We start from the raw sequence: 72,089 nt of genomic DNA on the forward strand, positions 1-72,089 counted from the left end.
TCTCTGCAAAACTTATTTTCTCCTACATAGATACATACGTTCCTTTCTCTTCCACACCTAGCTTCCTATTCTTCCTTTAAGGGAGAGAACACAACTTTTGGGATCTTGGTAAATAAAAGTGAAACATTTCATTTTCTTTTGATTGCAAACTATTTTCACTTTTACATCATGCCATTAAACTTATGTCATGTATAAAGATGTTTTTGCTAACCCTATTCAAATGTTTTGTCTTACTGAACTTTTGTTTTTGCAAAGATCCTCGAGGATTGTCTTAAGAATTGGGCTTGCGTTTTTGGTAATGCCCTTTTTTTTACAAACAAAATCCAAATAATAATATTGTATTCAAATCTTCCCTAAATAAATAAAATTTGAAATGTTCCTTATGTGAGAGTTGCTAAAAGATTGACTGAGGGCTGTTAAAATGCGCCATTTGTGTTATCTTCTATTGTTTATTATATAGATATAAATATAAATATTGATATTAATATAGATATTTAATCCAATATAATAAGATTTATGCAAACTTTTTCTTGAAGTAATAAAACACACCATATGGTCACACTTCACAGTTTTAGAGGATTAAATATCATGGAACAACTACTAGCTTTATTTATTATTTTTTTAATTCACATGATCGAATCCGGTATTAATAAATGTACAATAATTTACATATTATATTGGACCAACAGTTAGGCCCCATTGATGACAATAACTATGAATCGGGAAAGAACACAGTTTTCGGAGAAATAAAGTATAACACTAAATAAATTAGTTTTTTAACTTCAAGCGTGTGGTTTAGTGATAGGGGTTGATTCACACTTAAACAATGTCAGAAGTTCGAATTTTGGGGCCAGCTATCCCACCTTTGAAGTGTCTCTAACGCAACGAGGAGATTAGTCACTACTATCAGCGATGGATACTCCAAAAACAAACAAAAAAAAATTAATTTTTTTTATCCCTTAATTAGTAAATTGTTTAATTTAGTTTTTCTATTATTAAGAAATTTAATTCAACCATTTTCGTCTCATTGAAACTAACGCTCTCAATTTATATGTAGTACGATAAGAAAATGATATATATTGTTAAATTCAAAAAAAAAAAATCGTTAATCTCAATTAGATAAAAAAAATATATCGTATTATATTATTTATGCGATTAAAGCATTAAATTAAACTTTTTAATACTAGAAGAATTAAATTCAATATATTGAAAGATAATTGAGTAATTTAAGCCAATAAATTAAGATCTGACTTATTCCCTTTTCATTTTTCCAAAAGAATACATGTTGATATTAAATTATGCAAGACCTCCTACTTTACCATTAAAACTTCATAACTCTTGTTGAAATCGATCATTAAACAGCAGTATAATACATTCTTATTCAGAACACATGATTGAAGAAAGGAAAGTGGGTGCATTAATATTTCTCGATCTTCCATTCCTTACCATAGATGGTAATGAATGATGGAATATTGGAAATTTTGAATGATAATTAATTAATAAATAATTGGGATCAGATGTCATTCAGAACAAGGATTTTAAACTAAAGCTGAGATCGTCTTCCATGATACAACTAATTTTGACTTTTTAATCTTGGGTCTCTTAATGTTATGTTAGATTTTTTTTATAAAAAAAATCTATTTTTTATTCTAATAAAAAAAACCTTATTTGAAATCTTAATTATTTTATATTGAAATTTATAATAGACAGAACCTAATTGAGATCTTAACTTATTTTATATATGGATTTTATAATATATTCCATATTGTTTGAGTTTTCTTCTTTTTCACTCCAATACCCTAGTTCTAGCTTGTGAGTTTTTAGAAGAATCACTTTTATACATGAAAATCGTATGACTACAATCTAATAATTATATATATATATATATATATATATATATATATATATATATATATATATATATAAGTTGGTTCTTATTAAAAAAAAACTCATAAAGCTTAATAAGAACCCTTAAAAAATATTTTATTAGAGATGGAATAAGGGAGTACTCCCACCAATTTAAATTGTCAAATTATTAATTATTATTTGAAGGTTTAAATATATTTTATTTTCAAAAAATGAGTAAATTTTTTTTTTCAGTTTTTCATCTTTCTAAAATTTGTAGATATTGTTTTTGTAATTGAAAATGAAAAAAAAAAAAAAAAACTATAATCCTAAATCCAACAAACACCTCCACAGCTCCACTTGCTAGGAGAGAAATAAAAAACAGAAAGTTGCCTACTATTTAAGGTTCTTTCTTTGCCGACATGTTTAGACTTTCTTCGTCATTTGCTTATAATGGAATATTAAAAAAGACGAACACTTTTAACTTTTTATTATTGATTGAATTTTATGAATATTTCACTAAATAATTTTAGTTCACTCTATTTAGTGAGATTTGTTTATGAAATTCACCCACGAATAAAGACCGTGGAAAAGTTTGTGAGTTTAACATTTTAAATATGATTAATAATATTCTGATTCGTATTTAAAAAAAAAAAATACTAAAGCTCTGACTATTAGTGCCACTACTGTTCACATTTTAAGTAATTATTTAGCAATTTAGGGAAAAGAGTTAATCCTATTATTACTGTCCTTTGTCAATACTATCATCAATAATGAATTGGTTATTTCTATTTAAACTGGAAATTAAATATTTATTACTGAGAAAAAAAACTATAATCATGTAGCTAGGACACTAATTATGAGTTACAACTTTTTTCAGGAAAAAAAAATATAGGATCAATATATATTAGGAGAATCTCATATAATCATGTAATTATATATTGGAAGATATTTAAGAGATTAATATACACGTCTAGAAAATCATGATCAAGCCATATTAAGAGAGTCTTATATAATTATATATTTAAGAATATTTAGAAAATCATGATCAAGTCATGTTCTAAGATTTGTTGACCGTATGATTTGTATATATTATATACAATTCTGTTACTGAAATATAAAGAAAAAAAATTGGAAAAATCATGATTGTTTTTGTATGGAAGCCGTGGGGACAATATGATGGTTGCATGATTATGGTAAGAGCGTGGTATCTTAAAAAGAATAAGATATACTTCTCCTTTTAAACACGTCCTAATAAATTGCATAACTTCAAGGATTTACAAGGCATCTTAATAATCTTTTAAATGGGTCAAGATTATCTTAATTATGGTTGCTTCTCTATGTCATTCATTGTTGTTTCTTTGAATTTGCTTCATTAATAGGATTACGATTTAACTTTGATTGTTGCAAATTAGTAACACAATCGAATCTTAAGCAAATAGATCAAATTTTGATCATCGGCAACTTAACTATGAGAATGACCTCTTCTTTAGTTTTAATTAATGCTTGAACCAAAATATGTTATTATTATTTGAACATGTGTAATTATGAGAGATGTTTAGTATCAATTCATATAGCATCAATTCTTGTGTGACTTACCCATGACTTATTGATAAAGTTCTTCCTAGTGTTAACCTCTTTGTGTTTCCAACAGTTTAAATATCCTAAAAAATACCATCATCGGATTTAGACTTAAACTTTCTAAAGTTATTGTTATCATTGTTCAAGATAAAGCATTTGCAACCAAATAGGGGGAACAAGCAAATGGGTAGTGATGATAAAGGTTGGGCCCAAGCGGCCCAGCTCACTAAAATAGGTGGGCTAATGATATATATACCCTTTTTTTTTTTATAAGTACATCTTCTTTAATTTTTTTTAAAAAAATCTTAAAATATTTATAACTTTTTTTATTCTTAAAATTTTTAATTTTACATTTCTAACTTTCAATTTACTATTTTTTCTTTTCACACACTTCGTTCCTTCTCTTTTCCAGTTTTCACATGTATTATTTTATCTTCCTCTAATTTCTCACCTACTTTAGTAGGTAGTTTTAGTTCTCTCAATTCTTATATCATTCTCTTATTTTCTCACCTCTTTCACTTTTTTACATGCACCCAAATCATAGAACTTGTAAGCGACAACATTGTAGGTACGTGTAATTTTCTCGACAATTTCTATCAAATTAGACACACATTTTTTCTTCCAACACTTCTTTTTCTTTCACCCCTCCAAAAACCTTAACATTAAATTTAGTGTTATGAAAAGACATTTTCACTATTCTATAATACTATACAAATAGTGAAATCAATGAGAAAATTGAAAGAGGAAGGGTAAAAGAATAATGTAAGACTAAAAGAATTAAAATTACTTACCAAAATAGGTGGAGGTGAAGAAAAATTAAGGAAGTACATGTGAAAAATAAGAGAAAAATGTATATAAAAAAAAGTGTTAAATTAAATGTTAGGGGTGTAAAAATAAAAAATCAAAAAATTTAAAAATTAAAGACATTTTAAGAATTTAATTATTTTTCTAAAAAAAAAAGGTGTACTTATAAAAATAAAAAAAAAGGAGGTGTATATATCATCATCCAAATAGGTGGGGTTAGGTAAGAGATTAAACCCACTAACTTCACAACTTATTTTGTCCCTTCCTACTACCCTAATGGGCTCGGTTGAGCAAGGCAAGTTGGCCCGTTGGACTCTTTTTTTTTTTTTTTTATCTATAAAGTGTTTAAGACTTGAGTGATATATACTATTGTAGATTATTTTAAATTACAATTGGGGTTGTGACCATTAGGGTCGCAAGTATTGGCGTATTGCAGTTGTTGTGATGCACATTTTAGTTGGTACGACATGAAATTATTGTACATTTACATTTATCATAAAATATAATTCTATAATAAGAAAAATCAATTGAAGCTTTCTATTACAATTTTTCACAATGCACTTTCTTTCCCCCTTGCCTATAACACATCACACATCCATCCAACACTTGAACCAACAATCATTAATTGATTCCATTGATTCCCTAACATCCCACGTGACCAGACATATTAAAATAGAAGATTGGAGTTTTTATCTGTCTTTTTGATAATTAAAAAGGGGAGTACAAGAGTGTTGCGGTTTTGTTGCAACTCTGTTGGGTTGCGTTGCGGTTTTTTTTTTTTTTTTTTTTTTACCTGAAGTATCTACCGCCGATAATAATAACTAATCTCCTCGCTACATTAGAGACACCTCAAAAAAAAGGTAGAATAGCTAATCCCAAGATTTAACGTGACTGCATACATAAGACACACACATAAGACAGGATTTTAACCCTGATCTAGCTTAAACGTAAATCAATCTCTATCGCTGAACCACACACTTAAGATTTTACGTTGCAGTTCTTCTTGTGACTTGGCTTCACACCGTAATTGCATGTTGTCACGGTTGCGGATACTTCCATATCAATAATATTGTGATTGCAATAGGGGTTGTGATTCACGATTTAAAACCTCGCTACTGCATAGCAAATTAGCAAATTATTATCAAGAAAATGTTTGTTACATACCTAAAAATTTTATTTAATTATTACCCTGGTTTAATCATAATTAAACCAATAAATTGTAATATACTACTTTTTATCTTAATTATAATTATAAGTAATATATGACAAATGAAGATTAATAAAAATAATTAATACAGTCACTTTTAATTAATTATACTATAAATTCAAGTTTTATTTTAAATATATCTTTTATTTAAAAATAACTAATATAGTACTTTTAACTAATTTTACCGTAAATTCAAGTTTTATTTTAAATATATCCTTTATTTTAGGTGGTTATTATATTTAATGCCAGTTATTAATAAATGCATATAAAATAGAGTTAATAAATAAAGAGTATAACTTTGAATAACTTTAAAAATTAATAATTGTTACTTATAATTAAGATAAATTTTTTATTATTATTTATAATTAGATAAGAAATAGTAGAATTTTTACGTATTGGATTTTTAAAACTCATTTTTAACCTTTATATTAAAAAAAATATAAAAAGAAAAGGTGAAGATGAAAAATAAAGTAACTTTATATATAGGGAGGCTAAATAATCATTTTAATCCTGAAAATGTTGGGTAGAGTCAAATTAGTCTCGAAACTAAAATAATCATCAAATAAAATCGTAGAATGTAAAACTAAGTCCCTAAACTCAACACCGAATAAGATTGTATCATCCTTTGTACTACACAAAAATACTTGATCATTACTCTTTCTTTTTAACAGTTTTCAGCCCTTATTTATACTCTTCAGTTTACAGAAGATTTTAGTTATGATGAGATATCGAGTGCCTTTACTAGGCTATATAACACTTGTTCTATAGAGGGCCTTTGTCGCTTGAGCCCTATGCAAGACAAAGCCAGCTTTAGTACGATGTCAAACGCTTCAACAGAGTACTCCCCTTTGAGTTTAGGATCAGCAAATTCTGAAATATCACCTCTTCTCTCAACATCTCTGGCCTAAATTACAAAGACATGGGAGGAACAGTGCAAGTGTTAGCTGGTGGTGCTCATGGACCAAGTTTGTGACATATCAAGACTTATTAATTAGACATGTATCCAAATTAATCTCAATCATAGATTTGTCTAATTATGTTAATAGTTTAAAATTGATTTTCTGATGTAAAATCTATAACTGAGATTAATTTGAGTACATATCCAATTGGTTTAATGATTTATAATTACTTTTTTTTTTCCAATTTTAAAACAAGTGTATGTTTGGATTTTCATGAAGTTCACAAATTCTCACCATTTTACCCAGGGACATTGGTCTCTGGAGATCAATGTTAAGGACCCGTTGTCCTGAGAGAAGTTGCAGTAACACTATTCCAAAGCTGTAGACATCTCCTGAGGCTTTTACATGGTGATTTGTCCTATATTCAGGATCAATATAACCAAATGTTCCTCTTACTTCAGAGCTGACATAGGATTGACCAAGGTCCATAACCCTGGACAACCCAAAATCTGAAAGCTTTGCTTGGAAGTTGGCATCAATAAGAATGTTTGATGGCTGACAATACAACATGTATAAATAACGAGATAAGAGAACGAAACTGAATGAGTAAACACCATTTTGATCCTTGAAAGTCCAAAATTCAAAAATAATGTGTAACTTAAATGACAATATTGATGTAAAATCAAGGACTAAAGTGACAATACATAGTTAAATTTAAGAACTTATTTGATATTTTAAAGACTTATTTGAGAATTTCTTGGTTTCAAGGATCAATATGAGATCGCTCTTCCAAATTCAAGGACCAAAAGTAAGTATTTACTCAAAACTGAATAGTAGAAAGATAAAGATTGTACCTTTATGTCACGGTGAACTATGCAGCCAACTGGGTAGGTGTGTAGAAACTCAAGACCTCTTGCACTATCAATGGCAATCTCTAGTCTTTGAATCCATGAGAGAACTTTACCAGTGCCTGTTGAATTAATTTTGTGTTCAAGAACTTTTACTAAAAGATGCTTAGGAAATATTGAATGGACAAAAGATGGGGGTAAAATATACCAAATAGCCACTCTGAGAGGTTTCCTTTGTGGCATAGCTCATACACTAGGAAGCATTCAGCTTCACTTTCACAGTATCCCAACAAAGCTACTAGATTTTGATGTCTTACATGGGAAAGGCTTCTCACTTCTCTTACAAATGTCTCCATGTAACCTTCATTGGTGATATGCTTCACTGCAACAGCTTGATTGTTGGAGAGTACACCTTTGTACACTTTTCCTGCAGTAACCCCAATAGAAAATGAAAAAGATCATTTCAGTTGATAGGACTCGCTTTTTATTACTTTTTGTAAATCAAGGTATTCCCTAACAGAAATCTAAGAACTAATCTTTCAATGTATTGAAATACAGTTAAGGAGTTGTTATCTTTCAATAAATGTTTTCTCATACAGGAACCAAGTTTGATGTTTTTCCATGCTCAAGAAACTAAGTTATCTATCAATCATGTCACATCTTGTTGATATAGGACTTCCTTTTTGAGTGTATTTCATGTAATCTGTGTTTAAATATTTTCATTTTGCAGCTTCACTTAGCCTAGGTTACATGGTTATATCATTTTCCGTATTATTTGTTTGTGTTGTCAAATATAGATGTGGTTTTTTGTATAACTTCTATAAAGTCTTCCTTGATTTAGTTTGGCATTGGTTGGACACATTACACATTAGAGGTCTTTCAATTGTAATTGTTGTGATGAATAGAAAATACAATTCTAAAAGTTGAGGCATGTTCTTACCGGCTATGCCTTGGCCTATGAAATTTGAAGCGCTGAGATTGTTTGTTGCTACATAAACTTCCCTCAAAGTTATCTTCAGTGACGTTGGATCAGACTCTGGATAATTCGATGGTGTCATATAAGATAAAGAAATAGATGGTTAAGAACCATAAAAGTTCACAAAGGCTTTGTCTTGAGTACCATCTTGTAAGATTGGAGCTCTTTTTCTTGTGACAGATGATGTAAGTGCCGCAAGAAGCACCACAACTATAACTCCTGTTATGCCAAAGGCAATCCAGAGGCCTGTTTCCCTCATGTTTTTCAACAAAATTGTCATGACTAAGTTTGTAATTTTGTAAAATTGTTGTGACATTTTAACAAAATCATCATAAATCATATCAGGTAGGAACCGGAACATAAGTACCTACCTGTTTTGATATTAGCATTGCCCCTAGCCTTAACTTCTTGGTTAACTGTGGTATCAGGAAAAAAAAAAAAGATTAGCTGAAGTTCAAAATTCATTGAGGATACCAAAAATTGTCGGTATAAATGGTTAGTCTCTCATGTTCCTTAACTAAGGATCGAAGTTCAATCTCTATCTTGATACAAAGTCAAAGTCGCAATTGAAAATACCACTTTATTCCTAAAAGGAGCCAACCCAGTAGGAAAGAGTTAAACCAAAAGAAACTATCATTGAGGATGCAAAATCACTCCTTTTTTTCAGAAGTGATTTTTCATGAATAAAAGTTGAAACTAGCAAGCTCTAAGTAAAATAGGTGAATTGAAAAGTGAAAGGACTCTTTCAACATTAGTTGCTAATCAAAGTAAAAAATTAAATTAGCTCTAGTTTTAGATCTCACCTGTAGAAAGGGTATATTTCCCAAGGCATTTATACACTTCCTGAATTGATTCCCTATCATAAATTCTTGTGCTTGTTACTGAGACAAGTTCAGCAAACCTACAAAGATAAGCACTATTATTTGCTGATTCCAATCCCCTTGTAGTTTCTGATTCACTGATATCTTCCCATGCTTTCAAACATTTAGTGCAAGTTTCATTTGGCCTGCTATTTATGTTCAAAGAAATGCAATCTTCATCCAATCTCCTAAAGTTGTCTCCAAGCTGATTAATAACGTCTGTGACAGTGAAATCAGAGCAACCACCACCGCCACTTGTTAGCTTCTCTATCCCATAACAAGTGAAATTTTTCTCAAAAGCTTCTATTGATGCTAAACAATTTTTCTGTTCTGAGGAATTCAAGAATATTTTTCCAGTTTGGTTTGCCCTCAGCCCCAAAGCATATAGGTAATCACCAAAATATTGTCCACAACAGCCATTGATAAACCCTCCCCAATTGTACAAATCACAATTTGGACTAGTCAATGCAGAAGAAAATTGAATATCAAGGACACAATTATAAACAGAAGTTTGAGAACACCCAAGATGAAGGGTGATGAACAGCAGAAGAAGCAATAGCAATGAACTTTTCCCTTGAAATTTCATTACATTAGAACAAGAAAAATGTAACATGCTATTAGATATATTGCTCATAATGGCTGTAGGTGGTTTTGACATAAATGGTTAATATAAACTTCTCATTGTATTAGCATAGTGTACCACTTTTAGATTTCGTTCACACCAAGAAGAACATTCATAAAAAATAAATAAATGAATAAAAGTACAAGGATGGAGATTGGAGAATAATATGACAAAGATGCAGGTCCATATTTGAAGATTCTGTGCAATTTTAACACAAAAAGACACCCACTAGAGTAGGTAGAAATGTGTCTCTTTTGGAGTTATTTAAACGTAAGGGGCACAAGCTTTAAGCAAATGGCTAAAGAGTGATTGTTCCACAATTTCTCTAAATTGTCTTTTCCTCTTTTAGAAAAAAATATTGCTTTCAACCTTGCCGCTTCAAATTAACATACATTTGGATTATATGCATGTAACTTTTAACCTGTGCCGGTTGATTCATGCGTCTGCATCGAAATAAAATAATAGTTATGAATATCCCGAGCCTAAACTTACGAAGAATGAGTCCTTATGCCCAAATAAATTGATGAAATGTTTTAAATTTTGTTTGATTAGAAAATATGCTGGAAAAAAAATCATTCATAACTGTGTAAGACGGTGATAATTTATTGCAAAAAAATTTCCCATAGTATTGAAACAATATTCTTTTAAAGGACTAATTTTAAAATTTGATAGGACCGATTAAAACATCGTTGGTTTAAGGTTCAACAACTTATAAAACAAATTCTTCCCTTATAGAACCATAATTATTATAAAATAAATCTTTTGTATATCAACTTTCCATTAAGATTTGACTTTTAACAACATATCTAAGAAATACAAATTATTATTACTTATGTCAACTAACGTTAATTATATATTTTTCAATTTAATATTAACTATGAAATGAATAAAAATAATACTTTTTTTAAAATGTATTTATAGTAAAATATAGTAAATTGCTTGAGTGTTATGTAGAGAAATAAGGGTCAAAAGGAAGAAATTGGGGGAAAAAATGAGATTAAAAAACAAATTAAAATTATAAACTTGTACTACATGTAGTATATTTTAAAAGACACACTCTTAATAACAAAAACTATATTGAAGTAAACTAATTAGTGACACACAGACACAGACATACTGTTAAATTCAAATTGAATGACACCTTATGCAATTTGTTTATTTATGTGCTACACATTATGCAATTTGTTTATTTATGAGCTAAACATGTAAATAAGAATTTTCCTTCTAACACTTTTTATAATAAGTTAGATTTGATACTTGATGCATGGGTACAAATATTTTATTTTTATAAATTTTTCTCATTTTTTTTTTGTTTTATGGTATTATTTTATTATTTTTATAATTATAATAACAATAGTTTATGTATAATTTTTATTTTATTTTTCTATAATTTTTTTTACTATTTTAGATTTGTATTAATTTATAAAAAAAATATTATGTGTTATAAGAATTTTTTCACGTAGATAAAAAAGAAGACAAAATATGAGAAATTATTTATCATAAATGTAATTTTTATATATACATACTACTTCCATTCCTACATTAGGACTGTTTGTAGTGTGGTGTAGTTTACTTTTTGTCTTTAAAAGTCATTCAAACTAAACAAAAAAAATTAAATACAATTTAGTTTGGTTCGATTTAAATAAATTATGAAATATAAACCAAATTAAACCAATCATTTTGCAGTTTGGTTTGGGTTGAATTTTGCAATTTTAAAAATTTTTCATTTAAAATCAACTAAAAATTTGTAATATTATATTATTTGTTTTAAACCATACATAAAAAAAATAAAACTAAAAATATGCAAATATTATAATATATCAATCACTTAATGTATTTAATACCAATTCTTATCTTATTATTTTAGCAAAAACATTTCTTTAATACAATCTTAGTTATCATATTAATTATTTTTTTCTCATATATATAGTTTGTTAGTTAAAAAAATTATTTTTGAATACTATAAATAAATCATAATTTTTCTTTATAAAATTCAATTTAGTAGCTTACAATTTTATTAAATGCCTTTTAAATATTATAACATATATTTGGAGGGAAAATACCTTTTAATACCTTACAATTTTATAAAAATACATTTTATGTATTAATTTTGTATACATACACTAACCATTTGGAAAAATATATATATTTACAAATAAGTGCAGTTTGATTCGGTTTGAAGTGGTTTCAAATTTCAATCCAAAAAATAAACCAAACTGTGTAATTTTTTATTAGTTTTTGATTTTTTGGATAGGTTTGCAATTTTTTATTTGGGTTGGTTTGGTTTTGAACACCCCTACTATATATAACATTCAATTACTTAATTCACTAATATTAAGAAAACTAATTAATTTAGTTGATATCAATAAAGTTGTCCTATTTATATATTTCTTTCTAAAACTATCCTTATATTACTTCTATTTCCTAATTAATACGCATATCTTCTAACCAATTAGAGTGGATGCTCTTAAAAGAGTTTATAATTAATGCATATTAACAAAAATAAGAGAATACATTTTAATTATGAGTATTTTAGTCCAAAAATAATTAATATATGAGATAATATAAATTGGGTCTTTTATTAAAAAAAAATAATTATTTTTACCAAAATTGGAAAATGTTTCAACGGATCTTTCAAAATATCATGACTTTGACTATTATTGATTAATCAATTTATCAACTCTAGTTTCCTCAATTAATCATGAACAGTCCAAGTTGTGTCATTTTGAAAGATCCAATGGCACACTTCAATTTGACCTGGACTCGACCTAAGAGCCTAGAAAGCATCGTGGGTGGGGCTTTATGCAGGGGTGTACAAGTTAAAAATGGCAACATTATGATTTATCTTAGCCTTAGATTTTGGGCCCAAAATATTTGCTTTGTGGACTTGAACCTTAGGAACGATGTGGTAGTAGTAGAGCAAGTAAGGGAACAAGCTTTGGTGGCACGAAATGAATTGGGTCACTTTGCCACGGTACATTCCTTTGACCTGACCTACCAACACATTCTTATTGGACATATTCACATTCTCAGTGATCCAAAATGCCACATTGCGAGCCAATAGAGAGGTTGCAAAATCAATCATATCCTCAACAAAGCATACATAGTGCTTGGTCTCACCCACACTAGGGGCCCTCACGCACTTACCTAGTGAGTCTATAATCATCTTGTCCATAGGAGTTTTTATAAACCTTGAACTTGGGCTTCAACTCCTCAACCTTCAAAGACGAGAAGGGTAATTTGGTTAAAATAGAGAGTGGCAAAAAATGACCTTTGTGGCAATTTATCCCTTTATTAGGCATCAACATAACAGTTCCTTCCTTAAGCATCTTTTTGCAAAAGAACTTATCCAATTCACCCAAAAAAATTTTTACCAAATTGCCTTTAACAAAGAAAGAGGTGTTGTAAGTAGAGAAGGAAACATCATTTTTGGAGTAATCCTTAAACGTGATTTTAGTATTAACTAGGGATGGCAACAGGATGAGACGAGTACAAGTTTCACTATACATGTCCTTGTATCCTATACATGTCCCCGTTCATGTACTCGATAGGTATGGAATTTGTATTCTCATCCTCATCTCCGTCAATTATCATGTATATTTGTATCTGTCTAAAAATTAATTAAATATTTATAATAAAAAAAAAAAAGAAAACAAAAATTTTAACATAAAGTAGCCATTACAAAATTACATCAGTTAAGTTTCATTTGACATAATATTAACATAGAGTAAAAATTACATAAATGTTAAATAAAATTTAAAAAATAAATTACGTTTTTAAAAATTTAAAGCGAGTACAAGTATGGGACGGGTAAACATATATTCATCCCCATCCTCATACTTGATTTAATAAATCAAGTATTATTCGTACCCATATCCGGTCAAATCAAGTATTTCCTATCAAAGTCAGGGTAAGTTTAGGTATTATCCACATGTACGAATTTACTTATCATGTCTTATATTAATGTCATAACCGATAAAACCAACTTTGTGATACCCTTGGGCTCCTTTAGTGTAGCCAATGAAAGTGTCCATACTTGGGGTTGTAAAATTATTGTAGTTATTGAAATCCACCTGAGTTCCTTCTTTCTTAGTCTTAGTGTAGGATTGAAAGGAGTTGTCATCGACATTAGCACTAACACCACATTTAAGGATTACAACACAAATGGCGTTTTCCTCACTATTTACAACACCTTTTCCTTTATTAATGGTAATTTGGTAAAAGGTGGATTGAATTGGGTAAGTTCCCTCGCAAGAAAATGCTTAAGAAAAGAACCATTATGTTGATGACTGATATAAGGATAAAATGCCACTAAGGTCATTTTTTCCCCGATCTATTTTAGGCAAATTGTCTTTCCTATTTTTGAAGGTTGAGGAGTTAAAGTGCATGTTCAAGGTTTTTGAAAACTCCTTTATAAACAAGATGAATATGGATTCATTGGACAAGTACAAAAGGGCACCTAGTGCAGGCGAGACCAAGCATTACATGGGCTCCATTAAGGATATTATCGATTTTGATACCTTTCTTTTGGGTTGTAATGTGGTGATTTGGATCACTAAGAATGTGAATAGGTCCAATAAGAATGTGATGGCGTGTCAGGTCAAAGGGATCAATGGTGACAAAGTGATGGAGTTCGTTTCATGCCACTAGAGTTGTTTCCTTACTTGTTATACTATTATCACTTTGTTCCTAAGGTTCAAGTTTACTAAGTGAATATTTTGGACCCAAAATCTAAGATGAAGATAAATCAATATCGGTATCTTTCACTTGGACACCATTGCATGGAACCCTACCCACGATGTTTTCTTAACTATCAAGTTTAATTGAAAAGTGTCATTAGATATTTCAAAATGATATGACTTGGATTATTGTTGATTAATCATTTAATCAACTCGAATTTCCTCAATTGATCATCAACAGTCCAACTCGTATCATTTTGAAAGATCCAATGGCACACTTCAATCTGACTTGGACTCCACTCGAGAGCCAAGAAAGCGTTGTGGGTGGAGCTCAATTCAATGGTGTCCAAGTGATAGATGGTAACACTATGATTGCCTTAGATTCTAAGTCCAAAATATCTTTTTTGTTGACCCAAACTTAGGAATGAAGTGGTTGTAATAGAGAAAGTAAAGGAACAAGCTTTTATGGTACGACACGAATTGGGTCACTTTACCATCGTTCATCCCTTCAATTCGACCCACCATCACATTCTTATTGGACCCATTCACATTCTCAATGGTCCAAATTGTCACATTACAACCCAAAAGAGAGGTTGCAAAATCAATCATATCGACGCTTGGTCTCTCCCGCACTAGGTGCCTTCTTACACTAGCCCAATGGGTCCATAATAATCTTGTCCATAAAGGAGTTTACAAAAGCATTGTGCACATGCTTCAACTCCTCAACCTTCAAAGACAAGAAAGATAATTCTGTCAAAATAAACCAGGAAAAAATGACATTTTCGGCATTTTATCTCGTATACCAGGTATCAACATAATTCCTTTCATAAGCATCTTCTCACAAAGAAATTTACCCAATTCAAACCACTTTTTCACCAAGCTACCTTTAATAGAGGAGGAGGTGTTGTAAGTAGCGAAAGAAATGTCAATTTTGGAGCAATCCTTAAACGTGGTGTTAGTGTTAATGTCATAACCAATAAAATCAACTTTGTAGTTATTGAAATCCACTTGAGTCTTTTCTTTCATGTTCGTAGCATAGATTGGAAGGATTTGTCACCGACGTTAGCACTAACACCACATTAAGGATTACGCCAAAAATGATAATTTTGTCACTACTTACAACACCTCTTCCTATGCTAGTGGCAGTTTGGTAAAAATGTGGGTTGAACCGAGTAAGTTTTTTCACGAGAAGATGCTTAAGGAAGGAATCATTATGTCAATGCTTGATATAAGGATAAAATGTCGCAAAGGTTATTTTTACCCTACTTTATTTTGACCAAATTGTCTTACCCATCTTTAAATGATGAGTTGAAATGTGTGTTTAAGATTTTTGAAAACCTTTCTATGGACAAGATGATTATGGACTCATTAGGCAAGTGCGAGAAAACTCCCAATGTGGGCAAGGTGAAGCATTACTTAAGCTTTGTTGAAGGTATGATTGATTTTGCGACCACTCTTTTGGGCCATAATGTGGTAGTTTGGACCACCTAGAATGTGAAGTGGTCTAATAAGAATGTGATGGTGGGTCGAGTCAAAAGGATGAACGGTGGAAAAGTGACCTAGTTCGTTTTGTGCCATGAAAGCTTGTTCCCTTACTTGCTCAAGTACCACCATTTTGTTCCCTAAGGTTTGGGCTACAAAGTAGATATTTTATATCCAAAGTCTAAGGTGAAGATAAACCACAGTGTTGCCACCAATCACTTGTCACCACTACATGGAGCCTCACTAACCATGCTTTCTTGTCTCTTAGGTCGGGTCTGGGTTGGATTGAAGTGTATCATCGGATCTTAACGATATGACCTAGACTGTTGTTGATTAATCAATTAATCAACTCAAGTTTCCTCAATTAATCATCAACAATCCAAGTCATATCATTTTGAAAGATCTAGTGGAACACTTCAATCTGACCCAGACCTGACCTAACCTCAGATTCAAGAAAGTGGTGTGATTAGGGCTCCATGTAGTAGTGTCCAAGTGATAAATGGAAACACCATGATTTATCTTCACCCTAGATTTTGGGTACAAAATATCCACTTCATAAACCCGAACCTTAGGGAATGGAGTGATAGTAGTAGAACAAGTAAGGGAATACAAGCTTCTATGACATGAAACAAATTAGATCACTTTGTTACTATTCATCCCTTTGACCTAACCTACCATCACATTCTCAATGGATCAATTGACATCCTAGGTGGTCCAACCTTCCAAATTGCGACAAAAAATAGAGGTTGCAAAAATCATTCATTTCCTCAATAAAGCCAAAGAAAAGCTTGGTTTCACCCACATTGGGTGCCCTCTCACCCTCGCCCAATAAGTCCATAATCATCTTGTCCATAGAGAAGCTTCCAAAAACCTTGAATATGCACTTCAAATCCTCAACCTTTAAAGACGGGAAGGTCAATTTGGTCAACATACAGTAAAGTAAAAATGTCCTTTGCAGCATTTTATCCTTATATCAGGCATGGACATAATAGCCCCTTCCTTAAGCTTCTTCTCGTGAAAGAGCCTATTTAGTTCAACCCACCTTTTTACCAAAATGCCACTAATAGAGGAAGAAGTGTTGTAAGTAGTGAAGGAATTTTCATTTTTGGCATAATCCTCAAACATGATGTTAGCAATAACATAGGTGATTACCTGGTTTACAATCTTGCATGCCATATCTATTGAGAACCTTTTTGATATAACCAATTTTAGACAACCCAAGAGTACCTCAAGAATGATCTTAATGTATTTGTGTGCCCAATACAAAGATGGTTTACCAAGTTCTCTCATCTAAAAGTTCTTAGCTAGAAATCTTTTGGTTTTATGTAATAAATCTATATTCCTATTAGCAAGCAAAATATCACCAACATACAGAATCAGAAAAATATACTTGTTCCCACAAAACTTATGGTATATACAATCATCTACTAAATTCACCTCAAAACCACATGAGGTGATCACATGATATTGTTGAAATATTTACTTGAACCATAAATGGATTTCTTAAGTTTACAAACTAAATTCTTTGAATCTTCTAAAACAAAGTTTTTTAATTCTACCATATAATTTTTCTCTTCAATGTTACCATTGAGAAATGTTTTTACATCCATCTAATGTAACATAAGATCGAAATGCACCACTAATGCCATTGTAGTTTTGAAAAAGTCTTTAGAAGAAACAGGAGCAAAAGTCTCTTTATAGTCATTGTCTTTTTTTTTGTGTAAATCCTTTTGCGACAAGACAAGTCTTAAATTCACATCACCTTTCAAATACCTCTTGGTCTTAAATATCCATTTGCAACAAATGCATTTCACACCTTCTAGCAATGGAACAAGATCTCAAACATCATTGTCCCTAATAGACTTAATCTTTTCATTAATGACATCAATCCGATTTTGAGAATTAAAATTTTTCAAGGCTTAACGAAAGTCAATTGGATCATCTTCCATCAATTCAATTCCGACCTCATGTTAGAGAAATACAACAAAGTCATTTGATATTGCATTTCTCTTTTCTCTAATGCATTTCCTAAATGACATAGGTTCTTGAGGATGAAGAGTTTGTTCTTATGGAACAATTTCTTGCATAGGAGATTCTACATTGTCTTGATTTGTTGTGGCTTAAACAAAGTCAAGAAGGGGAACTTGAACAATGCCAATAAAACTTGTGGGAATATCAACACATTCCTCTTCAATAACATCATTCATAGTGGGAAAACCCAACGTAGTGTTCTATGGGACGATATCACATTCCTCTAAGAATTTAGCAAATGGTCTTAGGAGTTGTTCACCTAAACCATCATATCTACCATAGTATTCACCATCATGTTTAGACTTGACACTTTTAATTATGTTGTTGAGTTGGTTCTCAACTTCAGCATTATAATTTTTGAACACATCTAATAACTTTTTGTAACGTAGCAAGTTGTTTCAGATGGCCCAAAAGCCCAGTATGGGTGATTTAGTAACCTAGAACGGGTCATTCCCAAACTGAAACGGACCGTTCCAAACTACTGAATTGACCTATAAAATGTAGTTGAGAACGGGGCATTCCAAACCCTAGAATAGATCGTTCTGGATAGAGAACGGACCGTTCTGGATGAATCCTAGAACGGACTGTTCTAGTTTCAGAACGGGCCGTTCTGCATGTATTTTTTTCACATGATGAAAGGGTGCAGAACGGGCCATTTCGGATTCAGAACAGGCCGTTCTGGCCACTCTTGAATTTTTATAAATAAGGGTTGTGTGGTTGAGGAGAAAGTGAAGTTTTTAGAGAGAAGTTTTAGAGAGAAGGATTCTAGGTCTGTGAGCTCCTTTCTCTCCCAAATTTCTCTGTATGATTTCTTTTCTCCTCTAGATCACTAATGTCTTCTGTCTTTTCTTGAAATTCAGATTAGGAAGTTTGCTTTGGGAGGATGGAAGTTCCGAGTTGAGCTTCGGAAGGGAATTCTACTTCTTCTCAGTTATTAGCCATTTTGAGCCAATATTCAGGTGAGGAAAGCTAGAATGTTTGTTGTTTAAGTTGCATGTGAGTTTAGAAAATCAATTGATACATGAAAGTTGAGGATCCATGGCTGGATCAGAGGATTCACTCATTTTTCGAGGTTTTGGAAAAAATGGGGTTTTTTTGTGAATTTGATGCATCAAATGGGTGCATGTTGATTTTGAGTTTGTTTTGTGTTGTATGGAGCCTATGCATTGTGTTTTTGTGTTTGCATGTGGTTGAATGTTGGGCCAGGCGTGATTTGATTGTGTCAGGCGTGGAGACTCTTAGGAGTCTTTGTCTCAAGGACACCGAGTGTGAGTTAAACGCGCCGGGCATGGATGAGTTTTAGGACTCTCGGGTTGGGATTAGGCTGGGCGAGCTCAGCTGCGCCGGGCGTGAACATATTTATGAATGAAATGATGCTAATGCGTGTTAAGTTGAAGTTTTGGATCATGTATGTATGATATATGATGTATGGTGAGGTGTGATTCATATGTATGCATAGTGATGATATATATGAATGTTTAAATATGATATGGCATGAGTATATGTTCATATGTGTATGATTATTGATCATAATGGTGGGTAGACCATGTATGATGTATGATGCATTATTGCATGTGATGTCTTATGACATGTGTATGATTGTTGATCATGATGGTGGGCAGACCATGTATGATGTATGATGCATAATTGCATGTGATGCCTTATGGCATGAGTCTAGCCTATGACTTAAGGAGAGGAAATTTTTTTTTTGAATTGGAAGAGCTCACATAGAGTCTCTTGAGAGTGGTGCTTGGATAGGCCACTGATATATGGGAGTGGTGCTCAAGTAGGCCACTGGATTTGGGAGTGGTGCTCAGGTAGGCCACTAGGTTGGGTGAGTCTCCTCTAAGTCCTTAGCTAGTGTTGGAGCGGGGTATGAGGTCGAGGGTTATTACCAAGTACTCGGGAAGGTGCGTGGATCCTTGCGGATAGTCGATGGACGAACTCCACAATTGACTTGGTTATGCATGCCAAGGTCGTGGTAAGCCCATACCCAGCTGTGCTATACCTAACGGTGGATCTGGACTTCCAATTGTGTAAGTGACATAATCCGAGTAAACCCGAGTGAGGATTATATCCTATTTAGCTGTGATCGAGCGGGCGCATTGAGCATGAAAACGGTTGGGATGGTTTCGGTAGGATGGGATGTCACTTATACAACTCAGTTGTTAGAGAGATCTCCTAGGTGTATGCGTGATGATGCATTAGATGATTGATATGTATTGATATCTGTCATTTGATGCATTTATTGCATGATTATTAATATGATAAAGTGTGGTGTTTGACTTCATGATTGGTGGATTGTATTTTATGCAGGAGTAGTATTGGATAGAGTGTATGGTGTGACTCTATGAACATGATTGATAGTTTGATGATGTGTAGTATAGATTTTATCCTGTACTTGTATGATTGGTTTTGAACTTTAGTTTACCCTTCTGTTTCCATGTGGTGGGACTGCGATGATCATACTTGGTATGGGAGCAGGTCAGGGCTAGCTTGGAGTTGAGGTGACCGCTGCGAGACGGGGAGTTTGATCCTCGTGTTAGAGTTACCATTTTGGGTAACGGTTTCGTCTATGCTTAACCGGCACTAGAGTCATATTATTTTTGGGATGACTGTATATATATGGTGTTCTATTTTATAACCAGAAACTTAGTTATTTTCATTCTTATTTATACATGTATGTATGAGTTATCCAGCTTAATATTTCTCTTAGTTCACTAGCAGTAGTGCGATTCTACTAAGTGTAGAGACCATGGCGGGTCGTTACATTTTTCTTTTTCATGAATGAAATAAATGTAGTCATATCTTGAAATGTCATCTATGAGCATTATAAAATATTGTTGACCATTCCATGCAACCTTAAGAAATGGTCCAAAAATATTTGTATGTATAAGTTTTAAGACATCCAAAGTTTTGTTGGCCTCAAATCTCCTTTTTGTTGATTTTTTTATCTTTTATACGATTGGTACAACTATCAAAATCTATAAAATATAAAGGGTTTAGAATTTCATTTAACACAAGTCTTTCTATTTTGTGACCTAATCGTTTGGGTCATAATGCAATTGAATTATCATCAGTTAATTTTCTCTTTATGCTTTTAGTACTTAATTGTATAGATTCAATAAATGAAGCATTCATATCAATTAAATAAAGATTATCATAACATGATAAAGAACTAGAACCAACCAATTTTGGATCATGAAACAAACTAAATTTTCCACTCCCAACTTAATAAGAATAACCAAATTTGTCCAAAGTAAAAATAGAAATTAAGTTTTGTCTAAAAGACAATACAATAAATATTTCATCAAGATCCAAATAAAAGTTAGTCTTTAACAATAAACTAAATTTCTCAATTGCCTTAACTTAAACCATCTTGTTGTCACCTAAATATATGTCTCTTTCACTATCATTTGGTTTTCGACAACTCAGGAAACCTTGCATAGACACACTGATGTGAGTTGTGGCACCAAAATCTATCCACCATGTGTTTCTAGGTATAGAAGTTAAATTAACCTCAGAACAAACCAAGTTGAGAAGATACCTTTCTTAACACCCCATGCGTGATAAATAATGCAATGCTTCTTCACATGCCCTACAACTTTGTAAAAGAAACAACCATTGCCTTCAAATTCATTTGATTTTCTATTGTTGTTTCCTTTGAGGTGTTGTAAATGCAACTTCCTTATCTTTTTTCCTTTTCTAGCCCATTGCCCTTATATTTTGAGGTAGAAGCCACATGAATACTTTTTATCTTACCTTGCTTCAATATTTCCTATTCCTGAACACAATGTGACCAAATTATGTTGGAAGAGATATCAAAACTAAATGCAATAATAAGTCCTCAGAGAGTTCTAGCTTAAGTGTGATCAGTTTTGAAGCAATATGAGACATATCCATGATGTACTCCCTAATGTTGCCCTTACCCATATTTTTTGAAATTAGGTTTGTCAATATATAGTGTACTTATATCAACCTTTTTATTCTTAACAAACCTCTTTTCAATTTTTACAAAGAACTCCTTAAATGTATTTATGCTTTCAAATATTGTGCCACGGAATGACCTTCTTCATGATAATTAGACTCGTGTGATTTGCCTTCTCCCATATTTTCATTTCCTTCTTATTTTCAGAGGTATTGTTATCCATAAGAGGTGGGAGTGAGTCTATCCTTAATGTTAGGTCGAGATCCATTATTCAAAGAACTATCAAGACATTGTCTTTTTAAGACTTGAAGCTTGATCTATTTAATACAAGAATAAAGTTGATATTGATAGTAATATTCATAGGATCATTCATAATTGAATTGAGAACAACAAACAAAATACACTCACATAACTCTCAAAATAAATAAAAATAAAATTCAAATATAGATAAAATCTCATTTCAAGATACAAGTAATACATTAACATTTTATCTTTGGATAAAATTTTAATTATTTAATGATACCTAGACATGGTAATACCAGCTTTCCTTTTGGTTGACTAGTACACACATAAGTTACAAAATTACAACCTTTTATATTTTAAAATAAATTAGTTTTCATAATAGAGGTCACTTTGGTGACATGTTGTTCCAATTAATTAATCTCAAAATATATATAATCAAAACTTTTTCTGTATTTGAATTTAAAATTAAAACCAAATGCAATTTAACATATACAATAATTGCAATTTTATTATATGAAACATAAATATTATAAAATTGAAAGGAAAAAAAATTATAAACAACGGTCAACCAAGCTATATAAAATTAGTGACTCGATTCAATGGATACTAAATGGAAAATAAATGCACAATTTGTAACAAGCAACAATATATTCCTTTGATGTATATATGTATTGATTGACAATAGTAATATAATTATATTATATTAATTATAAAATCAACTAACACAAAAGAGAAACAACATATATAAAACAAATTTTGTTACTCAACCAATTGAATTAGGAATTTGTTGGAATCATCAATTAATTTATATAGTGCAATCGAAAAAATTTTGTTTTAAAAGATTCAAAAAAATTAGTTTGAAAACTTAAAAAATTCATTTATGGGCTCAAACAAGTAACTCAATAGTGGTATTTCAAAAAAATCAAATGAATTTTGTTCGGTTCTGTGCACCAATTGAATACATAATTGTAATAACCGAAACAATATAAAAAAATAATATCGTTGAGTATCAAACAAGAAAAGAAAATAAATACTAATGTCAATGAAAAATTATAATAACCAAAATGATATGAATATATGATTAATGACCAGATTTAATTGAATTCAAAAAGAAATAAACCATATTTTACTTTTATCAATACAAATCAAATCAATTATATCCATAATAAAAATTCATCTTATTGTGCAAAGCAAAAAAAAAAAAAAAAACTTTTCTCTAATAGTTAACATATACATCACTAAATTTTCTTTTAACCAATAACACATGAAGAATGTAAGAAATTTATAATGAGGAAATATGGACAAAAATCCCTAATGATCAAACACAATAATGCTCTAATAATAATTGCTAAAATCAAACTTAAGTCTTTGATAAAAATTGCCATCTATATAATCTAGAATCTATCATGTTAATCACTAGAAATTATAAGTAGAAGCGTACCTAAGCTCATGATTATAAGTGTGTAGTGCGGTTCGGTTTGGTCTTCTAGATTAACACATACTCTCTTGAAAAAAAAAAACCCTTTAGCTATATTGTCTCCTTCTAATAATGAGATATTAGAAAAGAAAAGAACATAATGTGATTTGGAGACCTAACCTATTTATAGACAATCATAAGGTTATTTTTTGGTATTTCTATTTTTACCCATCATAAAATAAGATTACCCTTGAGTTACTACACATTAAAGGCTCCATATCCTTTTAGATACATAACTACCCAAATAAATTATATGACATTAGGTCACTTTAATTTGATATAATCTTACATATCCTTAATATATAATTATTCATATATATGGTCAACGTTGAATTAAGGATCCAACAATAGTCACACTCATGTTTGTGCTCACGAAGTGACAATAATGACTTATTGTCATCACTCAAACTATAGAATTACAAGGTACCACTTTACTATGTAAGAAACCTTCTTTCATTTTATGATGTGATTTTTTTCCTACTTAATTGTTCAAATATATTTACTAACTAATAAGTCTCTTTTTTGTTATGATTTTTTTGTATCTCATTTCAGTTATCATTTGTTGCTTTATTGTCTGTTATTGGTGTTGACTCTAGTTCCAACTCTTACCAAATACCAAGTATGTTATTTTATTTTTTAAGGCTTATGTTGTGTGGATTGAGAATTGTAAACTAAATTTTGGTTGTTGTTGCTTGTGAATTGGACTAAGAATTATGTTGGCTTGTTATTGCTTTATAATTCGTTGTGGGGACTATAAATTAAATGAGTAAATTTGTTTAATTTTGAATATTGCATACATTAATGTTGGTGATATTTTTTTGTAGTATGGAGGATGATTTAGATATAGTGAAAACTCAATCTAACATAAATAGAGAGCCTATCTTTGTTACCAATCCTTCTAATCATGTTATAATTTTTGTTTTTGTTTTTCATTATAAAAAAAACATTTATTTTTTAAAATATTTTTTTAATTAGGCTAATTTGACCCAATGACTTAACATAAGTTAGAATGAGCCAAGAAATGATAACTTGAAAAAAATATAGGTCATGCCAGTTTAGCCTAAAATAGCATTTAGCCCGTGTAGGTCAGGCTAGTCTGATCCGTTTGACACCTGTAAATGTTATCCTTCTGTGACACCCTTCTACCCTGAATAAATAGATAAATAATTTAATAATTTATAATCAACAAACTTAGTTAATAATAATTTCTTAAATGTCAATACTTAGTAAAAGGGTTCATAACTCTTTTCAACAATTTTATTAAATAAAAAAATAACATAATAGAATAATGTATGAAATTAAAACAAAACACAAACTTCCGAATTTAACAAAACTCTAACAATGAAGCATGAAGAAAAAATTTAAATAATTTCAAAAAATACTAAAACTACATTAATTAGAGCAAAATTCCTTTTTAAATTTCTCTTCCATCAAATATATCTTCTTGTACTTGCAGTCTAAACATAAGCACACAAACATAGGGAGTGAGAATGCATCTTATCCACATATAACATATATGAAGCATAAGAATAAACACACACAACTACAATATCAAATACGTCTCAGATACATATAAATCTCCATCCACACATCTATAATGACTATTGTTATATATTCATTCATCATCTATAAGCAACAAGTTATACAATTTAACATAATTATAAAATAAGAATCGTCTAATACATGCTCCTAATTCTATATACATATGATACCAATCTTTTCATCTTCATCAATACAGAATAGCCTAGGAGCCATGGAATAGGTTCACCCATCTATAATGATCCCATGACCCACCCTTAACCAAGGGATGTCTATGAGGGTCCTGTCAAAATGTTACAACTAGTCATGGTGTCTCCTATTCTCGTTAAAGGTTCCTCAACATAACACCTCTTGGGACATAGGTAGATGACCCATATGATATCCCATATGCACAGACTCACACTATTCTACGAACAAAGTATGAATGCGTGGACCCAACAATCACATCACAACATCACAATATGTAATAATTTTCTTCCTTATTTTTCAATTTGCAACACTAGACTTATCCATCTCATCTCATCATAATATTCATCACAACATGCATTATCACATCTCAACATTACATCACATTAATTCAAGCATACCTCGAGATAAGTCCTCATACAACATAATTAGTATTTTCACACTAGAATTCATCATTTAAGTCAATTATTTACACATTAGTACTCATTAATTGATTCTCTCAATCATTAGTCTTAATCTTTCTTCTCGAATCCTCAATTATCAATTTAAACATGGAAACAACATTATAAGGAAAAAAGAAATGGCATGGCGCCTAGCGAGGCTAGAATCGCATTCAACACGAAGAGGTTAGGGACCTCTCTACCAAACTTTGTCGAGAAGCTAAGAGCCCTTCTGCAACTCTCTTGCCTGACATGGTTTGGGCCACACCTAACACTCCTTTTCTCATAAAAATCAATGTCAAATGGTGTCAAGTACAACACCTTATACCCAATGCTTAAAGGTTTAGAATCTCTCTTGCAACCCTACGCTTGATGTGACCATTCTCACTCCTAACGTGGTCGTAGATATCATAATTTGCAAAATTGCAAGTTGCTTGATTCACTTACATCAATTCATTCATACGTAGCCTTTTGCTCCAATTTATCATTAATTTAGTCAAACAATTATTTACCACTCATACCACAATTTAATAACATCAAACCTCAAACATTGTAAAAATATATATTATTTACATAAAAGAAAGTTACTATTATTGATTATTTTAAAATATTTACATTTTATTTATAAAAATTGATATTTTATTTAGAATAGTCAAAGAAAATTGTAAAAAGAATATAACTTTTCAAATTAAATAAGCCCTTTAATATAATAAGAGTCACAAATTTTAATATCAAAAGGTTGAATAAAAGTCTTAATCACATAGGACTTTATAAAACTCAAGACTAAATTTAACATGTAAAGTTAATTAATGTAACATGCTAAAAATAATAAAATATATAAGTTAGTTCAACTTAACAATTTCCTTTACTTTGTTTTGCCTCACCTATCAACTTAATACATCAGAGATAAATGATTTACCCATTTAACATAAGTTTAATAAATTTTATATTTTTATCATAGTTAAAATGATATAATCCTTTTTTATAGTGATATTTTTCATAAGGTATTTTATAATTTCTATAAAATATTGATTTTATTTTCATCTTTTGTCTTTGTTAAAAATTTTAAGTTTGGAATAACACACAATTACACAAAATAAAAATACATACCTTGAGTTTTAAAATACGATTAATGCCAAAATATAAGACTTATGTAACAAACGAATACATAAAGTCATAAATGATTGTCTATAAAATTGTGACTACTGAATTATAAAGGAAGATTGAAGTTGATCTAAAAAATAAAATAATATAAAGTGAAGAAGATTAATAAACTATAAAAATACACTATAAACAAAAGAAAATAAAAATAGTAAGGCAAAAGAAAGAGACGGAAAATAAGACTTATTTTTTCACTTAATAATATACTTATTTTTCTTTTTCTTTTTTTCTTTTTTTAAAAAAAAGAGTGGACCCAAGCCATGTTTTTGGTCCGCTAAGTTTTCGTCTTTGCCTAATAATATATTAGTAAGGCAAAAGAATGGAAGGGACTGATGTTTTAATTCATAGTATTATAAGACTAAAATAAGGCTAATTAATATATTATAAAACAAAAAGTAATTGATTTGAAAAAAAGCCAAGCATAAACGTCCATCTGTTCCAATATATATATAATTATAAATGTGTGATTATATGAATGTTCATAATTTATTTGTAAGAGAAATTTTAGGTTAATGATCTATCTAATTGTTACGAATATATTATTTCACATTAAAATGTTAATACACCATTGTTAACAAAATTGATAAATGATTTAAGAGACAAAAAGTTATTAATTTATCGAATTCTCTTTTTGTTATTTAATACTAAAAAAAATGTATATTCACAATCTTTAATAGAGATAAAAGATAAAAAATATTAATATTTTAAAAAATTATAAAAAACCTTATAAAAAAGACTACTATTTTTTCTTCTAAATTATATGTCTAATTGGAATATATCATTTTAACTATGATAAGAATATAAATTTATTAAACTTATGTTAAATAAATAAATCATTTCTCTTCAATGTATTAATTTGATAGGTGATGCAAAACAAAATAAGAGAAATAGTTGAGTTGAATTACCTAACCTATTTTATTATTTTTAACATGTTACATTAATTAACTCAACATCTTAAACATAAGATACTTAACTCTAATAAGGTATCTAGCCTTGAGTTTTATAAAGTACTATGTTGATTAAGACTTTTGATATTAAAATTTGTAACTCTTATTGTATTGAAGGGTTTATTAAATTTAAAAATTTATATTCTTTTTACAACTTTCTCCTAGTATTATAAATAAAATATCAATTTTTATAAATAAAATATAAATATTTTAATATAATCAATAAGAGAATATAAAAATAATAAATCTTGCTAATAAAACTATTTAAAGTGTAATAAAATTCTCTCTCCAATCCCTCAATTGACAATAGCACAATATACAAAAATTGCAAATGTGGTACCAATGTGCAATCAAATAGATCAATTATTGTACGTTGTCAATTGAATTAATAAGCCATCAATTTTTTTCATCCAAATTTTTTATCTTTAAGTATAAAAATTGTATGAGAAAAACAATAGATTGTGACAACATTATCACTAACATACTCGAAATTTAATGTTTAGAACTAAAAATTTATAATAGTACATAATTAAACAAAATAGAACATACAAGAGAGAAAGATACAATTTTGATACATACCTTGAGTTTTAAAATATAATTATTGCCAAATATAAGATTTATGCAACAAGCAAATACATAAAGTCATTGTGACTGTTAAATTATGAAGATTGAAGTTAATCTAAAATTAAAATAATATAAAAAATTAATAAAATATAAAATTACACTATAAAACAAAAATAGTAGTAATTATCATGAAAAACCATCAACATAAAAGGGAGGGTGAAACTAAATGAAATGTGAAAGAAAGAGAAAAAAAATAAGACCTCTTTTTCAACCTAATAATATACTATTTTTTTTAAAGAGTAGAGTCAAGTCTATTTTTTGTTCACCAAGTTTTCATCTTGGCCTAATAATATATTACTAATGCAAAATAATGGTAGGACTTGGTATTTTAATTCATATTCCACTTAATGTATTATAAGACTAAAAAAAAGACTAATTAATATATTATAAAATAAAAAATAAATGATTTGAAAAAGTCAACTGATCCCTATTAAAGTATATGCGAATCTTAGGTTAATGATGTGTTTAGTTGTTATAGAGATTAAAATATTACTCCATATTAAAATGTTTATACATCAATACTAATAAAATTGGTAAATGATAAATTGAAAAGTTTAAGAGATAAGAAAAAATATTTATTTATCAAATTCAACTAAGAAAATATATTTATTTATCAATTTCTCTTCTTATTATTCAACTCCAAGAAAAATATATACTCATAATCTTTAATAGGAAAAAGATAAAAAATAAAATTAATATTTTAAAAAAATTATAAAATACCTTATAAAAAAGATTACTATTTCTTTATAAAGTATATCATTTTAACTATGACAAAAAATATAAATTTATTAAAATTATATTAAATAAATAAATTATTTCTTTCTTGGGTTGAAAAGTGATGCAAAATAAAATAAGAGAAATAATTGAATAAATTACACTATAAAACAAAAATAGTAATTATCATGAAAAATCATCAACATAAAAGGGAGGGTGAAACTGTGAAACTAAATGAAATTGTGAAAGAAAGAGAAAAAAAAATAAGACCTCTTTTTCAACCTAATAATATACTATTTTTTTTTAAAGAGTAGAGTCAAGCCTATTTTTTGTTCACCAAGTTTTCATTTTGGCTTAATAATATATTACTAATGCAAAATAATGGTAGGACTTGGTATTTTAATTCATATTCCACTTAATGTATTATAAGACTAATTAATATATTATAAAATAAAAAATAAATGATTTGAAAAAGTCAACTAATCCCTATTAAAGCATATGCGAATCTTAGGTTAATGATGTGTTTAGTTGTTATAGAGATGAAAATATTACTCCATATTAAAATGTTTATACATCAAATACTAATAAAATTGGTAAATGATAAATTGAAAAGTTTAAGAGATAAGAAAAAATATTTATTTATCAAATTCAACTAAGAAAAAATATTTATTTATCAATTTCTCTTCTTATTATTCAACACCAAGAAAAATATATATTCATAATCTTTATAAATACCTTATAAAAAAGATTACTATTTCTTTATAAAGTATATCATTTTAACTATGATAAAAAATATAAATTTATTAAACTTATATTAAATAAATAAATTATTTCTTTCTTGGGTTGAAAAGTGATACAAAATAAAATAAGAGAAATAATTGAATTAAATTACCTAACTTATTTAATTATTTTTAACATGTTACATTAATTAACGTAATATGTTAAAAATAAGATACCTAACTCTAATAAAGTACCTAGTCTTAAACTTTATAAAATCTTATGTTAATTAAGACTTTTGATATTAAAATTTGTAACTCTTATTATATTGGACAACTTATTTAATTTGAAAAGTTATATTCTTTTACAACTTTCTCTTAGTATTCTAAATAAAATATCAATTCTTATAAATAAAAAATATAAATATTTTAATATAATCAATAAGAGAATATAAAAATAACAAATCTTGCTCAAAGTGTAATAGAATTCTCTCTCCAACCCTTCAAATATTTCAACACAATTACAAGTGTAAGATTCCATCCATCCCGAAACAATAATATATAAAAATATTAGTATTATTCTTAGAAATAAATCCTAAAAAGGTGAAATTTGCGAAATGTATTATTAATTATTATTCTTTATTGTTTATGTTCACCACTTCAATTCACAGCGGTTGGTCCACGCGCTCAAAATACACACACATACATATGTGTCGTTCACATTTACTATCATCTTGTAAATAAACCCTAAAAAGGTGAAATTCGCTGTGTCGTTCACATTTACATTCACATGGGAGATTAACAGGAGTGAAGGATTCCCAAAAGTGAAATAATTGGGCAGAAGAAGAGAAAGTGGTGGTGAGGTGCGCCACGCACTGGTAGCGCCAGTTTCATCTCACCAGTGTTCATTCCAAGTAACAGTGTGACACAGTTTGAGTCACTCGTCAAATGCATGGAGGAGGAACAGGAACAGCAGCAACAAGGACAGGGCCCTGTCCCCATTGACTGGAACCAACTCCTCGACAACAGCCACTCGCCGCCGCGCGAGCTCCTCGTCGTCCCGTCCTCCGCCATGGCCTCCGATCAGCCCCCCGCCGATGACCTCCACGCGTTCACGGATCACAAGCTCAAGGAATCGATTCAGAGCATGAAGCAAACCCTCGACGGAACCGGTAGGAATTTGCCCGACAATGGCGCCAAGCTTCGCGCCACCATCGGCCGTTACCAGGATGAACTCGCTCGTCGGGAATTCAAGCGCCGTCGCCAGGTTCCGCTTCCAACGCTTAATTTGTTTTTTTTTTTTTTTTTTTTTGATTCTAGGGTTTTGCTTTCTGAACTGAGTTGTTTTGTTTTTTGGGTTGTTGTTGTTGGGTTAGTTGCTAATGTTGTTTGGTTTTTTGGTTTTGGGTTTTCCTTTGTAGAACAGGAAGTTGATGAGGACCAGAAGCCGCAATCTGGACAAGCTACGAGTTCAAATGCTGTTAGTGAGGGTAAATTTGGTTTTTTTTAGCGATTCTTGTTACGGGTCAGCGTTGGAGTTTGGTTTTATTTGTTTGTGGTTATGGTAGGATTCGATGGAAGTCGAGTTTGTTGGTAGTAGGGAATCTAATGAGAGTGGCTATTGGAACTGATCTATCAGTGTGTTTTCTGGCGATGCTCTTGGGGCGTAATGGTGATCGTTTGGGTGATGTTTTTTAATGATTCTCTGGTGAAAGGAGGGGGAAATATCTTGGTTATGGTCTAGTATGTGTCATTTTTGTTTATTCTTGGAGAAAAGATGAAAATGTTGTTGTCATTACTGGGTTATAGATCTCAACATTGGAAACCTGATGTTTTGGTATGATATAAATGGTGTGCTATGGTGGGATTGCGTTGCAGAATGGCTCTTGGGCGCTATGGAACTCAAATAAAGCTGTGGTGAAATTGCAGCATTTCGCTGCTGTAGCAGGTGTAACTGGGACTGGTTGCTAAATTTCTAATTTAGTCCTGTAGCAGTGACGTCTAGGTAGGGTTTTTTAGGGGGGTAATTTCATGATTTTCCCCTGGCCCCTTCTTTTATTAAATCAGAGGACCCTAGTTTGCCTTGCAAGTTGACAACCGGTTAAGTTCTTTTGCTCCTACTGGCTAGGACATGAGAATTTGAGATCGAATCCGGTTTTTCTCGTGTCTTTTATCCTTCAATGCAGACTTGCATCGATGGGATAAACTATCTGTAAACTCATTGAAAATTCTTAAAAAGATAAGATTTGTGGTTGGCTCTTACCTTACAACATGCCTTACCCTAATCTAAACTATTTGTAACCAGAAAAAGAGGACCCTACTTTTCCTACACTGACTTGTACATATTCTCTGATGATCATTCGCCCCCCTATCTTTGGCAACATTTTCCAGCCATCCCTGACTTCCATAGCAGTTTGGTCCATTTCAATACTTCTGTTCTCTTGAGTCATGAGTTTGCATCCATCCCTGATCTCTTTGGGCATTTTCTATCCATCCTTGTTCTCTCTCCCTAGCTTTTCCCACTCTCTAACTTGTATCTAAAATTTCACAATTGCAGCCCCATTATTTTCTGTCCAGCTATTGAAGTTTTGGGGTCATCCGACCTGCGTTGCTGCAGGATTGATAACTATATTTTAAAACTGACATCAACACATGATTAAAATACTTCTTTCTTATTGATTGGCCACTGAAGGTTTATGTAAGAAAAAAATAAAAGGCACTTATAATTTTGTATGTGAGAGTTATTTAGTTTAGGTAGAGGGCAATTATTGTTTGGTATTATGGTATTATTGGGTAGATATTTCTGCAGTTATTGTAGGCAGTTATTTTTTATATGTGACAGTTATCTTCTAATCTAATATATAATGTAGAGGAAGTCAGATGGGGGAAGGGTAGTTGTTTATCAGTTTTAGTTGAAGGAGGAGACTCTTGTCTGAGGGAAACCCTGTGTTTGTGATTCTGTTAGGGGGAAACCCTTTTGTTTGTGATTGTGTAATTGAATCTGGTCTATAAAACAGATTACATTACTAATGTAATCCATTATTTTGTGTGTTTAAATTCTTGAGTCTAACAATTGGTTAGACCTGCTGGATTCCTTCGATGAGGATGGAGTCAAGAGTGGAAGGATTGGAGAAACAAGTGGAGATATTAAATTAATTAAGAGATGACCAGATCCAATTCTGCCCATCATTGTAGATTGCAAATGATGGGGAATTCTGTGGAGGAGATGAGGAGAGATTTAGATGAGATGAAGAAGATTGATTGTTTGGATGGGATGCAAACCTTGTTGAAGGAATTAGTAAGTTTGAAGGGGTTGGAGATAGTGGGGGGAGATACAGGGAGTTCTAGCCATCTTAAAATTCCTGTACATAAACCAGGGAGATGGTTCATAGAAAGCAATCAAGAAGGTTGAACTACCCAATTTTGTTGAGAATGATCCAATTGGTTGAATTGGCAAGGGCTGATTTTTTTTTTTTTTGAAATTCAGAATATCAAACCAGAAATGAAAATAAGTATACCCTTTGTATGTATGGGGGGTTCTGTGGTACACTGGTTTACATGTTTGAGGAAGAGATTGCCGAATCTGACTTGGGAAGACTTAAAAACCGAGATGCTTAAAAGATTTTCAAGCAATGTTGCAAGGAATGCATATGAACAACTTGCTGCCATGTGTCAAACAAGCTGGGTTGAAGATTATCTGCAGCGTTTTGAGATGGTATTGGCACAACTACCAGAAATTCCAGAGAAGCAGGCTTTGGGTTATTTCATGAATGGTTTGAGTGATGTGATTTAAAGACAGGTGAGAACTCATGATCCGCAGGATGTACCAAGGGTGATTTACCTTGCTTGTTCAATTGAGAATGAATTAAATGGAGACAGCTTGTGATTCGCTCTTTAAAGAAATTCAAAGGGTATTCTTCTGTATGCAAGTCAATCATGTTGTACAGGGACAATTTCAAAACAGTTTAAAAAGTCAACTTTGGGCATGAGAATATGGGGTTTGACCAATCAATATTTCTGAGAATAACCCAGTCAATTTGGGGATGAACCGAAGCCAGGATCCAGAACCTGACCATCTTAAAATTGGCAAAATTCCTTTATTCCAGGTACTACGAACTCTGTTGCTAGCAATGAAACAAATTTACAGTTTAGGAATAGAGGGACAGAATACCTACTTTATGAAGAGTATGTCAAGAGGATAGAAGAGGGACACTGTTTTCAATGTGGCCAACAATTTGGGCCACTCCATGAGTGTCCTAAGAGAAAATTGAGGGTGTTAATTTTGGGAGCAAATAATGATGGGGGAGATGAAGCAGGATTTGATGTGGTTAAATTGGCTCAATGATCAAGTCCAGATAATGATGAACAAAGCTCTTATCAAGTGGGCATTTCATCCCATAGCTGAGGAAACTTGGGTGGATACAGATACTTTCCAGGAACAGTTTCCATAATTTAACCTTGAGGACAAGGTTGCTTCTGTACTGGGAGACATTGACAGGCCACTGAAGGTTTATGTCAGAAAAAAAATAAAGGGCAGTTATAATTGTTTGCCAGTTATTTAGTTTCAGTAGAGGGCAGTTATTGTTTGGTATTATTAGGCAGTTATTTTTTACATGTGACAGTTATCTACTATCTAAGGTATAGGAAGTCAGATAGGGGCATGGTAGTTGTTTATCAGTTTTAGTGGATTAGTGGTAGGAGGAGACTCCTTGTTAGGGGGAAACCCTGTGTTTGTGTTTGTGTATTTGACTCTGGCTTATAAACCAGATTACATTACTAATATAATCCATTATTTCGTGTGTTTAAATTCTTGAGTCTAACAGTTAGATACTAAGTAAGTGATTGCTTTTGTAGGTGTGTCTAATGAATTGAGAGAAGAGAATTTGTTGTCTCATGCTCAGCCACAATCCTCATTTGCATCTTGCTTTGTTAAAAAATTGGAAGATAATGTAAGGTCCTTTGCATATTTGCAAATTACTTAATTTTTTCCTTTCTAACTAGCCTGATATTATCTTGTCTTACTTTAATTTGTGAAGCAGACTAATTGTATAGCTAATGATGCATTTAGAAAGGAGATGTCACATTTCAACCAGAAAATACAAGACAATGGAGAGCATAGAAGAAGAAAGAAACTTCGATCATCATCAAGGCAATCACAGTTTAAATGTCCTAGTAAACTTTCCAAACGTGATACTTTTAGTGATGGTAAAGGTTGCAGGGCAACTTCCACTTTCTCTCTGCGGAATATTGGGAGAAATCTGTCAAGATGCTACCCAAAAGTGTAAGAGAAATTGTCTTATGGTTTTTCATTCCAATACAATTTAGAACGACAACATTGTTGTGTGATTTTGGTCTTGATGTATTTATTTACCTCATTTAGTGACTTTGCCATTGTTGGTTAACCTGAAATGTATATTTTGCCTTAAATAAAACCAATGTACTGCATTTTTGACTGTATGGCAATTAGATTTACCCAGGGGTATTCATTGGTTCGTCAGGTTGTGTATACTTTTATATTTGGTGTGCTGTCTATGGGTATTCAACGGTACACATTAAAGGCACAAAGGGGTAGTTATCTTCTTACCTTATTTTTCACTCCCCAACCTTTTTTTTAATAAAAGATAGAAATTTCCCCACCTAAATCCAATGAAATTTCCATGGTATTTTGATTGGGCATTTGGATTATAATTCGTTAATATAACTTCTTAGGGGTTGAGATGAATTCTCTCGTGCTATTCCATGTATTCCAAAGATTTCACGTGTCATATTGGACACCTGGAGATGATTTATGAATATCTATGTGTGCTATTTTGCTGCCTCAGAAAGGGATAGGCAAAGATAAATTTTCATGTATGATGTTTTATGCTTAAATTAGTATGACTGATTTTCACAATAAGATATTCATGTTAACTGTTCTATTATGTTTCGCTCCTGTTGTATTATGTTTGTGTTCAAAGGTCATCACATCGTCATCATGTGCTACAGAAAATTATTCAAATGATTTCCTCTTCTGCACCCTTTTCTACTTATGCTGAAGATGGTGGCAGATATGGCTTGTTAGTTTTGGCTCTTGCTAGGTTTTTTAACGTATAAATTCATAATGTTGGGTTCTTATTTTCTTTGTTATCCACATGGTAGGAAGGATGCTTCTCATGCAATTCAATTAGATGGCTCAAGGTCCAGGAAGGTGTGTTTATATTTTCTTATTTATCCATTCTATCTGCTGTTAGCATATGACATCTGGCTGTTGTAGTTTTTAGTTATAATAGTCCCAAATCCCAATTTAATCAGTAGATTGTTGATGATCTGACACCTTTAGCTTCTGAGCACTCAAGTGATGCCACTACATATAACATGTTTTAAACAGGGTCATCACATTGTTCTTGATGACGATGACGATGACGATGAAGCTCGTATTGTGGAGAAAACAGAAAACAAATTTGCTGAATAGTAAGTGAGTTTGATTGTTTTTATTTTTATTTTTAATTTTTTTTTATCTTTTGCAATCCAATAAGCCCATAAAAGCCTTTGTACTATTTGATTTGCGTCTGTCTCTTTTCAGCCTGAAAGAAGCTAAGATCTATTTTCCGTCAAGGTACTTCTGAATAATAATACAATAATGTCGCCATTCAACTATAATTTTCTGTTATTTATGTTGCATGACATGTTAAATTTCCTTTGTGACGACTCAGAGATGATCCAGAGTGTGTTGAAATTTGTTACAAAGACAAAGATTGCCTTGCCCCGCAAGGTTATTTAACATCAACTATTATGAACTTCTACATTCAGTAAGTCTATTTAGTCATCTCTACTTTTCTTTCTTATTATATTTAATTATATATTTAATTTGTAGGCTAGGGAATATAGATGGAAATAATGTAAATCAATGCATGCTTGATTGATAGGACATTGAAGAGGATTGAGCTTTTTCAGTTTTTTCTTAAAAAAAATTATAGGGATTGAGACTATAAGTTTATTTTATAATTTCTGCTTAAGTTATTTAGTCCCTTAATGTTTTAATTTTGAAATCACCCATTTTGGTCCTCTAAAGAGATAAGCAACTTTACATGTCCTTTATTTATTGAGGACACTAATTTGGACTTTTGATGATTAATGGCATAAGTATTGTCCTTCAAGGTCCAACTTGATGAGAAGTTTAAGTAAAAGATAATTAGTAAATAAGATTCTTTTGCTAGAATTACAATTATTGGTTAATTGGTTTCGTAGTGTGTCCTCCCATCTGGTAGTGGTACTGGTTGGTGGGAGAGGCTACTTTCCTGGGCTGTTGGTAGGAGTAGGTGGCAAAGGACCCTTCTTAATAGTGTTTTTTCTGCACAGCCACTGATAAATCTTCGAATCAAACCCTCCACATGCTTTTGAACCCATTCCTCTCAGATCAACTCATGTTGGTAGAATTGCAATTTATTAATATTAAGTAATAAAATTTTATTAGCTCAAATATGTTTTTAATCCTTGCAATGGGTATTTTAAGGATTTATTTTATAGGGACTAAAAGCATTTTTTAATTTTTTTTTAAAAAACTATTATTCTTTTTATTTACTTTTTTCATTTTTAATTAATATTATTATTCAATTCTATTATTCTTTGTTTTGATTCTGTTTTTTTCAATTTTCTAGTTCTGTTTTCTTAATATTTTTCATTTTTAATTAATATTTTCTAGTTCTGTTTTCTTAATTCTATTATCTTTTCAATTTTTTTTTGAATTCTGTTATATTTTTTATTATATTTTCTAATTATACTATTTTATTTTGTTGCTTTCTAAACTATGGTTCTTTTTAAATTCCGTTTTTAATCTCAGTTATTTTTTTTAAATTCTTTTATATTATATAGCTAATATTTTAGCCTGTGCAATGCACATGTATGTTTATTATATATAATATATAATATAATTAAAATTTATAATAAATTATATATAAAAAATACTATATTTGAATATATAAATTATATTTAAAATAAGTATACATAAATATTTTTAAACGTATAAATTATATGTTAGATTTATAATAAATAATTTGTATTGTAAAAAAATGTTTTTTTATATATTGATAATTTATTTTAAATATTAATATTGAATTAATAAATAATTATGATAAATAAAAATCGAATTAGATAAGAAATTAAAAAAATCCATACAAAACCTCTCATTGAAGAAAAGGTCTTAAATAGAAGTATATGTTTAATATATAGGGGTTGATTCTTTTTATAATTTTTGTCATTTTTTAATTCAGTTATTTTTTAAAATGCATTTTTAATTTTTAATGTTTTTTAAATCTTATATCTTTAATTATGTTTTCTAATATTTAATTGTTATTTAATATATTTAGGTTTTTGTATATTTTTATTTTGTTCACCATGCATATGCCACATACTGCACTGCTATCCTCCCTATTTATATTGTGGAATTTTGGCTGGTTTGCAATTCTCCCTAATCAGCCATCGATCCATCCGTGTATTTATTATATAAACAGAGGGGGAGGGTGTGTGTGTGTATTCATTAGCTTTTAATGTCAAGTAAACTGGTGCTTCCTTGTCTGTATAGTTGAGTTTAAAGCCAAGCTCGAGGCTGGTTGTTTAGTAAAACCAATGAGTTTGCTTAAGCATCTAAGGAATCAAGCTTGAATGTTCCATGAATAGATTAATTCTTTTACACCCATACCTGTTACTACTCACTTTGGTTTCATTAGCTTTTATTACCTATTAAACTGATTATGTTTATCTTTTATCACTTTTTTTGTCCCATTAGGATTAATTATGATGAAAACTTGAATTATACTGCAACAGAGTAATAGTCCTTGGACATATTTTCCATTTAGTTTCTGAACTTCTACTTATGCCTTTTAATTGGCTAGATATTTGCAGCAGCAAGCATTGTTGACAAATAGATCGTTATCCGATTACCATTTTTTCAATACATATTTCTACAAGAAGCTTAAAGAAGCAGTTTCCTACAAGGTGCTTAATTTTCTTCCTGCTAATTCATACATATATTTATGTGCACGAACAGAGATTATTTTCCTCTGTAAGCAGACTCTTAATCATATATTTATTATTTCTATGTATTAAAATAGTTCCAGCAAAAAAATAATAAAAATTTGAAAATAGGTAATCATATAGAGTAATTTCAAAAATTAAGGGTAAAATTGTCTAGTCAAAAGTGAAACCAAAAATGCAGTTAGTGAAGCATAAACAACCGTAGTAGTAATGTAATTTCACCCCACTGTCTGTGACCTAAGCGTGATGTGAACCCGCACTAGGAGTGATTACCTATTTTCAATTTGGTAATAGATATAGATATAGATATTTATGTGCACGAACAGAGATTATTTTCCTCAGTAAGCAGACTCTTAATCATATATTTACTATTTCTATGTATTGTTCCAGCAAAAAACATTTAAATTTGGAAATAGTTAATCATATAGAGTAATTTAACAAATTAAGGGTAAAATTGTCCAGTAAAAAGTTAAATAAAAAAATGCAGTTACTGAAGTGTATCCCTTTTAAAATAGGTATAGAGGTATAGATGATATAATGCATCATTGACTGTTCTATTGAAAATATTGCAAAAGGTTTGCTGCTTGACTGGAACTACTGGTTAATCAGTTATTGGTACTTTTTTTGTTTATTAAATATGAGTTTTACACTTTTACTTGATAGTTTTGAAAGTAACTGATCAACATAAATGTGAATTGCTGACCCAATAATGCTCCTTGGGCAATTGAAACTAGTAATTTATACTTAAGTGTAATCCTTTTGTAGTTTGCTAGCAACTCTCCTCATGTTGCTTTTTTTGTGCTGTAGGCAGGGTTGTCAAACGCATAGGGTCCATGCAAAGTTGTGGAGTGTTTGTAGAATTGACTCAAACTCTTAAGAGTTTACCTATTACACAAATAATGTTAAAAACCTAGTTGTAGTATCCAAACATAAATATAATGCCATAAAATAATGAATATTCAACTTTATTATTATAGAATTGCTAGCGTGCCCCTTTCAAGAAGGGGATGTGAGCACTTCCCTCACAAGGGGATGGGATTCATTCACTTGCATTCGGCATTCCTACAAAAAGCTTTTGTCTTAATACCCCTACTACTGTTGCGCTGCCTTTCCTTGCTTTGTAGTGTCGGGTTTCCTATTTATTCATGATGGAAAAGCCCACTAGACTACACAGGCATCTATGGGTCATAAAGCACTTTTCGCACAACAAAATCACTTTGAAGTTGACTTATTTGCACATTCAATCGTTTCAATGTATATGATATACCATTAGGTCCCAATATCTCAATAGCACCTTGATTTAAAGCTTCGTATGACTTAATATTCGAAATGCAGGAACAATCTGACTAGAAAGTCATTCAAATTGATACCTTTTTTGCACACCAGTGCGCAGCCATCACATGTCATTGCAAGCTTGTTGATGGCTTGTTACACATTAGTTAGGATGGTCAAAGTCTCATCATCAAACTTGTCATGGTCTTGGTGGCCTGGAGCTGTCTTAGAATTGTTGGTGGAGGCAAATAGGAGAAAAATGGAAAAAAAAAATCATGAATGGGAATGGTGTCATTTTGGCATTTTGGGATGGAAATTTAAGCTTTTAGCATGACTCATTCACTTGGGCTCAGACATGCAATTTTGTTCAAAAGTCTGACAGTTTGCTCAAGTTCAACCTAGTCTACAAAAAAATGATTATCTGCTCTTTTTACCTTTGAAATTGTTCGTGTTACGAGTCAATTTGTGAGTTTGGCAACCATGGCTATAGGCAAGGTTGTCAGACTTGAGAGTTTTTGTAAATTCATGGAGGCTTTGGAAACCCGACTTGTAAACTCGTAAGAGTTTACTTGATAAAATATATTAAAAATACCTATAAATAACATAATAACTTAACATTTCAACTCCATATTAAAGCATAATAGCTAATTACAATAATAAAGTAGCAAAGTTTAGTAATGATTTACTACTTCATTAGATTAAACCACACCTAATCATGCATAAATTCATACAAAACACAAGTTCTTAAAATGACAACATTTAAAAAATAAAAAAAGATTAATGTCTTTAAATCTCCATGTCTAATGACCTTAGAACCACGACAAACGACACCATGAGAACGATCTTGGAACCATAACAAAGCAGCAACAAAGAACCAACAGAGAACCTTGATGAGATTTGACGTCGACAAGCACAACCACAAACACATAGATGGCACATGACAAGAGCTTACAACCTAGGCATTTTGGGTTCAGAACTTCAGATTGTGGGAGAAACACAGATCACCCTCGTAATCCTAATTTCTGATGGAGAAAAAAACTTCATCACAAAATGCCTGTTTTTGTGTTGTTTTGGGGGCTATTTTAGTCACCTATGTAGACATGTTGAATTGCATCTAAACCTGCTATTGTGTCCGATTCTTCTCAAGTTTGCATGTTTTCACTCCAAAACAAGTTTGTAACCGAGTCAAACAGGTTGGGGTTCCTGAACTTGTAATCTCGATATTTTTTACGAGTTAAAACTTGATTTTGACAATCATGGCTGTAGGTACATCGGACAACTTCCCTTTTTATAGATTGAGGCATGTGAAATTGTGTGTAAAAGAAAAGTATTCTGAAAGCATAAAGTGGGATAATACATAGTTATAAAAGTGATGAATGGAAAATAGATGGTTCAGTGAGAGGTTTTGTTAAAAATTAGTAGGAAATGGAAAGGTAAAATATATTGCTTTAAAATATTTTACAGATTTAAAAGGAAAAAAATTAATCTATAGGACCTTGACTTATTTGGGTTTTTTCAATAAGTCCTTGTACTTTGAAGATTTATAATAGGTCCCTGAACTTTTAAATAATTTTTAATCGGGTTTGTCGTCATATTTCCATTTGGGTTCTGTTAAGTATATGGATCTAATTGAAAATTTTCAGATAGTTTAGGGACCAAGTAATTAGTTTAATTGATAAGTAGGTTCCTAACTATTTTTTTTTTTTTAATTTGGTCCCTGTACTCAACAGAACCCTAAAGGAAATGTGGCGAGGGACCCAATTAAAAATGATTCAGGGACCTACAGATTAATTTAAGTAATTTGAAATAATGAACATTTGAATAGACATGAGGATATTATTTTTTGGGTCAGAAAATAATATGATAATCTGTTATGATGATTCTCTGTTTGTAATAAAGATGCTCTTGTTCTTTTAAAAAAAAAAAAATAATAATAATAATAAAATAAAGATGCTATTGTTGTTAAAGTTAATTTTTATCTTTGCCTTCTTCACATTCCCCTCACTTTTTACGTCTTTCTGTATATTCTCTAATTATTTGTTGCAATATCTAGCAAAGTGATAGAGAGATGATCTTTGCAAAGTTCAGAAGATGGTGGAAGGGTGTAAATATTTTTCAGAAGGCATATGTTCTGATTCCGATACACGAGGAGTAAGATTTCTTGTTAGCATTGCACTTTTGTTTATAAATGTGAGAAGTTCTTTTTGTGCTTTGCTTTGAATTACACGTTATTATCTGAACTACTGTTCACACGACAAAAAGGCCTTTGTTGTGAAGAATCTTTTATCAATGTTTAGATTTGTAAGCTATAATGTTACTTCTTTAGTTTATATTTTGACTTCTAATACAATTTGATAAAATGAAATAATGAGCTTCATTTGATTAGAAGTGAGCATGCTACTAATGGAAATCCACAAGTGAAACATCCGATCCTTATTGTGCATTTACATTCCTACTGCATTGTAATCGCTAGTCATATAAAATGTCCATTCATGTATTTTGGAAAAACTTGGGCTCCCTAACCCCCCGCACCCCTCCCCCCAAAAAAAGAGAGTAAATAAGTACACTTTACGGTCACAAGTTACTATTAATAAGAGTGCTACTTCCTATCGTCATGAATGTTTATTGTAAGTACACAAACAAACTATATATATACATGGTTCATATAAATTTTTGAACTTATTCACACCTATTTCATACACAATCCTTCAAGAATATATTGAAGTTGGGACCTCCTTAGAAAGAACTTTCTCTTGATGACTATCAATTTCAATGTATTTAGTTCTTCCATGAAACATTGGATTGAAAGCTATATGGTCAGGATCAGTTAACACCATGATGTTAAATTAGTGAAATAATATCTTCAATAATTTTTTATAGAATGCAAATTTAATCAATCTATCTGTTGTATTTGATGATATTACTAATTAGATCAAAAATATAAAATAGCATACAATTCTAAAATTATTTGGTAGTTCATCATAAATTTTTATTTTAATGTATAAAATGACAATCAAAATACATGTAAATATCCATTGTATTTTACTAATTTGACAATATAGTGTCAATAGATCTTGATCCATATACATACATACATATATATATATATATTTATATATAAAACAAAAAAGAAAAAAAAGAAAAAAAAAAGATTACAAAACAGAATATAAACTTAAATAGTTAAATATCAAAACAACACTTTCATAATTCATTAAAGTCTCATAAACATAATTGATTAAAACACTTAACAAAAAAAGACAACAAGACACATTACTAATCTAATTTTAATCATCCTCATAATTTTCCTTAATGTAATCATTCTTCTTATTGAAAGTTAAAGTGGCATCTCCTTCTGAATTGTCAAAATTAATATTTGGCAAGTCTTCCTCTAATTCCTCATTGAAGTCTTATGAATCTTCTTCAACTTGAATCATTTTTCCTTTCCTAGTTGAAGAAAGCTCTCCTTTGCCTCTTTTAGAAGCTCTTTGAAATGATGCTCCTTCACTTGCTGGTTGTTTCCTTTTGTTACACTTAGTATTCATTATAGGCTCTTCTACCTCTGAAACCCTATAAACATCTCCCCAAGTAAATCTCCTTCAAAATCCCTCACATCTTGAGCTTCATCATCATACCCATCCATCTTTCCAACTAGCCACCCCTTACAGTCATCAATATCATTAAGAGTAAGTAATGGGATCAACTTCATACTTATGGTTGTATTTTTGCTTGTGTGCTTGATTATCTTGACACAGACCAAGTCATGTAGTCTTTTATGCTCAGGCTTATTTTTCCTCTTAGTATGAATCTACAACATTAAGTTAAATAATTAAGGAATAATTATAAGAAAGAATTGGAATTGATTAAAGTCATGTAGTCTTTTATGCTCAGGCTTATTTTTCCTCTTAGTATGGATCTACAACATTAAGTTAAATAATTAAGGAATAATTATAAGAAAGAATTGGAATTGATTATTGACTCTTAAAAAGCCAATTAAATACTTGCTCAAAGATGCTCCAGTTACATTCATAACTAGATGCACAACTCAAGCCTAAGGTCTTTTTAGCTAGGTTTTGTAAGTTGGGAGTTGATGAACCATTTAGTTTCTACCATTGAACTAGAAAGCCAAAGAAAGTGTGTTAAACACTTAACCAAATGACTTAAAGAATAAATGTTTAAAAGTTTTATAGGTTTTGTTTCTTACCTGGTGAAACCACAGAACAAAATAGATGCAGAAGAAACAGAATAATAAAAGATGAGGAATAGATGAAGACAAAAAACATGGAAGAAAAACCTGCTTTGTTTCACAAAGTTCAGGCCAGGTCACTGGCCAAGATGGTGACCAGAGGGTAATGGTCAGATTTGATCAGAGGTTCAGAGACTGGGAGAAGTAGAATTCCTGGGCAGCAAGGGTTTGGGACATTGAGAATGTCAACACAAGCAAAAGTGTCAAACTATGTTTCTGGGTTTGAGTCAGAAACCCTAAAACGTTATGACTTTATTTCCATCATGGCTGCCATAAACTTTTACACAATGGCCATAGTGGGTGCCATGGCAGATGCTGCCATAAAATGCCAAAAAAACAGATGGGGAATGGCGATTTCTTCCCAAACCATTCTGTCATTCCGTTATAACTTTTATCAAAGAGGAATTGGAGAGAATTCATAACCACAACATATGTTCCATTGGGATATCAATCAGTGGGGTAACCCATTGAGTGGTTTCAGGATCTTACTAGCAAAATGAAAATGATTGATATCCATTTGATAGCTTGGTTGAGAGTAATTATAAGTATAATTATAAGGGGTACTATTTTAGACTGATTAGTCCTTTTATTTGATTTTCCTTTTTTAGAAGATTTATTTTTCTAGGACAGTTTTATTTACTGTAATTTAGCTCTATCTAGGAAAGTAATTAATAGTTATTTGCAGAAGCTTATATGACTAGGGTTCGTGTGTACAATTATTCTTCAGGAAAACAATAATTAAAATCTGTCTGTCATCAAATATTTGATTTTAATTTATCTGTTGGTCAATTCTTTTTCTTTTCATCTTGCTTGTTGGTTTACTCTTGTTGATGCTCCAAGGGATTTTCATGCTCTATTGATTTTCTTTGGTATATTTTTCTAAGCATCTCTTCTGCCTCGATATTATTTTTATAAGAAATATTGGCTACTCTTATACTCATTTGTCTATGCTTTATTCTTGAAATATCGCCAAAATTTTGTATTTGACAAGAGTGAATTGTAATATCTTTATCTTCCCTGCCGCTCTACTCAGTTCTGGGTTTATTACTCATGATGTTTAATGTATCCAGCCTTCATTGGAGCTTGATCATTATTTGTATCCCAGACAAAGAAGATGAATCGGGGCCAATCATACTTCATTTGGATTCTTTGGGTCTTCACTCTAGTAAATCAGTTTTTGATAATATTAAAAGGTGAGACGGAAGAAGTTCTTGTATAATTGTATCTCTTATGTGAATTTTAACTGGAATTCTTTTTGATGAATTTTCCACTTATATATTAAAGATACCTTCCCAGTCAGTAGTCACAAGATGATGGGTTTAATAATTTTGTTTTTTTGGGATGAGGGAGGGTTGAAGACGTTGCAAAATTCTTCTTGATAAGTATAATTTTTTATGACATAAAGCACTGTGAAACTTGATAATGTAGCCACTTGTATTCCCATTGATAGTCTGTTCCAGTTATGTACATGTTCTTACATATTAGTAAGAACTGCTCTGAAAAATCACTAGGTTGATCCAGTTCAGTTCTTACAAGTTTGCTTTGTTACTTCACTTATCATACTATATATGTCCTGATTGGTTTTTTCTAGGCATTTGTCTTCCATTTAAACATCAAACTTAATGATTTGTAATTATGCTGTGTAGCTATTTAATTGAAGAAAAGAACTATATGGATCGTGAAGGTGCGTCTTCAGATGTTTCAATTGCAAACAGAATATGGAAGTGCCTTTCTCGAAGAATTGAATCTCAAATCATTGCGGTAAATGTGTGCTCTAAATATGAAATCATGTGCTAACGTAGTTGATACTATCTTTGATTGTTTGAAGACAATATATCATACTTTCACCCTTTGTTCTTAAGAAACGAATTGTAATATCTGTGCATACATCCAACTTTTTTCTGTCCATAATGAATTAGATTAGTGTTAGAGTTCTTGAGACTTTTGCTGAGTAATCACAGTTGAAGAAATGAGATTCTTATTTGGAACCTCAAGTGAACAGCCAGAGAAAACAATGCTCAAAGTTAATAGAAAAAACACTTTTTACCTTCACATGAAAAGAGAATGAAATTTGTTTCAAGATTACAATATGGTGACTGTGTCCAGCTTATTGTAGCTTGTAGCGAGACTTTTTCTGAAGTTTCAAAATTGTGGGATGTCCACTAATATTTCATCATAATTGAATTTACATATGCACCAGGTTCCCCAACAGAAGAATGAGTATGACTGTGGTCTTTTTGTGTTGTACTTCATTGAGCGTTTCGTGGAGGAGGCACCTCCAAGACTAAAAAGAAATGATTTAGATATGGTAACATACCTGTACCTGCTTTATAGGATATGATTTCATTTCAAGTAATTGGTTGTTTTATTGGCTGATAAGTGTCAATTTACAGTTTGGAAAGAGATGGTTCAAACCTGAAGAGGCGTCCAATTTGAGAGTTAAAATCCGTACATTGCTTGTAGAGAAATTTCAGAATTCAATCAAGAATAAGTGTATTTCAGAATCTTCATCTGCTAGCTGTGCAAATGATTGTGTTGAGACCGTCGAGGATTCTTTGACCTAATGCCTGCATGAATTGCAATCCTCATTTTCTTGAACGAAAACTCTGTTGATATTATAGGTGGTGCATTGTTTTTTTTTTTTTTTTTTTCTTGTACAGATTTCAGCTTTTAAGCTGATAGATTTTGAAGGTAGAGTTTCCCAAGGCCTGGTACATAGTCTTTAATACGAAGAAAGGGTAGCTGACAGTGTGCTACGAGCAAATGACAATCTACTTGTCTTGCTGCTAACCATTTCATGTGGGTTACAAGTTTTTTCCAAATGTATAGTAGGAAACAGTACAAAGCTGACTACTAGAGTAATAGCCGTCAAATCTATCCGTTATTCTGCACCTGAATAATTTTTATAATTTCAATGGGAACTGTTTTAATGCCAACTTTATATAGTTTGAGGGTCACTTTTTTTTTTTTTTTTTACGTTTAAGAAAATGATCGCTTTGCAATTGTTTAAAGAAAAAAATACAAATATATAACCGATCCGGGGCCCCCCAAAAAATGGAAATTTAAAGGTTTAGACGGAAAATCAGTCTGTTTATACTGGTTTGACAGTATATCCAATCCAACAACCAGCTCGTATCAGTTATACCACTGGTTTGTAGTTCAACTGGTGGAGTCGGTTTTTAAATTACTGATTCATGTTACTCAATTTTCTGAATTGTACTGTGGTGGTATATAGCTTATATGCTTTGATTTGATAGTATGTTTAGCATGGATGACTTGAAGCATATTGTTTTGTTTTTTATTTTTGAAGGTGTCTTGATGCATTCAGAATAAGCTTTGCATCTTGGCTTGTTTCGGGGTCCAATCCGTGATGACATTCAATATGTTCACAAGCAAATTCAATATACATTAAGGCAAGAATCTAGAGATGAAAGAAAGAATAAATGATTTATTTAGTATCATGCACTGCATTCTCTTTTACGTAGTCTTTAAAGTAATAAAACTACACGAGCAATTTCTGAAATATTAAATTGGCTAAGTGCAATATTGGTGCTATTTTTGTTGATTCATAATTTTGATTATTTTATTTTGAAATACAGATATTTAGTTCTTCTATTTTTAAAAATACAAAAATTTGATTTTATCAATTTGATGTTTATTAATTATTAAATTTTGATATATTTTGATAACTTATCACCAGTTAAGTAATGTGATAAAATAGTCTTAGCCAAAGGTCTTACTATTAAAACTAGGGCTAAAAGGACTTAAGAAGATGGGATTCATAATGAGATTAGTGAATCTAAGCTCATCTTGAGTTATATGTAAATTATTAAATATTTAGCCTAATATTTCTATTGTTTATATTCTTTAGTTTTTTGGGTCAAGTTGTGTAGGATTTATTTTCATGTAATTTTTAGGCTTAAATATATTTTTAATTCTTCAAATTTAGGTTAAATTTATTTTTGGTTCCTTAATGAACTAAAAATAGTAGTTTTTTTTTATTTAATTTAAGTCACTTATAACATTTCTGAAAGTGATAGATTGAAATAATTATACAATATTAGTTGAGTTTAATTACTATTTTCACTACCAGAAGCACTAGTAGGTAGATTTTATGCGATTGTATTTGACAAATTTCTTAAGAAAATTTGAGTATAATACTAAAATAAGATTTTTTTTTTTTGAAATTATAAGGACTAAAACCAAAGTTATTTTAAATTTTCTTAAATTTGAGAGACTAAAAACATATTTAAACTTTTTTTTTTATGTGTAAATAGTAGGGTAGGGAGTTACAACTAATACATGCTCCATGAGATTAATTTGAGTTGATTAGGACCACATGAGTGATATCCCTATGTGGATGGTGGAATGCCTCATTAAGGCCAATTAATTCAAATTAGTCACGAGTTATTATTTAGTCACCATCCTTACTTGTCACATGATAAACTCTTATAGTCTAGTTTAGCTTTAAAAGCACATGGAGAAGTTGGAACCAAAGTTTGAATTCAAACGGCACACCACTTAACCAAAGCTATGCAATCATAATTCATTTTTTTTTATCATGGTTAGCCTAACTTGCTCCTTAAGTTACTTCATTCTATATAATTTTGTTCGTAGCTTGTATTCACTTTTGAGTTATGTGAGAATAAAAATTTAGATTTTCTATCTTCAAAAGTCTCAATTTCTCTTAGGAGAATTTTCTCTCTTTAAGAACTTTCATCAAGGTATTTCTCTTGATGGTACTCATTATTTCTTGCTTATCACTCACTTGAGTGGTGTGCCATCCGTACATCTTCTTCTCCATCTTTACTTTTTTTTTTCTTTTCTTTTTGATGTTTGTGATTTATGGATGAGAATAGATGAGTTTGGAGTCTTCCATGAAGAAGTTGTCAATCATCTTTCTAGATGATTTTATTACTTGTTATCAATTAAGTAACATAATATATAATGACATGACATGTGAGATTTTTTTTATTTTAAAAAATAGAATACAAAGTATTCTTACTTGTATGTAATTTAATGAGTGATTGATATTTACTTTTTTAATAAATTTTATATTCAAACTTTTTTAGTTTTTTTTTTTAATTTTCAAATGTCATGTTATTAAATATCATATCAATTATTTGTAAATGTTGAAATTTAACAATTAATATTTGTCAATTTGACAAGAGAATCAAAATTATGTATTTTTAAAATCAGAGAGATTAAATATCTCATTTTAAAATAAAAGGACCAAAATAAAAAATTGATGAAAAAGAGAAAGTAAAAGTAGAATTTAACCTATTAAATATTCATCATTGCTAGTTCTTAACTAATGTCATGTTATTAAATGTCATATCAATTATTTGTAAACGTTGAAATTTAACAATTAATATTTGTCAATTTGATAAGAGAGTCAAAATTATGTATTTTTAAAATTAGAGAGACTAAATATCTCATTTTAAAATAAAAGGACCAAAATAAAAAATTGATGAAAAAAAAAGCAAAAGTAGAATTTAACCTATTAAATATTCATTATTGTTAGTTCGATGTTATCAACTTTTAGGTATCAAAATAAAGGTTATATATATATATATATATATATATATATATATATATATATATATATATATATATATATATATATATATATATATATATATAGAGGGATTAATTAAGATTTTTATTTTTTATTGTAAGGACCATTAGGAGAGAATAAGAATTCATAGATGAAATTGAGAATTTATTAATAGATTAATAGTATAAAAAAAAATGCGGCAGGCAAGTTAACAAATAATTTATGAAAAATTCAGGGTTTGGATTTGTATGATGCAATTATCATTCGATTAAAGGTCTTAACTTCATATAAACTATAGATCTTTCTTTTAAATTTCTAGCAAGATAAAAGTTACCTAATTTGGATGATTATATCTCAAGTTAAACCTACAGAAGGAAGAAAAGAAATATGAAAATTACTATATCTTTTCTCTATGTCCAATTTATGCCTAATTATCTCAAATTGAACGCATATGGAAATTCTAAAGGTATTTAGTTAAGATTAACACATTAAATATGTGTAAAATAATTGAGTTATCAAATGCATTCATTCTAAATCTTTTGTACTCTTGGGTAAAACATAAAATTGAGCTTAGAAGGAATAGAACAACCAAATCACTACTTGTAGGATGAATTTGTAACAGAGCCTTTGTAAAGAATCAAGATGAGCTTCCAACTGCCATTTGGAATTGCTGCGGTACACGAAGCAATGGAGCTTGAACGGTGCCAGGCTTACCTAATTGACCACAGGCAGCCATTTGATCATCACCTCTACTTAGCCTTAAAAAGACTATCACTCCTGCCCTAGCCAACGTATTACGGAATTCAATCATCCTTTCCTCTTTGGTTGGTCTGAACAATGATCCACTGTGCGGATTGAATGAGATTAGATTAATCTTGCAAGGAATGCCCTTCACAAGCTCTATAAGCCTCTCTGCATCTCCATCACTGCCATAAAAAAATGTACAAGTTAAGCAAAAGAATTACTTTTAAGGATGTGATGAAGGTATATACAATGACTAAATAATCAAAAGTTGTTAGTACAAGTAGTTCAACATTTGAGTTCTATAACTAAGGACTGAACTTCGATCTCCGACTTAAGTATGAAGCCATGATTGGAGATACCACTTTACTTTCATGAGAGTCAACCTAGTGAGAAGGAGTTATATCTCTTTATTAAATAAAAAAAATACAATGATCAAACAGCTAAATTTGAACATTGACTTCAATAATGGTTGCTTATCTACATGATTCATAATGAAAATGAACAGCTACAAATCAAAAGGCAGAGGAAATTGAGAATGTATGAAAAATACAATTTTAACACTTCGCTGGAAAAAGCTTTCAACATGTACAGAACATCATGCAATCTAAAATTCATACGTCATTCCAAATTAAAGTCCTGTAATCGTTACAAAAAATTCAGTATATAAAATATGCACATATGACAAGACATGTTGTTAATATACTAAGTCATTTATGCATGGTTACGAGCATGCATTTGATTCTAGCTCACGACAGTCCACTGTTGTCAGTTTTGTTTGCAAAAATAAGAAGCTCTGAACTTAGACACAAGGAAAAAATAAAAAGCCTATATATCCAACACAAGCAATATACAAAGTAAAGTTTAGCTAACCTGTCATTAATTCCTTCAAGCATCACATATTCAAATAGAACTTTGTAGTTGTTTTTGAGGCAAAGCTCCTCTCGAAGTGTCTGGAGAAGCAAGTCCAGTTTATACTTTCGATTTATAGGCATGATCCAGTTTCTTACCTGACATTAGATTCAAATGAGACCAATCCTTCCTCTCTATCCATCCTTGCATTTTCAGGTCTAATTTTAAGGGTGATATGCCAACCAATACCAGTAAAGTTATAAGAAATTTACCTCATCAGAAGTAGCATTCAAACTAACAGCTAATGCACATCTGGATTCCTGGAGGAAACGTTTGATCTGTGGAACAAGCCCACTGGTTGAAATGGTGACCTTGCGGGGGCTGAACTGAAGCCCTTGTTCATCCACCATTATATCTGCAGCTTTAATGACATTATCAATGTTATGGAGTGGTTCCCCCATGCCCTAAAATAAATGTATAGCAGTTATTAGCAACCAATCAATAAGAAGACACCAAATCCGTAGTTCTATTTATCATTTGCTTCACCAGCCAATCTCTAGCACAAAATATCTGTAAGCTTCAACAGAATTGATAGTACATACTATAATGAGAAAACATTGAAAAAAACAGGGTTTTTTTTTTATCTTTTTCATAATGCTAAATAGATATAAAATTAGAGCGCTTTGCCTTCACATTTGTCTGAAATAGAAAGGTTGAGCATTATTTTTTTTTGGAATAAATGCCCTATTACATAACTGTAGTCTAGGAAGAAGAATATAAGGCAGTTACATTTGTTCAGTCAGGCAGCTAGGAATTAGTTTGCTATAAATAGCAGTGTAGATACTGCAGAGTCAGTTTTTCGAAACTCCTTGTGGTGGAGAATGCCAAAACTTTTGAAATCTCAATAAGTCAAAACAAAATAGTAATTTCTTTCTCTCAACCTCTGTGGTCCTGTACTTAGAGATGGCAAATATACCCGTAACCGCAGGTAATACCCGAACCCGTTCCGACTTTGACGGGGAATACCCGGTTTGACCAGGTACAGGTAAAACCCGATATATTAAATCAGGTACGGGTACAAGTATGGGTATGTACTTACCCGCCCTGTACCCGTACCCGTGCCCGTCCCCATTCCCATTTTTAATTTAATACTCACTTTCAATTTAATTATATTAAATAATTTTAATATTTTTTATGTGTGATTATTTATCATAATATGAGATAGAGAAATAACCTAATTATAATTATAATATAATAAAAAAATTTAAAAATATCATATATTTTTTTACAAAAAATAAAAAAAATTGACGGGTACGGGTACGGGTATACCCGATATCCGATGGGGACGAGGATGGGGATGAAAATCACATATCCGACAGGTACGGGTACGGGGACGGGAACAGATTTGACTAGCGGGGACGGGGACGGGTATCATGAAACCCGTACCCGACCCGCCCCGTTGCCATCCCTAGTCTGTACTGTTACTGTGTGTGTGCGAATTTTGTTCTTTTCTAGGTACCAATTGCATCAACTGGTATTTGAGCTTTCCATCATGTCTCTCAGCTACAAACAAGCAGAACAGGTGGTGATGCCAACAGTGCAGTGTTCACTCAGGATTAGTCACAGGACTAGTGCACATGGATGTTAAGATCTAATTGCAAGGTTTGGGACTTGAGTCACACATTGAAAGTAAAAGGTTCTAGTGTGGGGTTCATAAGGGCTTGGGTTCTCCGACTACAATTGCCAACTTTTGTGATGTGGTTCTCCTAAGTTTCTTATCAATACTGCAGAAGCAGTTTTTGGAAATTATGTCAGCCAATACAGAATAGTAGTCTCTCTCTCTCTATCTACCTCTCTTTGTACTCTGTGAATTCTGTTCTTTTATGGGCACCAGTTCAATCAATAATCTGAAGTAGGGGTATCCAAATTTGTGGCTAAAATCTAGAGTAGTACGATTAATAGAATGTTTGGTTATCAGTTTTAACAAATCAAATCCATGTCAACCACAATGTAACAAATTATTCTCCACTTCATGCTTTGAGATGTGTGAATGTCCATTACAAATTAAACAAACGGTTCACAAACATGTTCTAAAATTGCTGACACATAAGAAACCATACACAAAAATACTTATTTTGGAAAGTGAAGGCATTACTCCACAAGATTATCATGGAAACACAGACAGCTAAAAAAGAAAGGAACAACTGGCATGTGCATAAGAATAAATATAAAAAGTCCACTTGGAGGTTGAAATGAAAATATTCTTTAGTTTCCAGTCCAGGATAAGAGATATATCTATCATTATATAGACATGTCAGCATATCAATGAACAAAATGCACATTAAAAACAATCAAAGATCTGACAGGCAGCTGACTTCTTATTAGCTAGGAATAACGTAGAAGTTTTGATCTATAAAGATTGTTGATATACAAAAAGCATTAGAATTATCAATGAAATTGTAAACCTACCATAAAGACAACATTTGTGATGGAACCAACTTCATTTGTGAGCAGCCGTCTGGCAAAAACAGCCTGCTCTACTATTTCTGCAGTAGTAAGATGTCTCCTAAGACCCATTCTGCAAATTAATTATGCATAATAAACTTGCAGGAAAAGTATGACTCAGTGTAACCACCAAATTGATATCAACAGGTAAAAATAAGGCTTGCCTTCCAGTGTAGCAAAATTGACAATTCATGGCACATCCAACTTGACTCGAAACACACACAGTAGTCCTACCTCTGTCACAAGGTATGACAACTGTTTCTATGACCAGCCCATCATCCAATGTGAATAAAATCTGCAATATCCTGTGAATTGAACAGTCAACAAGAATACTCTCTAGAAACACAACTAAATATAAGCAAGTAATTGTGAAGCTATAAGTCTAAATATAAGTAACCTCCAGGTTGCATATCACTGTCTTGCTAGATGGATTAAATGATGAAAAATATGAAAACAAAACAGAGGAAGAGCAATTTAACCTTTCTTGTTCCATCAGATGCTGTGTGAATTTCTTTCAGAGCAAGAGCCTTGAACTCGGCATTTTCATTCAACATTTTCTTGAAATCTTTATTCAAACCTAAATTATAAGATTGATATATAAATTAGTTTAAAACAATTACTAGTCAATTCAAACCAAAATTCATAAGCAATTCTTCATTATATCACCAAGAGGTTCTGAAGAACTATGTTCACTAACATTATTGTTTGAAGTAATAACTACTAACATTATAACTATAGTCTCCCCCCTCTCCTCCCCCCCCCCCCCCCTCTCAAATACATGCGGTTTTGAAATGAATAAGAAATAACCTTCTAACTCATCAATATGATGGGCCCAAATGTTGTTTCCATACATACGCTTCCATAACATCATAGCCTGCCCAGGCCTGTATCCATGTGATTGAACCCATTTCTGTAAATAAGTAATAACTAATAACCATTAGCCACAAATTTGGAATCAGCAAATGGATACCAAATGCCCAATTTGCATACATTCTTTTGAAGTTTGCGAGACATTCAACTTGAAAACAAAGAACCAACAACAGAAAATCCTACAAATGAAATTAAATGAGTTCAAATCCTGCTGTCTTAGACAAGAAATAACTAATATATAAACTATAACCATCAGTCCTTCACATTTTATTGATTAGAAAATTAAATTAACTATCCAAAATTTTTCAACTTCATGATTTATTATATATATCTATATACACACACACATATTTTACGACAATTCCAAAAATCATAACTGTACTCTGTTTTATAAGACATTCACAAACTTATAAATAAATTAAGGGAAAAAGAAAAAAGCTAACTTCGAGTTCAGGGTACGTCATTCCTTTCAGAAGCATCTTGGAACATTCGCTTGAAATTGCAACGCTGTCACCATCTCCTGCATCAAACAAAATAAACATTTTGAAATTAAAAAAAAAATCATAAGTATTTATGCAGACATTTAAAGAAGGAAAAAAAAAAAAGAGGGTAAGAGAGTAGTGACCGAAATGAGAGAGGTTGTGACGGTGAGAGGTTAAAGAAGAAGCAGAAAGGGAACGGCGTGGAGGAGTGAGAAGAGAGAAGAGAAACGACGACGTTTTGGTGAGAGAGAAGGAGAAGGGGATGGTTATGGGATTGGGTTTAGAAGATAGAAGAAGAGAGGAGTTAGCAGCTGCTCCTATCGCCATGCGCCTCATCTTCATTCAATCTTTCATTCTTCCTTCATTGCCCAAACAGATCCTGCTAAGTCATGATTGGTCGCTAGATAAGCAGGGGTTTGGAAAATAAAAAATACAAATTTATTAATTGAATTGAAACTAATTTTATTTTATAACAACAATAATAAAGGAGACAATAAATAAATAGTCATTGAAATATGTCACCTTATCAGATTACTCATTAATTTAATTTATTAATATTTTTATTTTACTTTTTAAGAAGCAACAACGTTTGTATCAAGAACTAAATAAAAAATTTAAGTAATAAACATTTTTAGAAACTAAACCACTTGCAGGTGTAAGAGCATCTTCAATAGGAGTAACTTTTTAAAGTTACTTAATACATAAATTTATGTGTCTGATGGTTTTACTGTGCCACATTAGCATTAAACAATTTTATTCTATTTTTACTCTAATAGTGAGTTTCTTGAAGCGATTCTAAGAAACTCAATATCTTATAATTTTTCAATGTTAAATTTTAATAAAATTAAGGTACATTTAAATTAATTTTTTAATTATTGCATATGAAGAAAATTTTTATTTAATTTAGAAAAACTTATATTCTAAATATGTAATAAAATTTTAATTTTAAAACAATGACATTTACATAATATATAAATAAAAACGTAACAATTGAAATACATGCTAAATTTAAAATAAAAATGTACCAATTGAAATAATAATGAAATCTTCAATATTTTACATTAAATTAATATTCGTTATTTTCTATTCCAAATCATTTTCAAATATGTTCGACCAAATCCACTTAAAGTTGTTGATGTTTGTCTTTATTTTGAACCACTACTCTCCTTTCAAAGTATGTATATCTGAAACTGGGATAGTCACTCGAAGATACGTCCAATGTCGACATTTCATTTCCAACAATATCATAATCAATATGATTTTGATAAGTGTATCGTTCATCCTCGACGATCATATTATGTAATATGATACATGCGTAAATTATATTCTTCATGGTATGAGCATCCCAAAAACGTGATGGACCACATATAATTGTGAATCGTGATTGAAGCATCTCAAATGCACGTTCTACATCCTTTCTGGTTGACTCTTGTTGTTTTGCAAAGAATTTTTGCTTCTCCCCTTGTGACATTGAAATGGTCTTCACAAATGTGGCAAATTCTGGATAAATGTCATCCGTCAGATAGTATCCCATATCATATTAGGTTTCATTGACGATGAAATTCACCGTAGGTGCACGATCTGACATAACTTCGTTAAACACATTAGATGCATTTAACACAGTAATGTCACTGTTTGAACCTACAGTACCAAAAAAAGCATGCAAAATCCACAAATCTTGTGATGCAATTGCTTCAAGAATGATTGTTGGGTTTGCATGATCACCTCGACAATATTGACCTTTTCACTCAACAGGACAATTTTTCCATTCCCAATGCATACAGTCAATTGAGCCTAACATACCTAGAAACCAACGTGTTGCTCCCATTTGTAGAAGTCGTTCTATGTCTTTGTTATTGGGCTTCCTTAGGTACTCATCCCCGAATATTGCACAAATAGCTTATACAAATCATTGTAAGCATTCCACAACAGTACTTTCACCAATGCAAATATATTCATCTACATTATCAGCAGGTGAGCCATAAGCTAAAATTCGAAGAGTAGCAGTGCACTTTTGTAATGGTGATAGGCCTCTTCTATGTGTTGCATCTACCCTCATTCGGAAGTACTAATCGTGATTGGTTAGGGCTGTTACGATTCTCAAGAACACATGCCTTCGCATGCGAAACCTTCTTCGAAACTAAGTCTCTGTATACATCAAATTTTCAGAGAAATAATCATTGAACAATCGATCATGACCTTCCTCCTGATTATGATGTACCACCCTTCTTCTATATGAATGATGCAGAGTGTTGTTAGCTCCTATTGATTCAAGGGTCAACCTTATCACTTCTTCCTCGGTGTTATCTTGAAGTGACTCATTTAAGACTTGATCCAATAGAGTGTCCAAGTCGTTGTTGAAGTCCATTCTATGGATAACTAAAGTGTTTGACTAAGAGAAAAATATTGTGTAAGCTTAAGAGAAGATGTGAGAATGAGATAGCATTACACAAATATATAGCATGATTCATAACGACTAGTTTCTAACGACTAGTTTTACAATGACTAGTTTCCAATGGCTAGTTTTACAATGGCTAGTTTTACAATGGCTAGTTTCTAATGGCTACATTACACAAACAAAACAAGTAAACTTAAATAATTAATACAATTTTTTAAAATCCATGTTTTTGCTTAAGATAGGCATAATACTTTTCATGACACCGAAGTTACTTTTCAGACATGCCAGTTGTGTCCTTCATTATGATTTCATGCTCCAAGTTCCTTTTTTGGTCTTGCAAACGCCTTTCTTGTGCCTCCCTTAAGTCCAAAAGTTCTAAATGGTTGTCGTTTCTAACTTTCAATTGATTTTCTATTCTAGTCAGATCAACATTGGTCGAAGTAGTTGCATGTCCTTTTCCTTTTATCTTCCTCTTTACTACTTTTGTCCTATCGGTTGACACACTAGTGAAATTCCCTCACATTCAACTTCAACGGGCATCTCCAGGTTAGACGATGATGAGTATGCACCTGATGCAGATACCTTGCTCCTTTTTGAAGTATTTTCCATAAATTCTGAATGCCATTTTGGTTCATTCATCAACAACATCCAAGCATGCTTAAGTTCAAATTTTTTACCTTTTGAATCTTTCGTGAAAATTCTATGCGCAACAGTCATAAGGTCCTTCTCTTCCCATTTGCTTTATCTTTGAGTTACTGCTTGTTTATAACAACTAATGAACTTTTGAACTACAGGGTGAATTTTGCTCCATCGAGACTTTAACTGAGTGATACTTTTGGTTGTGAATCGGTCGTGCTTGTCATCATTGTTGTATGCTTCTTTTATTCGCTCCCAGTATTGATTTAACGACTGATCAACTCCAACAATTGGATCCTTTGAAACATTCAACCACGATTGAACTAAAATTATATCCTTTGAGACAGTGAATGGCACACAAGATTTTTTCTGCGATATATTTTCATTGCTCCCATTGAGTTGAATACTATCCAATCTGAGAGGTGATTGAAGTTCGGTATTAGGAGGGTCTGAGTTGGATGAAGGAGTCGTATGACTAATGTTTGGTATGCCTGGGGGTGGTGGAAACATAGGAAATTATAGGTTGTGAAAATTTTCACCGATAGGGCATGGTGGTGGATACATTAGAAATGGTGGTGGATACTGAAAATTTTGGAAGTTTTCAGAATTATCACTGGTAGGAGGTGGTTGGTTTTGTGAAAGATTATAATAATACTGATAATGATAATTATAATGGTTAGGATCCATAATGCAAAAAATTTGAACACAAATTTTAATTGAAAATGAGAGAAACAAAATTCAAGATTGAGAAGATTTGAACAAAAATTTTGGTCCCTTTGTGATACTATTTATACTTGAATAAAAATTAATATTTTTTAAAAATAAAAAATGCATAACGGCTAATTCCACCATCACCAACGACTCTGTTTTCTTTTTCTTCTTCCACCATCACCAATGGATCTATTTTTTTCTTCTTCCACTGTCACCAACAACTCTTTCTTATTATTTATTTTCTTTTTTTTTTACGTTTTCTTCTTCTCCGATGCCATCACCAACGACTCTTTCCAAAGATGAACCTCTTTTGTAGTCCAACCACCCTGGACTCACCTAATGAGGTAGTGGTCCTCCTACATGAAAATACAATTTATAAAGATTGTAAAATAATTCATAAAGAAATAAAGAAACTTTCTAATGTAAAAGTAAAATCAACTATTATTAAATAATGAGAAATTTAACAAAAACAAATAGGTAAACAAATAGGTAAACAAATATATAGAACATTGCATTACTCTAAAACTACAACACAATGATCAATACATTGATGTTAGTATATATTTTAAGGACTTGAGTATAGTATTGTTTTCTAAACAACATTAGTTTATTTATTCTTTGAATAAAACTGCTATAATTTCTCATCAATAATATCTTTTTAGAATAATATGAAAAACCCAAAATCATAATCAACAATACAAAGCATATAAATTTTTAAATTTTTTTATAAGAAAATGAAACAGAACAAATGAAAAAAAATGAGAAGAAAAATCATAAACTCTAAATTGTTGAACTCAACATTTAGAAGTCAATCTAAGAACTCAACATGTTTTTGCTAATTTTGGGAACCCTTTTATTTTTGTTTTTTTAATATGTCTTCCTTGCTCATATGAACATACAAATTTGAATCAAGGAATCACAACTTTAATTTGTGAGTATTGTACTTTATCTATATATGTGAAAAATAAAGTTAATATATAAAAAACATGAGATGTGGTGAAGAGGTGGGAAAAATAATTGTGAGGTGTCATATAGAAAATGATGTAGGCAATTAATTGTTGAGATTATCTCCATAATAGGAAGAATTAATTATTTGTGCACTATATTATTGATTCTCATGGTTGAGAAGAGACTCACCCTAAAACAAATACATTATATATGACCTATATGTGCATCATATTACGTGATTTTGAGCATATTTACTTTATGTTTTCAAGATATTGGTTTTATGGTTCCCTCACAAGTTTATGAGCATTTACTTGCTTGGTGTTTATTATTATATATATATATATATATATATATATATATATATATATATTAGTTTTTGAGATTGTAATAACCTAACATGTCACTACACTTTGTACAACATAACTATTAGGCAATAAAAAAACATAAAAAATTTACTATCTTAGGGTTATCATGTAACAATACGTTGACATTCATGCAACAAATGTATGTATAAGGTTCAAAAAATATATACACACACACATCTAGGATAATAGTATTGAAAACATAAAGCCCTAATGTTGATGAAGTATCTTTATATATGTGTTGTATTAGAACAACTCAACAAAACATAAAAGCCACCCCTATCATGGCCATCCACCAAACATGTCCTCCAACCTAATCCCACTCTACTCCCATGACAAATATAATTATCATAGTCTAACAACATGGAAAAACAAGGTTAACCTTGTGAAAGAAACATCATATCATTAGATAAAAAAGTAACAACTTCAAGCAACATATGCAACTTAAACAATAGGTTAGCTTTACAACTTAAAAGCATAATAACAATTGAAACAACATCCACAACTTAACAACATAAACAACTAAAAAAAATTGTGAAATTGAACAACTTAAACAATTGAGTAGTTGAACAACTTAAACAACTAAATAGTTGAACAACTTAAACAACTAATACGTCATCACATAACAACTTATGGAGATCTCCTACAGCTAGGTAAGTAGTCTAAGTGGCTTGACCTTATTGAACAAGAACAACTGGTATAAAAACAAGAAACAATGGTTGATATGGTGATTAGAAACAATGACTAGTATAATAACTACAAACAACGACTAACATGATGACCATAATTGGTTTTTCAAGTTTCGCTACTTACACGAGGAAAGTACAATACCACTGTCAAGAATATAATAGCTTGGATGAGCCTATCATGACCTTAACATGCATAACTAAGCTTATATGTAATTAGCCCTCTTACTATCCTCCAAATAAAATGCACTTTTATAGTACTTAATTAGAGATTTTGGCCTTCAACCTTATACCTTACTTGTTAGCCACTTATGACAAGTATGTTTGGTCTACACCATACTATTTCAACTAAAAAACCTAGAGGATACAACTTAAAACAACTTTCCAATCAGGAGATAACTTACTTTCTAAAAGGTTTTTAACTTTTGGATTCTTAGAGTGCCATAATAGATATCTACACAATGAGATATTTAAATTTTCAAAAAACACAACTTTTCTCTCTACTAGTTTTTATGCAACTTTCAACTTAAAAAAATGTAATACATGCATACATCAAACCTTAACATCATTCAATATACAACTTTCAACTTAAGTAATGTGCACATCTTTATACAATGTCATTCATTACCGTATGTCATAAGAGAATTAACATATATCATTTACAACATGTAATTATCAACTTAATTATCATCTAAAAAACTATACAATATATAATTATCATTCATTTTATAAAGCAGCATATAACCCCTCATAATCAACTTAAACAACTCATCAACTTAGCAACATATCAATATGACAACTTCCACATAAAACAACAGATATATATTTTTATTAATCATATCAAGTTCATATTTATCTCATATGAAAGATAAGAAGATTATCAACAACTCTTATGTTGACTTCCATTTTTAATTAAAACATCTATTATGTTGAAAATTACTAAACTCACAACAGTTTAGCCTAAAGCCAACAACTTGACCTTTATTCACTAAAAAGTCATAATTTGAGTTCTATACCTTTTCTTTCAGTGATTTCAAAGTCATTTGAAAGATAACATGCAGTGCTACAACCTTCATGAAGATCACATGGCCTAATTCAACCATCTATTACTCTTTGAGTGATCATTTTCTCATTGAGCGTCCAAAACTCATTATTGAGCAAAAATATGAAGACTAAGCTAGTGTTTTTCATTTATGCATGAATGTTGAGTGACTATACACCTTTAGCCAAGTGATAATGCGATGTTCCCCATGAAAATCACCTTTTCTCAACAAAGTTCAACCAACCACATCAAAAACAATACATGCATTCCATAATTCTTCTTATGCACACCTTGTACAACTAAAAGCACCTAAAAAACATCACATACAACCACTACCAAACTAAAAATCATCAACCCATCTTCATCCTTCAAAAATATTGAAACCCCACAACATAAACTTAATAAATTCTCAACATAATGTCCACCAATGGGCCAAACAACATAAAAATCAATGTAAAGGAACCAATCTACAAGTTTATCTTACCTCAATCGCTTACAAAGAAAAAAGATGGACAAAAATGGAGAAGATATTGAAACCTATCGTGTGGAGACTTTTTACTAAAATTCACAACTCCTAAGCTTGAATCTCCAACTTAACTACTCAATATCTACCTTAGGGAAAGATTTAGGTGCTTCAGGTGAAGTTAAAAGAAAGAATGATCTTCCTTGGCTAGAGTTTATCTCTCTAAAACCTCTAATGACATATTTCCCCAAAGGTCCTATTATAAGATCAATGTCAAAAAGAATGTAAGGGAAATGGAGTCGTGATGAAAGTAGAATGCCTTAGTTTATTTTGAGTTATAAGCTAATTCTTTAGTCTATTTCTTCTTTGTGTATCTTTTGCCCTTATAAATATTTTCTTATTTTTGATCTTGTATTTTTGAGTCAATTAGTATAAAAAAATTATTATTTTCTTGTATTTTTATTTTTATTTTTAGGGGTGTAAATAGTATTTTATAATGGTGTAAATAGAAAATGAGATATATGCTTATTAGACTTAAATGACCCATGAAAAAATGGATGGACATGTGGTCCATCATGGTGGACGTCCACTTTGTGGACAAGGAGATCTCATGGCCATTCAAACTTCGACAAGCCACATGTGTCATACCTAGACACTTAGCATATTACCATGTGGCAAGCCTGTATTGGCTCTTCTAAATCTAGGATGTTGACATGTAGTCACATTTATTGCACCTTACTATGTGACATGCTTCTATTAGTTATTCTAGATCTAAGATAATGACATTTTTAGGAGGAAAATTCAAATTTTAAAATGGAACTAGAGTTAATAATTTTAAGTACAAGTTAACCTAGTTTATGTTACATGTAGCCATGATTGGCTCAACATGCACCACAAGCTATCAAGCTCTATAAATTGAATTTCCCTCCCCTTGGATGAAAACTTTTGATTTTAATAAGAATTTGATTTCTAAAATTCTCTCTCAAAAGCTCTTTGCTCTCATCTTAAAACATTTCTTCCTTATGAACTTTTAGCAAGGGATTCCTCCTTGTAGTAAGTTATTCACCTCTTGCTTATCTTCCTAGAGGGGTGACACGCCATATCCTAGTCCTTTCCATCCTTTTTAATTCATTTTGAAACTTGAAGATCCATGGATAAAGATTGGAGCGTCAATGGAGTTAGATGAGAAGAATTCACCATGTTTCTCCTCACTATTTTCATCATATTTGGTATCATGAGCCTAGATTCATCCATAAAGGTTTTTTTTTTCCTTTATATTTTCATGTTGTATTTCTTTTATTATATGTCTTTTGTAGTGTTTTTTTTAATAAATCTATTTTTTGTATGCTATTTTGATAGATCTATAATTGTCTTAAAATTTTGGTTCAAATTGTTTTAGATCTTGTACTCTATGAACCAAACCTTATTGTATAACTTTAAGATTCATGTTTTATGAAATTTATTTTATATTTTGATGTATGATGTTGCGTTAGATGTATGAAACAAAATTTGTGTAGATTTAGAGATTTTATTTCAAAATCTATGCTTAATGCATATGTCTTAAAAGTTATGCATAGTTCTTGTTTGTAAACACTTCTAGTTGTCTTTTTTGTTTTTATATCTTGCAAAAATAAATGATATATGCATGGACCAAATCTGTATGAATTCCTTTTATTTTATAATCCTTGAGTTTATACATGTTATTAGTTCATTAGCATGTTCTTGGAGTGTTAGGTTTTCATATATCTTGTAGTTTTCACTATTTTTTGTTTCTCTAATTTTTGTGATTTAAATTGAATTCAAATTTTTGTAAATATTTAAAACTATTGTGGTTGCAGTAAAATGATGTTTGAACTTGCTAATTGAAGTTCAAAAGGTTTAAAAAGTAAAGACCTAAGTGAAAACAAGAATAGTTACAAAATTTTTCACCAATTTTCAATTCATTTTGAATTTTTCTACTTCTATTTTTTTTTTACAATTTTGAGTTTCTCTTCTTGGAAAATTTGTAACACATTTTCAAAAAACAATAAAAAATAAAAATAGTCACAAAATAAAAAAAAAAAGAAGAAAAAGAAATAGAAAAGACAAATACATGAAAAAGAGAAAAATATTTATGGTAAAATATGTGTGTGTCTCTCTCACTCACTCTCTCTCTCTCTCTCTCTCTCTCTATATATATATATATATATATATATATATATATGTATATATAAGTGTGTGTGGAACATTTTGTGAAAGTGAAAATGTCAGAGTATTTTGTCACATTTCATTTAGCTTAAATTTTCATTTAATTTGGAATTGAATTTGAGTCTTTATTGATTTTGTAATTCAATACTAAAACCATTCCTAAGGCTATTCCTTTGAAATTATAGCTTCCAAATTGTACCTTATTATTTTTGCTTGTCCATTTTTTTGAAATTATTTGAGTTTTGTCACATCAAATTCCATTTGAGTTTAGCTTTATTTTAATTGTGCATTTATTGTTTGTCTTCTAAAAATTTCTCTAGTGTTGTTTTTGGTGTGAAATTTCCTAGTGAATGTAATCAAGACACATGCCACAAGGTAGCATCTTGGAATGTTGGTAAAGGCCTAGAAGGACTTACTCCTTGGTTAAGGCTATCTTTTGGGAGAACTTGAAGACCAAACACTAAGGAGTGAAACACTAAAAGATCTCTTATACTAATTAATGAGTTTGTTCATTGTATAGGAGAAGAAATGGAAGGCTTGTTTTCATTTTAATTTCAATTATTATTTTCTTTTGATTTCATTTCTTGTAAAGGTCTTTCTATTGGAAGTGGTTTTTAGAGGTTTTAAGTGTCTATTCAAAACTTCCAATTTGCTTTTAATTTTGTTAGTAATTTTCGTAACTACTTGTAAAAGTGTGCTAGGAAACTCACAAGTGACCATCCAAACTTTCACTTAAGATCATGTCTAGTTTACATACTCTACTTTCTTTATTGTTTCCTTTTTCTTAATTCATTTCAAATGTTTGAGTTTAAGAGTTTCAAAGAATTCTTTAAACACATTAGGTTGCATATTTGTTTAGCTTAGAAAAAATCTTTTCTCCAAATTGCATCATGCCTAAGAACATTTCACACACTTCTCAAAATGGTAGCGACTTTTCTTCACCTCCAAATCTCGAAAAAACCATGGGTTAACTAAACTTAGTAAAACTTTGGAGAAAAGGGGAAATGCTAGAAAAAGAAAGCCAAAAGAAAGAAATGAAAGAGATAGAGGCACGTGTAGAGCTTGAGATTAAAGGGTTTATAGAAAAAAAGAAAGCTCTTAGAAAAGAAAAACATGTTAGTAACTCATATAGTAGTGTTTCTTCCAAGAATCGTAGCTTGAGTCATCATGATAGTTTAAATATGAGTGACTACTACCAAAGTGAGCCTGAGATTCATAGACCCAAGATGAGTCTATTAAGATTCATTTATACTTGAATGTTGGATATCAATGGTACATATTGTTAGTTTGGTTACCTATTCCTTATAAAATAAAATAAACACACTTGATAAATAAAATATATCTGATTGTCATAGTTAATTTTGACTAATTTAGGGTTAGATAAATATTTTAAAATTTATAAATAATATGCTTAATTAATTATAAATAATTGTCTTTATGATAGGCATTGTAGAGTGTTAATATGTTCTTTACACATAATCGACTCCTGAAGTCAAAATTCGATTTCATAGATCGTTTTTTTTTTAATGTTTTTCCTCAAAATAAATATTGGTGGTGACTTTTTATATTTTAATTTATTTTTGCCATCCTGTCATGACCTTGGTTACTATAGGTGACAACGTCACTAGGGATATTTTTTAGAGTCAAGCCTTTTATTATTAGTTAAGAAAAATATTAATAACTTTTAATTTATTTATCTCACCATTTGGTTTTCTCTTTCTTGTCTATTTTATTTCATTAACATATTATGCTTTGTGTGTAAATAATTTTTATATGTACTTGAACAATAGGATGAATGACTTTTATTATATATGCACGATTTAGTTTGTAGGTTGAGTAATTTAAAAATACACTTCACTTACATGTTCTTAATTTTTTTAAGTGAGGTCCTATACCCAAACCTAAGCACAACCTAGGATAAAAGAGAGGTTAAGCAGTGGTAAGGATGTACATCTTGTTTGGTTATCATGAAAGCTTTACTTAGAGTTTGATTTTGTCTCAAAGATATTCTTGCTTCTGATAATTTACCTATTGTTGTAATTACTATTTTGAGTGAGAATCCTTGTGCTATGAACCCATTTTAGTACCTTTGAACCACCCAACGGGAAAAACACACATTAATGACCCATATAACAATCAACTATTAGGAAAATCCTTGTAACTCACAATTGGAGCAATGTATTACCCTTACACTCACTTTTTTTGTGTTGGGTCTTTGTACTCTCTTTTTAAATTTTGGGTTTCTACACCTGCAACTTTTACCTTCTAGGTCTTCATTCCTATTATTTTTTACAATTCGAGTCATTACGACCAATGTTTTCTACATTGTAGGTCCTCGAACACAATTTGTGTCCACAAATTTTTATCTTTTGGTTTTTCGTGCTCATTTCCTTTTACAATTTAGATCACTGTATCCAATACTTTCTACATTTTGGGTCCCCGTGCCCATTACTTTTACAATTCGAGTCCCTACGTCCAGTGCTTTCTATAATCTAGGTCTCCACACCCATTGCTTTCTACATTCTAGGTTCCCATGCCCACTGATTTTACATTTCTAGGTCACGATACATTTCGAGTCCCCACACACTACTTTTAAATTTCAAATCATGATGCTTATTGTCCTTACTTTTTTAGCCTTACTATTTCAAATCGTGATGCTTATTGTATTTGTTACTTACTATTATTATATTTTGTTATAATTAATTGAGTTGGTTTTAATAATTATTTTAATTATTTTTATATGGATATGTATGTATTATAAAGTTTTATATTTAAAGGATTTATTTGTTTAATTATTTTGAGGGGAAGAGCTTTTTGACTATAGTTAATTGTTTTAACTAATGGGTTAAGTTTTAAAAAAGAGTTTCTCATCAGTTTTCTTTTTATGCTCATCTTTTCCATCTCTCGTATGCTTGCTCTCTAGAGGCTCTAGAAAACCAAAACTGGTTGGAGAAACCTCGAAGATCAACATTCTTCTTCTAACTTTCATCAAGGTAAGGAGAGTGAGTAAACTCGTTCTAGGTGAGATAATTGTTGGTAACAAGATTGACCTCCAAACTCTTTTCTATTGTATGCATTGTATGAGAGAGAAATCCACTTTGTATCTATTCCTTAAATTTTGTCTTCTATATGATTCTTCATTGCTTTAATTGATGATATTGAATAATATGTATGTTTAATTGTGTGTATTACCATGGGTTCCTTTGGGAACCCTAAGAAAATGCATTTTTGGTGATTGTCTGAGAAGTTGATACGAGTATGCAATTATGTGCATTATATATAATGTTTGAATTATATATATAATTAATTTCATGTAATTTGAATTGTTTGAGAATCTATGAGTGCATGTAGTTCCTCTAGGAAATCCTTGTTTATAGAGCAAAGGGGATATTGATTTTAATTGCATGAATATACGAAATTGAGGTTGGATTTGAGTAATTGATGGTATAATAGAGTAGTAAGCTTTAATCTATGTTCTTATTGATTGGATTGGGAGAAAAGAGTTTGAGTCTAAGTTGTTCTTTATTTGAAATTTTTTGATATGAATATACCTTGATATTTATGTGATTTCTCTATGTGTGATTAGTAAAATTGAGTTTTGATTGTTGGGTTAGAAAGTAGACATTTGAGACTATATTTTAGACTCAATAATCACATAAAAATGTTAAGAAATGACCAATTTATATGAGTTAAAAGATGAGCTTCACATTTTGTGCACGAAATGTAATATGTGTACGTTGTAAGCTTTTTTAGTAGACTTAAATGAAAAAATTAGGTTTTTTAATCTTCATGAAAGTTGTAGCCCTGAATGTTAGCTTTCAAATGACATTGTAATCACTTAAAAAAGAAGTCTAGAACTCTAGTTATAATCAAATTAGTGAGAAAAAGTTGGGCTATCAAATTTAGGTTGAAATATTGTGACTTTGTATTTTTTAAAAATTAGTAGATGATAGAATTAGCTCTTATGGTCAACATAGAAGTTGTATACAATTGTTTATCTTTCTAAGAAAATTAAGATAAATTTGATAGCATATGTATAGTTCTAGATAAGGTGTTTGAACAACATGATGCTTTAGAAGATTAAGTTATGAAAATGTAGTTTATGAATGATGATATTGAATAACTGTACCAAATTTGATCTTATGAATGGTTTGAGGTACCTATATCAATATTTAGGAAAGAGAAATCATGTTAGAGAATATTTGTGAATAAGTTACAATGTGAGTTGATAATAACTTGAGGTGTGTTGGGTTAAATTTTGTAAATGTGTGTTAGAGATGTGAACATGTGACTTTTGTGTGATACAATGTGTTGTGTGTGTTGGTTATCCTGTCCAAGGAATGATTCTTTTGCTAATTGATGGATATGATTGAATATGAAATTCTGAAGTTGTAAAAAATGAATGTTGTAAATGAAATGTGTATGACTAATCATGAAACGATAAATTGTTTGAGTATGTACATTGATATCTTGATAAAGTGAATGAGGTGATACCTTGGTATATTGATGAGACTATTGTGATAAATAATTTGATATACAATTGTGATGCATATTGTTATAATATGATAATACATTGAGTCTTGTTTGACATGCATCAAACGCATAAATGAGAATTTGCCTTTAGGTAGTGAGCCTTCGGGCAACAATTGATAGTGGGCAATGGCCTTTGGGTAGTGAGCTTTTGAGCAATGGTTGAGCCTTTGGACAATAGTTGTCTGTTGACAATTGATTTGATTAGCGCCACATGAATATGCACTTTGAAGTCTGTATCCATTGCATTATATGTATATCTATACAAGTGAATTTATGTGATGACTTGTATTTATATGATTCATGTATTATCAGTCGAATTGTATTTTTGTTGTATAAATATATATGTATTAGTAGTCTTATATGATTTATATCTTTGCATCTTTGCTTATGCTCAACTATTCGACTTTGTTTTACGCCGTGAGTTAGAGTAAGATATTTCTCACTCCTAGTTTCTTTGTGTTTTTTGCAGGTATTTCACAACATGATGTTGAGGATTTTGGCGATGAGACCTAGTCCTTATGGTTGGGTTATGCTATGATAAGATGTGTCGATATTGGGACTTAATTAGGAGTTTCTATTTTTATTATGTTTTAAGACAATTATTATTTTCATTATAATATCGATTGGATTTTTATTGACATTTGTTAAGTTAAAATGTGATACTTTCTATGTTACACATGGTGATTTTTATTTATGATAGACTTTGTTTATTCAATTTGGTTATAATTAATGCACTATAATATGTGGAGTAGAGGGTGCCACACATTTAGAGTGAGATAAATATTTTAAAGGTTATAAGTAATTTGCTTAATTAATTAGAGGTAATTGTCTTTACAACAAGCGTTGTAGAGTGTTAATACTTACTCTTTATACAACCGATTCCTGAACTCAAAATCTGATTTTATAGATTATTTTTATTATTTATATATATATATATATTCTAATATTTTCCTTCAATATAAATATTAGTAGTGACTTCTTATTTTTTAAATTTATTTTCATTGTCTCATCATAACCTTAGTTGCTATAATTAATTTTTTTTAATGTATTAATTAAACATAACAAAGCCAGTTGCTACATTTTGTTCTCGAAAGTAGAAATAATTCGAAGCAGGTGAAAAAAAATAATGATATGGACATACATAAAAATGTTATGTGATTTTGTGCTAGTAGTAGCATTTATGCATATATCTATGTTATTAATAATAGATATTTCTTTTTGGTGTAACCAATTTTTGGACTAATTTATGTTAGAACTATCTTTAAATCAATTTCTATTTCATTTTTATTTATTTATTTATTACTTTATTGCGACATTCAATGGTTTCTAAATTTTTCATTTTTTAAATAATAACTTATTATTTGTTTTTTAAAACTAAAAGGCAAAAAATGTTTGTTTTCTCTTATCATAATAATTAAAAGGCTTAAATATGTTTTTAGTATTTCAAATTTAAGATAAATTTATTTTTACTCTCTCAAATTTAAAATGATTGTTTTTAGTCCCTATAATTTTCAAAAATCTTATTTCAGTTCCTCAGGTCACCAATAATATATCTGAAAAAGATAAATTAAAAAAGTTATACAACATTAGCTAAGTTTAATATGATATTTTTACTAATAGAAAGACTAATAGTTAGATTTTATACTACAATATTTAACATATTCTCTAACAAAATTTAAGTATAAAGACTAAAACAAGATTTTTTAAAATTATAGAGACTAAAAAATTAATTTTAAATTTGTGAGATTAAAAATAATTTAAATTTAAGAGACAAAAAAGAATAACAGTATCATAAAATTGAATTCATTAAATAAAATTGAATTCATTAAATAAATCTAAGGAACCATTTAGCTTAAATATAAAGTAACTTTAGTAAAAAAAGTAAGTGATACTAATTAATATTAGTTGATATAAGTGATAATGATTTATATCCTTTAATTAAGTTATTTAAAATATTAACTTTAAATATATAATAGACTATATTAAAAGAAAAACATTTACTTTTGAACAAAGATAACCTATCACAACCTATTAAACAGAGATAACCTATTAAATAGGGATTAATCTTTACTTCCAACATTTCATGCAGTCATGAATTTTTTGGCTAACCATGAGTACTTCTTATTAATATCGTGATTAAACTTTTTTAAAAAATAAATAAACAAGGGATTGGAATTGAATTCACCCTTGTCCTTAATATAATTGTTCTACCCAATCATTTTAAATTATTATATTCTTTACTCTTTTTTTTAATTATTACAATTACTACACTTACTAAGGTACTTAGCCATAAAAATAAGGAAAAATGCCAAACGAAAGTGAGTGCTCTGCTAGGGTTCCATTGGAGTCATCCAAAGAGGAGGATGATCTCCTCCTTCGCAGTACGAGAAAAGTGAAACGGAAGACCAATGGCGAGGGTGCTGTTGAGTCACCAGCAAGGGTCGGTTCAACGGAGGCAACAAAGGGTCGTTCTGAGGGGACTTCATATATGGAAAAACTCTTCAAGAATGATGTGGTTGTTCCTTTTTCTTGCTTTGATGGACGTTGCTTTGGACAGCCAGATGATGAAGTCCCTCCACCTTATATTTCGAAGGAGGATAAGGAAAGATTCCCAGAGATTCCTATTTCGGATGAGGAATTCAGCGACTGGTGTAAACCTTGGAAGGGCTCTCTTATGGTGAAGGTTCTAGGCAAGAGAGTGGGTTTTCGTATGCTAAAGGCCAAACTCAATTGTGTATGTCTAACAGCCCGATTTTCATAGTTTGTGCGAGGGCCTAAAG

The 72,089-nt window shown here is 30.7% G+C and overlaps 5 protein-coding genes and 1 pseudogene across 7 annotated transcripts; 1 reads left to right on the forward strand and 5 right to left on the reverse strand.

Moving 5' to 3' along the window:
• Nucleotides 1-5,896: 5,896 nt before the first annotated feature.
• Nucleotides 5,897-9,819, reverse strand: LOC109808407 (uncharacterized). Its single transcript, XM_020371403.3, has 8 exons — nt 8,964-9,819; nt 8,532-8,576; nt 8,305-8,406; nt 8,125-8,220; nt 7,393-7,611; nt 7,191-7,306; nt 6,631-6,891; nt 5,897-6,341 (listed from the first exon to the last, which is right to left on the reverse strand). The coding sequence occupies exons 1-8, from the start codon at nt 9,676-9,678 to the stop codon at nt 6,153-6,155; spliced, it is 1,743 nt and encodes a 580-aa protein (XP_020226992.1). The 5' UTR covers nt 9,679-9,819; the 3' UTR covers nt 5,897-6,152.
• A 1,527-nt stretch (nt 9,820-11,346) lies between these two features.
• LOC145957723 (polygalacturonase-1 non-catalytic subunit beta-like) lies at nt 11,347-12,992 on the reverse strand. Its single transcript, XM_083074141.1, is given in 2 exon segments — nt 11,347-12,800; nt 12,844-12,992. Coding segments are annotated over 2 exon segments (591 nt in total). The 5' UTR covers nt 12,972-12,992; the 3' UTR covers nt 11,347-12,337.
• Nucleotides 12,993-14,970: 1,978 nt separating this feature from the next.
• On the reverse strand, nt 14,971-16,979 carry LOC145957841 (polygalacturonase-1 non-catalytic subunit beta-like). Its single transcript, XM_083074251.1, has 4 exons — nt 16,737-16,979; nt 16,523-16,674; nt 16,236-16,419; nt 14,971-15,048 (listed from the first exon to the last, which is right to left on the reverse strand). The coding sequence occupies exons 1-4, from the start codon at nt 16,977-16,979 to the stop codon at nt 14,971-14,973; spliced, it is 657 nt and encodes a 218-aa protein (XP_082930377.1).
• A 13,560-nt stretch (nt 16,980-30,539) lies between these two features.
• On the forward strand, nt 30,540-47,272 carry LOC109807620 (ubiquitin-like-specific protease 1D). 2 transcript variants are annotated; one of them, XM_020370174.3, is made up of 14 exons: nt 30,540-31,076; nt 31,236-31,299; nt 34,664-34,758; nt 34,846-35,090; nt 35,948-35,996; nt 36,177-36,259; nt 36,372-36,404; nt 36,502-36,597; nt 38,680-38,782; nt 42,147-42,244; nt 45,407-45,529; nt 45,983-46,097; nt 46,537-46,644; nt 46,730-47,272. In XM_020370174.3, exons 1-14 carry the CDS (start codon nt 30,762-30,764, stop codon nt 46,898-46,900), a joined length of 1,698 nt encoding a protein of 565 aa, XP_020225763.1. In that variant the 5' UTR covers nt 30,540-30,761; the 3' UTR covers nt 46,901-47,272. The 2 variants fall into 2 exon arrangements, with proteins under 2 accessions (XP_020225763.1, XP_020225764.1); XM_020370175.3 differs by having other exon boundaries at nt 30,542-31,076; nt 34,849-35,090.
• Nucleotides 47,273-50,388: 3,116 nt separating this feature from the next.
• LOC109807432 (Radical SAM superfamily protein) lies at nt 50,389-55,739 on the reverse strand. Of its 2 annotated transcripts, XM_020369947.3 has the most exons (9): nt 55,487-55,739; nt 55,305-55,381; nt 54,799-54,901; nt 54,471-54,568; nt 54,156-54,286; nt 53,956-54,064; nt 51,759-51,950; nt 51,508-51,644; nt 50,389-50,819 (listed from the first exon to the last, which is right to left on the reverse strand). In XM_020369947.3, exons 1-9 carry the CDS (start codon nt 55,683-55,685, stop codon nt 50,531-50,533), a joined length of 1,335 nt encoding a protein of 444 aa, XP_020225536.1. In that variant the 5' UTR covers nt 55,686-55,739; the 3' UTR covers nt 50,389-50,530. The 2 variants fall into 2 exon arrangements, with proteins under 2 accessions (XP_020225536.1, XP_082931065.1); XM_083074939.1 differs by lacking the exons at nt 55,305-55,381; nt 55,487-55,739 and adding an exon at nt 54,982-55,020.
• A 298-nt stretch (nt 55,740-56,037) lies between these two features.
• On the reverse strand, nt 56,038-58,576 carry LOC145957724 (uncharacterized; annotated as a pseudogene).
• Between the last annotated feature and the right edge of the window lie 13,513 nt (nt 58,577-72,089).

This window comes from Cajanus cajan, chromosome 5 (genome assembly GCF_000230855.2).
Source record: "Cajanus cajan strain Asha chromosome 5, NIPB_CcT2T_4, whole genome shotgun sequence".
Taxonomy (NCBI): Eukaryota; Viridiplantae; Streptophyta; class Magnoliopsida; order Fabales; family Fabaceae; genus Cajanus; species Cajanus cajan.

What these genes read in the sequence shown, in the direction of transcription:
- LOC145957841 (XM_083074251.1), bottom strand. Translation starts at nt 16,979, where the DNA reads ATGGCATGCAAGATTGTAAACCAGGTAATCACCTATGTTATTGCTAAC. An exon ending in TTTTTGTCGCAATTTGGAAG is followed by an intron (nt 16,420 to 16,522) that starts GTTGGACCACCT and finishes TTCATGTCATAG; the next exon opens with AAGCTTGTATTCCCTTACTT. An exon ending in TGAATCTGAGGTTAGGTCAG is followed by an intron (nt 15,049 to 16,235) that starts GTCTGGGTCAGA and finishes TTGTCTTTGAAG; the next exon opens with GTTGAGGAGTTGAAGCATGT.
- LOC109807432 (XM_020369947.3), bottom strand. Translation starts at nt 55,685, where the DNA reads ATGAAGATGAGGCGCATGGCGATAGGAGCAGCTGCTAACTCCTCTCTT. An exon ending in TCACAACCTCTCTCATTTCG is followed by an intron (nt 55,382 to 55,486) that starts GTCACTACTCTC and finishes TGTTTGATGCAG; the next exon opens with GAGATGGTGACAGCGTTGCA. An exon ending in TCATATTGATGAGTTAGAAG is followed by an intron (nt 54,569 to 54,798) that starts GTTATTTCTTAT and finishes CTTATAATTTAG; the next exon opens with GTTTGAATAAAGATTTCAAG.
- LOC109807620 (XM_020370174.3), top strand. Translation starts at nt 30,762, where the DNA reads ATGGAGGAGGAACAGGAACAGCAGCAACAAGGACAGGGCCCTGTCCCC. An exon ending in TTCAAATGCTGTTAGTGAGG is followed by an intron (nt 31,300 to 34,663) that starts GTAAATTTGGTT and finishes TTGCTTTTGTAG; the next exon opens with GTGTGTCTAATGAATTGAGA. An exon ending in TTAAAAAATTGGAAGATAAT is followed by an intron (nt 34,759 to 34,845) that starts GTAAGGTCCTTT and finishes TAATTTGTGAAG; the next exon opens with CAGACTAATTGTATAGCTAA.
- LOC109808407 (XM_020371403.3), bottom strand. Translation starts at nt 9,678, where the DNA reads ATGTCAAAACCACCTACAGCCATTATGAGCAATATATCTAATAGCATG. An exon ending in CATAGGCCAAGGCATAGCCG is followed by an intron (nt 7,612 to 8,124) that starts GTAAGAACATGC and finishes GGGTTACTGCAG; the next exon opens with GAAAAGTGTACAAAGGTGTA. An exon ending in TAGTTCACCGTGACATAAAG is followed by an intron (nt 6,892 to 7,190) that starts GTACAATCTTTA and finishes TTGTATTGTCAG; the next exon opens with CCATCAAACATTCTTATTGA.